This window comes from Leptodactylus fuscus, chromosome 4 (genome assembly GCF_031893055.1).
Source record: "Leptodactylus fuscus isolate aLepFus1 chromosome 4, aLepFus1.hap2, whole genome shotgun sequence".
Classification (NCBI taxonomy): Eukaryota; Metazoa; Chordata; class Amphibia; order Anura; family Leptodactylidae; genus Leptodactylus; species Leptodactylus fuscus.
Window position 1 is genome coordinate 71,175,695 of NC_134268.1, and position 53,762 is coordinate 71,229,456.

The 53,762-nt window shown below is 41.2% G+C and overlaps 1 protein-coding gene across 1 annotated transcript; it reads left to right on the forward strand.

Annotated features, from left to right (window-relative positions):
• The first annotated feature begins 31,594 nt into the window (after positions 1-31,594).
• THOC1 (THO complex subunit 1) lies at positions 31,595-48,427 on the forward strand. Its single transcript, XM_075270632.1, has 21 exons — positions 31,595-31,698; positions 31,820-31,893; positions 31,974-32,034; positions 34,469-34,535; positions 36,015-36,133; positions 37,501-37,549; positions 37,690-37,785; positions 38,502-38,584; positions 38,679-38,752; positions 39,296-39,404; positions 39,528-39,659; positions 39,866-39,966; positions 42,610-42,676; positions 42,758-42,808; positions 43,313-43,383; positions 43,504-43,599; positions 45,455-45,520; positions 45,971-46,054; positions 46,881-47,028; positions 47,204-47,285; positions 47,963-48,427. Exons 1-21 carry the CDS (start codon positions 31,651-31,653, stop codon positions 48,256-48,258), a joined length of 1,974 nt encoding a protein of 657 aa, XP_075126733.1. The 5' UTR covers positions 31,595-31,650; the 3' UTR covers positions 48,259-48,427.
• The last annotated feature ends 5,335 nt before the right edge of the window (positions 48,428-53,762 follow it).

Consider the following 53,762-nt stretch of genomic DNA (forward strand, 5'->3'; position numbering starts at 1 on the left):
TGTTGCAAATATTGCAAACATTTCAGATTCGGCAGAACCTGAAATTTTTGGGGTACACCACCCACAAACTATTATTATATTGTGGGGTCTTTTCAGGATAATGATCGAAGGTCCAAGAAAGGTGAAAAACATAAAGAACAGTGTTACTCACCTCTCTGGCTTAATGTGATATGGGATGCACAGGGTGACCTGGAGAGCAGAAGGTGAAGAGGAGATGGCTGAACAGGAACAGGGATCAGTAAGTAAATGGGGCCATTACCTGCTGGAATTACTACGGAATTACTTAGTCCACTGCTGTTAAGTCTTTGTTAACTAGGCTGCAGCAATTATGTCAAGTCTACAATATATGACCACCATATAACACTTCCCTAGCCTACTGGTGAAACTTCTTGACTCTTCCGCCTCTTGATTGCATTTTGTCCAATGTGAGTTAACCTCTGTTAATTTTCCATTATTCTACCAATATGTTGTTTGTTGCAAATATTGCAAACATTTCAGATAAAGCAGAACCTGAAATTTTGGGGGTACACCACCCACAAACTATTATTATATTGTGGGGTCTTTTCAGGATAATGATCCATTACCAATACCAATATGTTTAGGTTAAAGCGGTTCTACAGAAGTGAATGGGACCAAATTCCTGAAGAGCAATGTGTATTTAGTCATAAATGTAGTACTAACTTGTAATCTATGAATGGCCAGCTCATGTAATATGTGACTAGGCCATATCTGCCAGAATTAGAGCCTCTGTTTTGTAAGTGGTTCTCTGCTTTTATGTCATCCAAAACCATAAGAAGGTATACGGACAGGGGTTGACATACAACTTAAGTTTACAACTGTTCAAGTTTACTGAAGCAGCTTCTGCTCTATAGCACTGAAATAAATACAGTTTTGATTATAATAATTATTTCAGAAGACATTGTGTGACAAATAGGAAAAATAAGAGTACACTTTGAATGGGTCAAATACCTTTGCACACTGCTGTATTGTACACATTCATGGAGCATAGGGGAATAGCTATAGGGGATGCAGAGGTAGCAGTCACTATCGGTTCCTGGACCCTGTGGGAGCCGTAAAGGTCCTTCTGCCCCATAAAATATACCATTATTGTAAATGGCACAAGATAAGTAGGGGCTCCATTACAAATTTTGCACTGGGGCGCAGGAGCTTCAGATTACGATGGAGAAGCTTCTTACATCATTTCTATAGTCTCTGTTTTATGGACCTGAAAGTGACTACCCTGGAGAGCAAATTATTAAGATTGATGTTTCCATGATTAATGGTTCTGTGTGTGCACAAAACGCGTAGATACTGTATACCATTGACACTATACACTACTCGCAATGCTAGAAATTATACTAACCGTGGTGAAAATAACATCCAGCACATTGTCCTGCTGACGTGAGATGCACCAGAATAAGATAAGAACTAAGATATTCCGGAATCTTAATCATTTTGCCACATCTTGGGAGGTCCAATGTGCCAGAATTAAAATGCACACCAGTCCCTGACTATAACTTGTGGTATTTTCAGACAGAAAAAAGCAAAGAGTGAAATAATTTTGGTAAAATATGTTTGTAAAAAAAAAAAACTTCAATTTTTACGCCTGAAAACTGGCGTGCTTAGCTTAACAAATTCCATTCAATAGGTCCATAGAGCAGGAGCCTTTGAGATATAGCTTGGTCAAGATGTTGTCAAAGTGTACAAGGTATTACAAAGAAGTGTTTCTGGTGCTAACATCATATTATTCAATGTCTCTTTTAATTAAACAGTTCTGGAATGTCCCAAGCTGTAAGAAAGGTTATTTTAGGACCTTGCTTTAACCCTCGCACCATGTTACCTTTACTTTGTATTTATACATGTCCCCAAAAGACATGGAGAAATGTGTTTATTAATGAGCTATCAGCAGGAGAAGGAACAGCAGGCTCGATGCACATCTGTCCCAACATAGTCCTTCCATAGCAGGGGATCAGGGCAATATACAGGATAGAGATGAAGACTCTCTTTAGGTGGCCTCAATAAATAAAATCTGGAAACTTTTGACAGACCACCCTTGTGAGAAGAAATGCCTGTGGGGAACTTAAACAAATAACCCAAGAGAAAGGTTCCAAGAAGGATTCTTCAAACCAGATGGCATGACGGCTGGGATATCTATGCCTTTTGTCCCCATAGAATCTCTTATCTTTTTATTCATATAATCCCAATGTTGTATAAATAGTAAATTTCCCTTTTACACAAAGCAGCTCATGTAATCCTTGACATCCTGTTAAATAGGGGCACCATGGTATAGATTCAAATCCACGTCATTGAGGGGTCAAACATGAAATATGTCAAATATTTGCAACTAAATGTGTATAAGGGTGCATTCACATGGAGTAACGTGCCGCGTGACCTGGCACGTATATGCCGTGTGAGATTTTGAGCGCCGTATACGCTCCCATTGTTTTCAATGGGAGCCTGGATTGTATACACCGCGTTATTTTAACCGGTTAAGGACCGCCGTACGTAAATTTACGGCCTGCGGTCCAGGTACCTAAAGACCGGACTATTGTCAAAATATGTCCTGTCTTTAGGTACCTTCTTGGTGGGGGGAGGGGTGCGGGGAGGACGGGGGTTAGGTGTTACTAACACCTAACCCCTTCCTCAATAACGTCCAGTCGGAACTGAGTCCGACTGGACGTTTTAACCCTTTCGATCGCGCCGTGAAACATCACGGCGCGAACGAAAGGCATCCGCCAGCAATTGAATCAGATCGGCACCCCCCGCGGCGAGATCGGAGGGTGCCGATAGCAGTAAAAGGTAGTCTGGGGTCTGGCCAGTGACCCCAGACTGCCCGGAGCCCCCACATACCTGGTGATCCTGCCAGGACCTTCTGATGTCAGGCTGTGCGTCTACACAGCCTGACATCCTGCTACGGAATGCCATGTTGGACACCTGCAGGCTGTGTCTCACATGGCATTCTATATCAGCACAGTATTGCTGATTGAAGTGTCCTAAATGGACACATGGAAAAGTAAAAAAAAAAATAAAAAAAAAATAAAATGAAGTGTATGAAAAAAATTAATAAAGTAATAAAGTCCAAAAATCCCTTTTTCTCTATAGAAAATGAATTATATAAAAAAGAACTAAAAAGTAATAAAAACAATGCATATTTGGTATTGTTGCGTCCGTAACAATCTATACAATAAAACTGAAATAATATTTAATGTACACGGCGAACGCCGGAAAAAAAACCCGGAAAAAACTCACCGGAAGTAATGATTTTTCGCCGTCTCACCTTATAAAATATACTATAAAAAGTGATCAAAAAGTCATATGCATCCGATAACAGTACCAATAAAAAGCGCAGGTTGTCCCGCAAAAAATAAGCCCTCAACCAACACTGTCAACCGAAAAATAAAAATGTTACGCCTCTCAGAAGATGCTATGCAAAAAACATTGATTTATGTCCCCAAATGTGTTTTTCCTCTGCAGAACTAGTAACACATAAAAAAATAACATAAATGAGGTATCGCCGTAACCGTACCGACCCGCAGAATAAAGGACACATGTTACTTATACTGTACGCTGCATGGCGCAAAATTAAAAAAGTAAAACTCAATGCCAGGATTGATTTTTTTTTTTTAAATCCAGCAAAAAAGGGTTAATAAAATGTATTCAATAAGATGTAGACACCCAAAAACGGTGTCATTACGAAATGCATCTCATCCCGCAAATAACAAGTCCTTATATGGCCGCGTCACCAGAAAAATAAAGAAAATATAGCATCTAATAATGTGAAGACAAAAGTCCGCAAAAATCACCAAATTATTAGAACACAACTGGCTGCGGCAGGAAGGGAATATATAAGCTGTGCGAGCGGATATCAGGGGACACCCCATATTTACAGCTTATGAGGGAACGGACACCAGAAGTGACCCCTAAAGTGACCCCCAGAGTGACTCCCCCAATCATAGGAGCTACTGGGACATAGTACAGAATTTGGTGTCCCCAATGTCCTCCGCACCGCTTATATATTCCCTCTTCGCCATCCGCTGTGCAGTCACATCTGGGATACTAATCCTCACTACACCCCCTGATACATTCTTTGAGGGGTGCAGTTTTCAAAATGGGGTCACTCCTTTGGGGAATCCACTTTTCTGGTACCTTACAGGCTCTACAAACATGACATGGCGTCCAGATACCAAACATCTGAATCTGTACTCCAAAAGCCGCATCGCGCTCCTTCCCTTCTGCGCCCTGCTGTGCGCCCAAACTGCAGTTTATGCCACATGTATGACACATGTATGACACTGGTGTACCCGGGATAACGTACGTAATGTCATATGTGGGTATAAACTGATATTGGGGCACAGCCGGACACAGAAGGGAAGAAGGGTTATTGGGTTTTTGGAGCGCAGACGGTTTGGTTTTTGGATGCCATGACACTTTTGCAGAGCTGAAACGCCAGTAACGTGGAATCCCCTGATATGAGATGTTATTTTGGAAACTACACCCCTGAAGGATTTCTCCAGGGGTACAGAGAGCATTTTTAACCCCCAAGTGTTGCTATAACTTATTATCCATAAATGAATACGAAGCTGATTGTGAAAGGTGAAAATGACCATTTTTCCAGGAATACGTCCTTTCAGTGCGTAATATGTTATGCCCGACTTGTATCAGAGATGAACGCTCTGAAAGCTGTTGTGCCCAGGATACCCGCTTAACAGTTTTTGGAGTGTCTCTGCTGACATAAGTCGGGCACAACATGTTGCACACTGAAATGGCAAATCAGTAAAATTTTCATTTTTAACTTCTCTATCAGTTGCGATTTCATTTCTGGAAACTAAATAAATGCAACACTCAAGGGTTAAAAAAATCTCGCTACACCACTTGATAAATCCCATCAGTGGGCTAGTGTCCAAGATGGGGTGACATGTCTGCAGATTCCACTTTATTGGCAATTCAGGGGCTTTGCAAAAGTGGCATGACGTCCAAAAACCAAACTGTGCTCCAAAAACCAAAATAGCGCTCCTTCCCTTCTGTCCCCGGCTGTGCCCAAACAGCCATTTATACCCACATATGGCATTAAGTCCGTTATCCGGGGTACACCAGTGTCATACATGTGGGCATACACTGCTATTTGGGTACCCAGCAGGGCGCAGATGTGAAGGAGCAATATGTGCTTTTGGAGTGCAGATTTAGATTCTTCGTTTTTGGACACCATGTCACATTTGCAGAGACCCTAAAATTGCCCCTACAAAATGGGGTCACTTCTTGGTGAATTCCAGTTTACTGGCACCTCCAGGGCTCTGCAAAAACAACATGGTGCCCAGAGGGTCCCTCTAAATCTCTACCCCAAAAGCTAAAAGGCACAGTGGTCCTTCCCTTCTGAGCCCTGCTGTGTGCCCCAGCAGCAGTTTACACCCACATATATAATTTTTTGCCCCTCGGGATGGCCCCTTAATAGTTTTAGGAGTGTAGGTCTCTGACAACACAAAGTGTGTGCAACGTATTGGGCACCGAAATGGCATATTTTTAGAAATTTCAATTTTCATTTTGTACATTAATTTTTGGGAAGCATTTTAGGCTCAAAATGATAATACCCCTTGATACATTCCTTGACAGGTGTAGTTTCTAAAATGGGGTCACTTTTGAGGGGTTTCCACTGTATTGGTACTTTAGGGGCTCAGCAAATGCGACATGGCACCTGAAAACTATTCCAGCAACATCTGCCCTCCAAAATCCAAATAGCGCTCTTTCCATTCTGAGCCCCAACATGTACCCATACAGCAGATTATGGCCACATATGGGGTATTGCCGTGTTCAGAAGAAATTGTGTAACAAACTTTGGGGGGATTTTAATTCTTAAACTATTTGCAAAATTAAAAATATGGCGCTAAATGGACGATTCATTGGGAAAAAAAGTAATATTTCATTTTCACGTCCCAATGTTAATAAAATCTGTGAAACACCTGTGAGGCCAAAATACTCACTCTACCCCTAGATAAATTCTATGAGGGGTGTAGTTTCCAAAATGGGGTCACTTTTAGGGGGTTTCCACTGTATTGATACTTTAGGGGCTCTGCAAATGCGACATGGGATCTGAAAAATATTCCAGCAAAATCTGCCCTTCAAAAGCCAAATAGCCCTCTTTCCATTCTGAGCCCCGCCATGTTCCCATACAGCAGATTATGACCACATATGGGGCATTTCTGTGTTCAGGAGAAATTGTGTAACGAACTTTAGGGAGCTTTTTCTCCTTTATCCTCTTGTGAAAATTAAAAATTTGGGGCTAAATTGACAGTTTGTTGGAAAAAAAGTAATTTTTCATTTTCAAGGCCCAATGTTAATAAAATCTGTGAAACAGCTGTAGGGTCAAAATGCTCACTCTACCCTTTGATATGTTCTGTGGGGGGGTGTAGTTTCCAAAATGGGGTCACTTTTAGGGGGTTTCCACTGTATTGGTACTCTAGGGGCTCTGCAAATGAGACATGGCACCTAAAATTATTCCAGCAAAATCTGCCATCCAAAAGCCAAATAGCGCTCCTTCCATTCTGAGCCCCGCCATGTTCCCATACAGCAGATTATAGCCACATATGGGGTATTGCCGTGTTCAGGAGAAATTGTTTAACAAACTGTGGGGGGCTTTTACTCCTTTAACCCCTTCATTTACACATCCCAATGTTAGTAAAATCTGTGAAACAACTGTAGGGTCTAAATGCTGACTATACCCCTTGATGAATTCTGTGAGGGGTGTGGATTCTAAAATGGGGTAACTTTTGGGGGGTTTCCATTGTTTTGGTACTCTAGGGTCTCTGCAAATAAGGCATGGCGCCTGAAAATTATTCCAGCAAAATCTGCTGTTCAAACACCCAGTGTCGCTCCTTCCCTTCCATGCACTGTCGTGTGCCCAAAAGTCAGTTTATACCCACATGTGGGGTATTTCTGTGCACGGGAGAAATTGCACAATAAACTATCAGATGTATTTTCTCCTTTAACCCTTTGTGAATTTGTTAATTTTAGGTCTAAATGAATGTATTAGTGAAAAAAAATGAAATGTCTAAATTTCACTGCCATATTATTTTTATTCTTATGAAATGCTTAAAGGGTTAACAAACATCCCAAATGCTGTTTTGAATAATTTGAGGGGTGCAGTTTTGAAAATGGGGTAATTTATGGGGGTTTCTATTATACAGGCCTTTATAATTACTTTCAGAACTGAAGTGGTCCCTAAAAAATTGGTTTGGAGAATTTTCTTGTAAATCTGGAAAATCGCTGTTACACTTTTAAGCCTTGTGACGTCCAAAATAAATTAAAAGACAATCAAAAGATGATGCCAATATAAAGCAGAGATATGGGAGATAATATTTATTCATGTATTTGGATGGTATGACTATCTGCTTGAAAAGTAGAGAATTTCACATTTTGAAAATTGCAATTTTTTTCAAATTTCCATCAAATTTCCTAGTTTTTTTATAAATAAATGCAAAAATATTGATTAGTGTTTACCACTAACATGAAGTATAATGTGTTACGAAAAAAACAATCTCAAAATCATTTTTGTAAGTTAAAGCGTCTCAAAGTTATTGCCATTTAAAGTGACACGTCAGTTTTGAAAAAAGAGACCTGGTCTTTAACATACTTTTGGGCCTGGTCCTTAACCGGTTAAATCATGAGCACAGTATACACCCGAGCCCTTACTATGACTGGTACCAGTCTCTGATTTAGCTTCTATTAATAAGTGATATTGATGATAATTTCTTCTTAAACAGGTTTCCTATGGATAGTTATCGCCACAGGATACAGGATAAATGTCTGGTCACTGGGACCTCAGTATTATGAAAAAGGGAGCACAAGAGGGTCCCATGTGAATGGAGCAGAAATGTGAATAAACAGCTACCCTTCCTTTCACTTCCATGGAACTGCCAGAGACTGCCATCCTGAAAGTCCCATAGAAATAAATGTTGTAGTGGCCATGCATGCAAAATTGTGTAAAATAATGCACAATTTCAACAAATAATACCAAAAGTGGAACAAAGCATGAATGTCTCCACTAGTATGGAGCAGTAGAGTCCCTGTTCAGTTCTATGCTGGCTCTAAGTGTATGGAGAAATTCTTCTAGTGCAGGGTTAGGGAACCTTCAGCTCTTCAGTGCCAAGGGCAGCAAAGCAAGTATGCATGATGGGAGTTGTATTATTGAAAAGCTGGAGAGCCGAAGGTTCCCTATCCCAGTTCTAGGGGAGAATACTTCCATATAGATGGGAAAAGGTTGTTACAATTTCACAAAAGCTCAGTACTTTATTTCTTTGTATAAATTTGTATGGAATCCCTTTACATCTTCTCAGTCACACAACTTATATGTCCATTGAAAAACTTTATTATTTGTGCTGTTCTAAAGATCTATTTATTTGTGTTATTGGCATGAAATGTTAGATCTGACAAAATTCCAATGGGGAATGATTGTTCCTGGGCGCCTGTTAGGGGGTTCTGTCACCTGAGTTGATGGGTGCCTTGAGATCCACTGGTTTTGTTATCAGTGAACTGTTATCAAAAGGAAAACCTTGATGCCAGGGGCATAACTAGGAAAGACTGGAATCTTATGACTGGGGCCCCACATGGTATAATGTCCAATTTCCTGGCCCAAACATGGTAGAATGCCCCCTTTCCTGGCCCCATACAGTATAGCACCACCTTTCCTAGCCCCCACATGGTATAATAGCCTCTTTCCTGGCCCCCACAAGGTGTAATGTCCTCTTTGTTGACACCACTACATAATATATTGCCACTTTATTGAACCCCACACAGTATATTGCCCCCTTTTTAGCCCTCATGCAGTATACTGACCCCTTTACTGGCCCACCTAGTTTATCAGTTATATTATAATCATGCAATTATAAGCTGCGGGGCATAAATAAAGGGCTGCTACTGCATCTTTTCCACTTTTTTTTTGCAGTGATTCGTTGCGTGGGGACTTAGCCTAAAGAGGTTTTCAAAGCTCTTGTTTCCATTTCCCAATAAAAGTTTCTTCACAAAGGTGAAGCAATGTTTCCCTATGGGAAATACTGTTTACAGGTTGAGTAAAAGTGAAGAAACTTCTTCTGCTCGAAGGGTTGTGCAACATTTTATTTATAGTTGCTAGAATCCAAACAGAATGTCCGCAGGCTCTATAAATGGCTTCCCACACAGCATTCCCGCTGCACGGAAAGCTATTTTTATGTACACAGCATAAGATGACTAATTAGATAAAGTCTGTTAATTGGAAAGTGATGTCACCTTAATGGGACACGACATAACAGGAATCTTCTAGAGGGAATCTTTATTCAGGAAAATCTATTGATTTTTGCTAAGACTGTAATATGATTGGACAGATAGCAGAAACACAAGTTCCTCATTTTCCCAGGGGCTCCTCTGAATTCACATATGGAGCACATCTGTGTTTAGAAAGCTGAAGTTGCATTTTTTTCATGCTTGAGGTCAATATCAAAGAAAATGAAACTGTGAGTTTAGGAAGACAAACACTCATGTAGATGCATGGCATTTGTTTAAGGTTTCATGAGTAACTTCTGGTGCTCAAACATCACAAGAACATGAAGAGCAAGGTGAATGTCAATGATATTATTGGTAGTCACATCAGTAAATTGAACAAGCCAGGTAAATGATGCTCTGTCACCATGATGTCAGATCTCTACTGAAGCCTGCAGCAAAATAGTCCAATCTCAGTTCAACCTTCAGTTTATATTCATAGAATATCATCAGTAAGGTCTCCTAAGTGAGACAGCGGGTGCCAAACTTTGTTTTAAAGAGGACCTTTCACCATTTTGCCCACAGGCAGTTCTATATACTGCCGGAAAGCTGACAGTGCGCTGAGTTCAGCGCACTGTCGGCTTTCCCGATCTGGGCCCGGTGTGAAGAGCTTACGGTCCGGTACCGTAGCTCTTCTATGGTCAGAAGGGCGTTTCTGACACTCAGTCAGAGACGTCCTTCTTCACAGCACAGCCAATCGCGCTGTACAGTGTGAGAGCCGGGTGGAACGCCCCCTCCATCTGCTCGCAGTACTCGTCCATAGACGAACATTATCAGGGAGGGAGGGGGGCGTTCCTCCCGGCTCTCACAGCACAGCGCGAATGGCTGTGCTGTGAAGAAGAACGTCTCTGACTGAGTGTCAGAAACGCCCTTCTGACCATAGAAAAGCTACGGTACCGGACCGTAAGCTCTTCACACTGTGCCCAGATCGGGAAAGCCGACAGTGCGCTGAACTCAGCACACTGTCAGCTTTCCGGCAGTATATAGAACTGCCTGTGGGCAAAATGGTGAAAGATCCTCTTTAAGAGTTTCTCCATCAGAAGGAAGTGATGGCATATTCCTGATCGGTGGGGCAAGCTTCAAAAGGGCTTTTCTCACTAAGGCCTGGTTCACATCTGCATTTGGTATTTCGTTCGGGGCGTCCACTTGGAGACCCCCGAACAGAATACTGAATGCATTAAAAAGCGGATTTTTGCTGGTATGCAAATGAGTTCTCTTGCAGCACTGGGGGCAGTCCCCAGCGCTCAAACAGGAACGTCCTCTTCACACGTCTTCTTCGGGCGCAGGCAGTGAAACTTGTAGGCCTTGGGCAAAGCCGACTGCGCATGCCCACAGGCCACAAGAAAATTGCCACTTACTGTGTAAGATGCCATTTGTCTTGTGGCCATGTGCATGCACAGTCGGCTCTGCCCGAGGCCTACAAGTTTCACTGCCTGCGCCACAAGAAGATGCGTGAAGAAGACGTTCCTGAAGAAGATGGAGAGTTCTCTCGCAGCATTGGGGACACCCCCAGTACTGTTTGAGTGCTGGGGACCGCCCCCAGTGCTGCGAGAGAACTCATTTGCATACTGGCGAAAACCGGGATTTCTACGGAACGGCGATGCGGAGAAGACATCTAAAGGTAGGAGACGAATAGCCTTTCTTAAAGCTATTCCTACATGTTAGGGACAAAATATTAGATTTGAATGATAGTATCCCTTTAAGGCCTTTGTTCTTGCTGTTATTGTAAGTCAGTGGTATGTCTGGTTGTCATTTTAGAAACTCCTCTCTGCAATACTGTGACTTTGATTTCCATTAAATTTATTATTAATTGTGAACTGCCTCACCAAATAGATTCCAGATCTGAGCAGCGCTACAATAGCCTCTTTTTGTGATACATGTTCATTGTGATGTCTCCGTCAGTGAATTGCTGCTAATCCTGTGGCAGAAAACAACACAAATTGGCCCTGGGATAATGAAAGAAGTAGAAATGACAATAATGTTGGACACATCTCCACTACATAGCAGTACTGGAGTCGGCATGGATGATGAATCACCTAATTTTGTAAATACCTTAACTGCGGCCTATAACTAGGTTATGAACCTTGACTTTCATCAATGAGGTGGAGAATCAGCCTTGACATAACCAGGCAATCTGCAGAATTTGTTATGATGGGTGTAACAAATCTGTGTTCAGCAGAAGTGTTTAAGATGTAAAAGCAGATATTTGGCCTACCCATCCTTCCAAACCACTAGTGTTATTCCTGGAAATCGAGGCAGCTGCTGAGTCCGGTAACTAGTTTTCCAACGTGTTCAAAATTTATTAAAACATTATTATAAGAAACGTTTAGCTACTATCTGATTTTTATCAGCCACATGCATTGTACATTTCACAAGACTATATATTATATGTGGCCCTGGCACCTAACACAGAATCACAGTGCAATTTAACTTTCTTTCTTCTTTCTCTTAAGGCATTCAGTATGATTGAAAGATTTGCAGAACTTGACCAACTGGTTGTTTTTTCACTTCTACAGACTTGTAGTAGTGAAGCCTGACCATAAATGAGAAGCCAGGGCAGCCATAGTATTCAGATCAGTGAGAGTCCCTACTGAGGTCACATTCCGGCCAATCATACATTAAAGACATATCTTATAATTATGATATAACATTTGCTTTTCCCAGAAGCTGGCAGTAGGGGAGAGATCACTTCATCCATAGTTACAAAACTTCTTCTAGTTGTATAAACCCATATGCAGATAGAGCTCCAATGGTGGTTGCATGTAGCAAAAATGTGACTCATAAAACTGTGTCAAGAAACCAGATTTAGTGATCAGAGAGCTGGAAAGAATGTTTTAATCAAGGGGACAGCGTATATAGTGTATACGTATATATAGAGGGCTGGATCAGACAGCAATGAAGGCTTAGCATGTTTTCTCTTGGTAAAAACATATACCACATTGGATATAGACTTAAAGGGGTATTCCCACGTCGCATACTCACCAGTCTTCCCTGCTGTAAATCTTCCTTCTTCCTGGTTTCTTGCGTCATTTGGTGGGCGGGGTTTCACAGGCAACCTGCCGTTTAGCTCCGCCCCAAATTAGTGTGTAGCTCCGCCCACCGCATAGCGTGATCCTATGGGGTGGCTGAAGGGCCTGTGATGTCATCAAAAGTCCTCAAACACTATATGCAAGATACTGCCTGTCTCTGCTGTAATGAACACAATTGAATTAGCTAGCCTGATAAATGGGAGAACAGAAGACGAGTTCAGAAAGCAAGCAGCTCCCCTCCCCTATCTGATAGCAGGAAGCTAGGTCACATGTGTGGTGTAGACACAGGAATAGCTAGAAACACAGGCTCGCTCCCATGCACTTAGCCCCTCCTCCCTCCCCCCTGAGAGCAGCAGATACATCACTTGACTTTTGAGCAGATAAGTCAAGGGCTGTGTCGACAATGAATTGAATAAAGTAAGATAGTGGACAAACAAAGCAGTTTTGCTGAAGCAGTGTATTTAGGAAAAGTCTTACATCCACATTAACAAGAGGTATAGATAGGATCCTTGTGATGGGACAACCCCTTTAAAGAGGACCTTTCATGTCCTCATGTATATGCGATTTTATATACTGCTAGAAATCCGACAGTGCGCTAAATTTAGCGAACTTGGGGCTTTCCCATTACGTGTCCCGGTAACATAGCCTTGTAGTGTCAGAAGGAGTGCTCCTTACCGTGCAGCGATGAGGACGCCTCTCCTCAGTACAAATCTATGGATAAGTACTGTCACAGACCAGCGATGACTAAATTAACATCACAATATCTCCAGCCCCGGGCACTGTCGGATTTCCAGTGGTCTATATAACCGCATATGCATGATGACATCAAAAAAATTTTAAAAAGTGATTTACTGTGAAATGTGAATGGTATAAAAATTAAATAAAAAACTAAATTATATGCACCAACAAAGGACATTGAAAAAACGTAAAAATTTTCAAAAAGAGGAGAATGAAAACAAAGAGGATACAACAAGAAAGGGCTGGCAGGAAAGTAAGAAGTCTCACAAAAAAAGGAAGTCTAAGTCATTAGTATTACGTGATTCTGGTGTCCTAGAGTCCATGTCCTCGGGAGCCAAGCCCGCTCAAATTTCTTCAACGTGTCTTTGAGCTGGCAAGCCAGGTGTTTATCATAATCCAATTCAGTTTGGCTTTAATAAAGTCCCAAGTCACATTTGGTTTCTTCCAAAATCAGGCAATTTAGATTTTCCCAGCCAATTAGATGAGTCCAGATGAGACCTTGTAGGGATTTATACAATTAAGATTCACATGAGGATATATGTAATCTGAAGTGTGTTACAGGAACAATCTGGGAATAAAATCTACACACTTTAACACAACTCCATTTGCTTTTTGCTGGTTAAAAGACCTTAAAAGAGTTGTTCAGGATAAACAGTTTTTTCGCATAATTTTTTCACTGGAAATGGGGAAAAAAAAAACTACCTGTCACTGACTTTTCGGTGTCCCCCGATGTGGTCTGGTCCAGTGGTGCCCCGGTGCTTCTGCTATGCGAAACTCCTCACTTCACACAACCACGGATGCCAATCACCGGCCTATATGGAGGTCATTCACACTCATCACCTGTGATGTCTCATGTCCTTTTTTTGGCCAGGGGCCCACAGGATGGAAACATCGCGATTTGTCCGCAGCAGAGACGTCGCGGGAAAATTTGCTGCATTTTACAGTACGGGCAAAGTAGATGGGATTTTAGAGAATCTCGTGCCCACTTTGCCGTAAAAACCACCGTGCGAACACGCCGCAATTTCCAAAACCATCGAGGTTTAGGAAATCACAGCATGTCAATTATACCTACAGAAAAGCTGGCGGTTTCCCCATACTGTAGGTATAATTGTAACAGAAAGTCCCCGGAGGAAAACTCTGCAAACTTTCTGTTTAAAGGGATTCTACCATTAAAAACTTTTTTTTTGTCGTTGACACGTCGGAGTAGACTTCAGAAAGGCTATTCCTCTCCTACTTTTAGATGTCTTCTTCACCCCGCCATTTGGTTAATATTTCGTTTTCCATCGGTATGCAAATGAGTCTCTCGCATCACTGAGGGCGTCACCAATGCTGCAAGAGAACTCTCCAGCGCCGCCTCCATCTTCTTCTGGAACGTCGTCTCCATGCGTCTTGTTCCGGCGCATGCGGTGAAACTTGTAGGCCTCGGGCACAGCCGACTGCGCATGGCCACAGACCACAAGAAAATGGCCGCTTACTTACTGTGTTGTTCGTGAAACTTTCTCTCCTCCAGACGTAGTGGATGTGCCCTTGTCACTGTCACTGGCCTAAGGCCCGGTTCACACGGAGTATTGTGGCTCGTCATTTGGTACGTACACGCCGCGGAATCTTTTGCGGGCCGTATACGCTCCCATTGTTTTCAATGGGAGCCGGTACCGTATACGCGGCGCTATTTTGTGGCCGCCGCAAAATCATGGCCGCAAAATAGCGCCGCGTGTATGGTACCGGCTCACATTGAAAACAATGGGAGCATATACGGCCCGCAAAAGATCCTGCGTCGTGTACGTACCAAATGACGAGCCAGAATACTCCGTGTGAACCCGGCCTAAGAGTAAAAAGATCCTTAGAAAGTTCTTTGTATTGTCCCTTCATGTATTTGTACATTCTAATTAGATCTTCCCGTAGACATCGTTTCTCTATACTGAATAACGCCAAGTTTGTTAATCTATCATTGTACTCCAGTCCAACGATTTTTTTTTTGCCCTTCTTTGCACTTTTTCAAGTTTGATTATGTCTTTCTTGTATACTGGAGCCCAAACCCTGCTGCACACTCAGCTCTGCTGCATCAGAGATGCACTGAACCCTGCTGCACACTCAACTCTGCTGCATCAGAGATGCGCTGAACCCTGCTGCACACTCAGCTCTGCTGCATCAGAGATGCGCTGACCCCTGCTGCACACTCAGCTCTTCTGCATCAGAGATGTGCTGAACCCTGCTGCACACTCAGCTCTGCTGCATCAGAGATGTAGCAGAGCTGAGTGTGCGCTGAACACTGCTGCACACTCAGCTCTGCTGCATCTCAGCAGAGCTGAGTGTGCAGCAGGGTTCAGTGCACACTCAGCTCTGCTTCATCTCCGGTGTAGCAGTGCTGAGTGCACGGCCAGCATGCCACATCTCGGCATAGGAATGCATTGACAAGCCTTGATTGGCCGAATGCCATACAGAGTACAGCATTTGGCCAATCAACGCTGGTTCTCCCAGAGGAGGCGGAGTCTAAGATCGGTCCACAGCAGTCTCCATTCTAGTCCGATCTTAGACTCTGACTCTTCACAGACGAGCCTCCGGCAGAACCAGCGTTGATTGGCCAAATGCTGTACTCTGTATGGCATTCGGCCAATCAACGCTGGTCAATGCATTCCTATGAGAAAAAGTCAGCTCCCGCATATCGCAAGCTGACAGGGATCCCGACCAGATAGAGCCCCAAAGAGCTGTGTGAGTAACATTCCCACCTAAATAAAGGTAATCCCTAGCTAACCCTGCCTGTACATCTATCCCTGTCTCACAGTCACATAGTTCACAGTCTCATATGACCCGGATATTAAATCCACTGTTCGTATAAATTAGAGGTCACCTGAATTACCAAGCCAATTCCTTTTTCAGATTTTTTTTCGATGCCTCCGTTGTCGTATTTCCTGTCCCACCTCCCCTGCGCAGTTATTGGTGCAAAAAAAGCGCCAGGGAAGGTGGGAGGGGAATCAAATTTTTAGTGAGTTTGCCACCTGGTGTTCTACTCGAATCGAACATCTCGAACAGCCTGATATCCGATCGAACATGTACTCGATCGAACGCTGTTCTACCATCTCTAATAACTATGTCCTTGTCATGAGAATCTATACCTCTTTTGATGCATCCCATAATTTTATTTGCCTTGGCAGCAGCTGCCTGGCACTGGTCACTAAAGGTAAGCTTGCTGTCCACCAAAATCCCCTAGTCTTTTTCATTGGCAGTCTTACCCAGTAATTTACTATTAAGTAAATAATCAGACATTTTATTACGTCGACCTAAGTGCATAACCTTACATTTGTCAACATGCTTCCAGTTTCCTTAGATCCCCTTGTAATATTCTACTATCCTCCTCATTTTTGATTACCTTACAAAGTTTAGTATCATCTGCAAATATGGACACCCGGCTTTGTAAACCCTCTACCAGGTCATAAAAGATATTAAACAAGAGAGGACCTAATACTGACCCTTGCAGCCAGGGGCCAACCTGCCCCTTTCGCCTAAGTACTTTTTAGTTATACCATTTTGGGGAATATCTATTGCTTAGATCACCTTGTATTGAAAAAAAACCCGGTGGTTTATGACATATGATTTTCTACTTTTATATATATATTCTAGGGACAGGAGGTGATTTAGAACTTTTATTAATTTCATATTTTTATTATATATTTTTAAAGCTTTTTTTTTTTTTTTTTTTACTATTTTATTCCCCCCCGGGGGCTTGAACCTGCGGTCACTTGATTGCAAGTCCCATAGACGGCAATACAACTGTATTGCCGTCTATGGGACATTCTGTCTATTAGTATTACGGCTGGTCATAGACCCAACCGCAATACTAATATATAGCAGTGACAGGCCTGGGAGCCTCATTAGGCTCCCGGCTGTCACCGAACAGGTCGGCTCCTGCGAGCTGGCCTGCAACTTTACAGGTACGGGGCCGGTGGGGACCGGCCCCGGGGGAGAGGGGGCCGCCGATACTGACCCGGCATCCGCTGTACTAGAGAGGCGGATGCCGGGGAGGGATAGACGCCATCACAGGTGCCGGGGCCTGAGACATCGCTGCGCTCCTCTGCCCTGCATGAAGCCAGCGGCGGGGGGACGGAGGAGCGGAATAGCATCGCCCCTGCCGCTGCTGGCTTCATGCAGGGCAGAGGAGCGCAGCGATGTCTCAGGCCCTGGCGTCTATCCCTTGCCGGCATTCGCCTCTCTATTACGGCGGGTGCCAGGCGCCACATTCAGACTATAAGACGCACCCTTCTTTTCCCCCCAAATTTTTTGGGAAAAATAGTCTTATAGTCCGAAAAATACGGTAATCTTCTTATCTTATCTTATCTACATCTTATTGTCTTTTTTTTATGTCACTCTTCTATGTCAGACAAATTCTGAAATATAATTTCACCAATAAATTCTTACAGCGTTTCTGTTAGCTATAGCCAACTGCAAATGTTGTGTATGTGTCCGGAGTATTAAATAATGGAATACTTTATTCAGAAATATTCAGCCAGGTGAATAGGGATGGAGAAATCAATCTTATGAATAAACAATGAAAAGTCATCCATACACATAAGATCCAGAGCTCTTTGAAGGCTGCCAAATGCCTTATGGAAGTCCCTTTTGAAGGGCTATGACAGTATCAGCCATATTTGACAGTTGGGGTTGACACCTCTTGGCCAGAGGAAGAGCTGCCAGTTGTCCTGTGTTTATGGCCAATCTGATTCTCATGTCATTCTATATGCCTTGAAAATGCCTCCAATCCATGGGTTCTTCCATGTGCTGCTCTGTTAGGTTGTTGCTCTGTCCAATGCTTAGAATGATTTTTCTTTACTATGTTACCTTCAGCGGACACATTTTCCAGGAAACAGTTTATTCGAGCAATCTCATTTCTGTTCCATATACTGTGCTCCTTATCATTACAGGGCTGAAAAGCATTGTGTAGTCTAAGCCAAAATTTCATGACATAATGAGAAAATTTAGTATTCCCTGTCCATCAGAGAACCGGGGTAGATGGGAATAAATTTAGTGCCCCTTTAACTCACAGACCTTGTTTGTGCAAAAGATGCTCCACTTTCCTCTTTCTGTGCCCCTCTCATACCTTTTCATGAAAGTAGGTGGAGTGAGATGAAGACCAAGGTGACTTAGGGTGTAGACTTCTTGGCCCTTCACTATAACAAGAAGGCTGGTATGAATTATACCTGAAATCTATGCCAGTTCCTGGAGTGCCTTAATAATTCAGGCGCATTACCAGGATTCTGCAGCTGATTCAGCCATGGAGGCCAAACTGGACTGGTCCCTAAGAGAAGTGGTGTAACAAGTGCCTTGTGGGCCCAGGTGCAAACTTTTGTCCGGGGTATTCCCTAGCGCCCAATATCCCCCCAGGCCTGTACCATGCTGTGCCTGATCGCAGTCGCACTCCCTGTGACCATGATCGTTACGCCACTGCATAAAAGGTTAAACTGCTCTGGTAAAATTAAACCTTATCTCTGTTTGGTTACTTTGGACAAAAAGACAGCCTTACTATTTTACAGTTTTGATAAATGAGGCTGAAATAATATTGTAACCATGGTTCTAGACATAAGTGGTAATACCATAAAAGAGAGTGGAGGGGGGGGGGGGGGGTGAGAAAAAGACAAAAGTTGACAGGATATGGTACCTTTCATTTAAAGACCACTATTGTTAAAAAGGGAGAAGATAAAGTGCATGTCCGATACATTCACAGATTCAGTGTCCTCCTACCACGGTCCCGGTCGGTGGGAGGTATGTCCCGGTTTCAACTTATCTGCGTCTGTGTTTTTTTGTGTTAAACATTGAGGTGGAAAATAATGAAGGGAGGGGGAGGGGGAAGAACGGCATGAAACTGGGGGCAGAGAATAACACCTAATGCCTAAATAATACACTGCTTTCCCACCAGCACCATATACAGGCCTTAGGCCTGTTTTTATTACTTCTTAGGAAAGATTAAACACGGCAAAATATCAACTCGTGATGTATTACTAGAGTGTTCCTTCAATGTTCTCAATTTAGGTCAATCTTCACTTAGGTTGCAGCTACACGGGGTGGTCCACTGCGGAATATCCTGCGAAGGACCTGCATGTTGCAAAAAAACAGCTGGTTTTCGCAGTGAATTTAACTTCTATATCTAAAGCTGTGATCAACAATTGCATTGTAAGGTTAAAAACAACCGCAGAATCCACAGCAATAATTGACATTTTGCACTGTGCGTTTTTCCTGCCATGTGTAGATGGGATTGTTTTCCTTAGGATAGGTCAGAATATCAGATCAGCAGTGGTCCAACATCATCCCACATTGATCAGCTGTTTGAAGTGATTATAGAACTCAAATGAGCTTCTGCTTCAGGGGCTATGTGATGTATTGTTCATTGTTTATATGGCCTGTTTACAGCTCAGTCTCATTTAAGTTTATTAGAATACACTACAATAGCAAGATCAGTCGCTATAAAACATACAGGGTTGAACTACATAAGCAATGAAGAGACTGCAGCGCTCATCTGAATGCTGAAGCCTCATAATACTGCTGATTGTAAAGGTGCCTGGTGTCTGACTCTCACCAATTTTATATTGAAGACTTGTCCTAATATACGAGCTCCAGAAAACCCTCTTTAGGTTGGGTATAAATGTCACGGTTTTGGAAACTGCAGCATGTCGATTATACCTACAGAAACGCTGCCATCAAAGGTATAGTGGAGGCAAAAAGTCTGCAGAGTAAAGCTCTGCAGGATTTCTGTGATAAGCGCTGTGGGAAAAAACATGCTTTTTTGCTGCAGCCCACTATGTGGGGCTTTAGTTTGACTTACTGTAACTAACAGAGCTGATATAGGGTTAGGAAATACGTTCATTACTATAGTATTATTACAGTAGCAATGCTGACACCTGCTGCTTGCTTTTAAAACTGTCGACAGTCAGTTTAAATAAAATAATTTTTTCTACTCTACTTTTATGTCATCATATCGCGCCTACAGCTCTCGAGGCCAGAGCACAGCGGTGAAGCCGACAGCTCCTGCTTCTTTCACCAGTGTACTCAACTCATCTGCGTCCTTCAGACGATGAGATGAGTTGAAACTGGGACATACCTCCCGCTGACCGGGACGGCAGGACACAACCCAAAATCCAGGAATGGCCTGCAGAATCCAGAAGAATCCAGAATGGTCGGGAGGTATGTTTGTCAAATGGATGGGGTGTGAGTTAGTTAGGAAGGGCTAGTAGTGGGCAGGCTAGCTAGAGGAACAGGGATGGAGTATGAGTGAGAAAGCGAAGGAGAGGAAATGAAAGAGGGAGGTGGTGTGAGTCAGCTATGAATGACCCAAGGCATCATGGTAGTTGTAGGAAAACAGAACAGGAAGATATCCATGTAAACAAATGTAGAAGATGCCAGGAGCTCTCAGAGAAACCCAGAAATCACTTAAAACTCTGGTAAAGGTATTTGGAAAATGAGCCAAGTTTCTCTACCTCTTCAGAGAGTCTTCATAGCCATGTCTTTCTTTTCTTTTTACATTACATCTCTCTCTAAATCTGTTTTTGCCGCAACCTCACTTCTAAATAACTAGTAAAAAATGGATACTGATAAACGGAGGACAAAAGAACACACTTAGTCTATGTTTCCTACCACATGCGGTAAATGTAGTCTGCAGTCAAATGTGTGAAAGAACCTAATACATACATGATTTGGGATGTGTTTGCAGGGAGTCTACCAACAAAACTTTGTTGTCACTTTTATAATCTAGGAGAAAAACAACTTTGAAGTTTAACCCCTTCCCGACATGCGCCGTAATAGTACGGCGCGTGTCGGGTCTGTAAATATGGCGACCGCCCGGGAGCCGGGCGGCCGTCATAGCCGCCGGGTGTCTACTGCTTTAAGCAGTAGACAACCGGCTCTAATGCCTCCGATCGGTCCCCGGACCGATCGGAGGCATTAACCCCTCCGGCGCTGCTGTCAAAGGCGCCGGAGGCGCCATCTTCCCGGCGGCGCATGGGCGCCGCCATTTTGGCAGGGATCGCCGGCTCCTGGAGCATGCTCCAGGGCCGACCCCCCGTTGCCATGACAGCCGGGAGCCTTGTTAAAGACTCCCAGCCGGTCTGCAAATTCTCTCTTTTGCAGGCTGGTGTATACAGCCTGCAAAAGAGATGATGATTTTTTGCAATGCATTGCAATGCATTAGCATTGTAATGCATTGCATTAGTGATCAGACCCCCTGGGGTTCAACACCCCTAGGGGGTCTAATAAATGCAAAAAAAAAAAAAAAAAAAAAAGTTAAAAAAAATATAAAAAAATATAAAAAGTATTAAAAGTTCAAATCACCCCCCTTTCCCTAGAACAAATATAAAAGTAGTTAAAAACTGTGAAACATATACATGTTAGGTATCCCCGCGTCCAAAATCGCTCGCTCTACAAATCTATAAAAATATTTTTCCTGTTTGGTAAACGCCGTAGCAGGAAAAATAGTCAAAAGTGCCAAACCGCCGTTTTTTCACTGTTTTGATTCTGATAAAAATTTGAATAAAAAGTGATCAAAGCAATAATATTTCCCGAAAATGGTAGAACTAAAAAGTACACCCGGACCCGCAAAAAAAGACGCCCTATGCATCCCCGTACACCTATGTATAAAAAAGTTACGGCCGTCGGAATATGGCGACTTTTAGAAAAAAAATTTTTTAACACCGTTTTGGAATTTTTTTTAGGGGTCAAAATGTAAATAAAACCATATAAATTTGGTATCCCTGGAACCGTACCAAAACACAGAATATAGGGGACATGTCATTTTGGCTGCACAGTGAATGCCGTAAAACCAAAGCCCGTAAGAAAGTCGCAGAAATGCATATTTTCTTCAAATCCATCCCATTCTGAATTTTTTTCCTGCTTCCCAGTACATTATATAGAATAATTAATGGTAGCATCATCAAGAAAAATTTGTCCCGCAAAAATTAAGACCTCATATAGCTCTGGGAGCGGAGAAATAAAAAAGTTATGGGGTTTAGAAGGAGGGGAGTCAAAAACGAAAAACGAAAATCAAAAAATGCCATCGGCGGGAAGGGGTTAAAGTAAAAGAGGTAGTTGGTGCACTGCACTTGTCACTGAAACCCCTGTGCCACCCTGTGAATGTTTTTGATCTACTACTATGACATCATCCATCCTAGTTAAGCAGCAAAACTAGTGTACCCAGCCCTGAAGATTCATCAAAGCTATGAAAGGCTAAGAGTTGTGTGACCGTTCAGGGGACGCCATCCCCCATTTCCCTTAAAATATGTAGAGAGAAAAATCCTTGTCCTGATTATTGACTCAGCCATTGCAGAATACACTTTTTTTTGCCTTAAAAAACTCCAGGGTTGTTTTCGCAGCATGTTTTAAGTCAGATCCAGCTGTAGTGACATGCACCGTCCAATCAAACCTAGTGCTTTTTGGTTGAATCTGAGCAGAATGCATATCCCTGTACACTTCATAATTCATCCCGTTGCTCCTGTCCTCTTTCACATCATCAGTAAACACTAGTGATCCAGTGCCAATGGAAGCCATGCATGTCTATTCCATCACACTGCCTCCACCGTGTTTTACAGAGGATGTGATGTGCTATGGATCATAAGTCATTTCAAGACTTCTCCATACTTTCTTCTTCCAATCATCTTGATACAAGCTGATCTTAGTTTCATCCAAAGAATGCTGTTCCAGAGCTGGGCTAGCCTCTTTAGATATTTTTTTGGCAAAGTCTAATCTGACCTTTCTATTTCTGAGGCTGTATAATACTTTGTACCTTTTGGTGAACCTTCTGTATTTGCACTCATGAAGTCTTCACTAAGACTATATTCATATCTGGGAAAACATATCCTCACTACGCCCCATAATAAACTTTTTGAGGTGTGCAGTTTTCAAAATGTGGTCCTGTCCCTGGGGACTCTACTGACACCTTAGGAGCTCTGCAAATATTCATTGTGTCCGAAAAACCAAATAACCTAAATAACGCTCCATCATTTCTGCATCCATTTTTCCATGTTCCCCCACACAGTATAATGCTCCTACAGTCACCTATATATTTTGCAGCAGCATAAACAGCAGTTTATGTTTCAGAAATGCAGCTTTTTATGTTGCAGATATTGCTGCATTTTTTTAAGCCAAAGTCAAGAATAGCTACAAAAGGAAAGGGAAATATATAGGAATCTTCTTTTACTTCTAACTTCTGTTCAATCCACTCCTGGCTTTGGCATAAAAAACACAGCATAATCTACAACAAAAAAAGCTGCATTTCCAAAATGTGGAATCTCAGCCTCACTACCTGGTTGATCCTGCCAGGAAGTCAGGCTATGTGTCTGCATAGGCTGACTTAATCTTTAGGGTGCATTCACACGGAGTAACGTGCCGTGTGACCTGGCACGTATACGCCGTGTGAGATTTTGCGGGCCGTATACGCTCCCATTGATTTCAATGGGAGTGTGGATTGTAAATGTTGCGATATTTTGCGGCCATGATTTTGCAATTGATTTTTTAAATCAATGGGAGCGTATACGGCCCGCAAAATCTCACACGGCGTATACGTGCCAGGTCACGCGGCACGTTACTCCGTGTGAATGCACCCTTAGATTGCAATAGCTACTAGATGGATCATCCATGCACCTAAAAAATTAATGTCCAGATACATGTCCATCACGTTTTTTGCACTATTTTAAATAGTAAATTATTAAAAGTTACGTTTTAGCTCACACAATTTTTGTTTTGATACATTGTGAATAATAGTGGGAGCAACCTCATTACTTACTTTATTTTCTTTGGCATTAACTACAGAATACACCCAGACCATGAACAGCAGCAACTCCATTCTAGTCAATTTTGTAGTGTGTAGAAACAGTAGCTTGGTAGAAGCGATGGTGCAGACCCAAACAGTCAAGACAGAGACACAAACTATGCAGAAAACAGGTTTATTTAGAAAAAAAACTGGAAAATAAATAAACCATCACTTCAGACACAAATGAGCAAAACAAAATACTCCTTTTGGATTCTTTTTTTTTTTTTTGGATGTTGCTGATGACGTTTTTTCAAGCATGAGGTATTAACCCTTTATCGTCTGGGCCTAAAAGTACCTTAATGACCAGGCCTCGTTTTTTTTCTAATTGACATGTCATTTTATATGGCAATAACTTTAAGATGCATTAACTTACATAAGTGATTTTGAGACTCTGTTTTCATGACACATTGTATTTCATGTTAATGGTAAACACTGATCAATATTTTTGTATTTAGTTACATAAAAAATAGGAAAGGTGATGGAAAGTTTGAGAAATCTCAATTTTCAAAGTGAGAAATTCCCTGCTTTTCAGATAGATAGTCATACCACCTAAATACATTAATACACATTATCTATCATATCTCTGCTTTATATCGGCATCATCTTTTAATCATCCTTTCATTTATTTTGGATGTTACAAGGCTTACAAGTGTAAGCGATGTTCCAAATTTACAAGAAAATTTCTCAAACTAATTTTTTAGAAACAAATTTAGATTTAAAGGGGATTATTAAGGCCTATATAATAGAAACCCCCTTAAAGGGGTTGTCCCATCACAAGGATCCTATCTATACTGCTTGTTAATGTGGATATAAGACTTTTCCTAAATACACTGCTTCAGCAAAACTGCTTTGTTTGTCCACTATCTTACTTTATTCAATTCATTGTTGACACAGCCCTGACTTATCTGCTCAAAAGTCAAGTGATGTTTCTGCTGCTCTCAGGGGGAGGGAGGAGGGGCTAAGTGCACGGGAGCGAGCCTGTGTTTCTAGCTATTCCTGTGTCTACACCACGTGACCTAGAACTCATTTGCATACCAATAAAAAACAGTATTTCTAAGGAATGGCGCAGCGGAGACCATGTCTAAAGGTAAGAGACGAAGAGCCTTTCTAAAGGCTATTCCGACGTCTTATCCACAAAAAAAAGGTTTTAATGGTAGAATCTAGAGATGAGCGAGTACTGTTCGGATCAGCCGATCCAAACAGCACGCTCCATAGAAATGAATGGATGCACCTGGTACTTCCGCTTTGACGTCGGCCGGCCGCTTAACCCCCCGCGTGCCGGCTACGTCCATTCATTTCTATGCGAGCGTGCTGTTCGGATCGGCTGATCCGAACAGTACTCGCTCATCTCTAGTAGAATCCCTTTAAATGAAAAATTACTAAAACGTCACTTTGGCCATATAAGGGCTTGTTGTTTGCGGGATGAGATGAATTTTGTAATGACATCATTTTTGGGTGCCTATAACTTATTGAATAAACTTTATTAACTTTTTTTAGTAGATTACAAAAAAAACCCCACCAATTCTGGCATTGCAGGTCGGTACGGTTATGGCGATACCTCATTTATATTGTTTTTTTTTTTTATGTGTTACTATTTCTGCAGAACAAAAACACATTTGGGGAAAGAAATCAATTATTTCTGCATTGCCGTCTTCTGAGATGCGTAGCTTTTTTTTTTTCACTGGCCAGACCCCAGGCTGCTGAAAATGTGTACCGGCACCCCCTTATCTCGCCGTGGGGGTGCCAAGGGGTCTTTATAACTGCACAACCCCTTGTATGCCTCAATCATGTTTGTTAACACCCACTATCGGAGCTTAGCTCTGGCCATGGGTGTTACAAGCGGGTGTAAACTGTTGCTTACAGTTGACACCTGCTCTCAATGTCACCCGCTCAGCTATGAGCGAGTGACGTTAAAATGACGTGATGGTACGTCATTTTACACTAAGGTACTCCTTCCAATGATGTACCATTATGTCATTTTGCATCAAGGGGTTAAAGGCTAAGTTTTATTTTTGTCATCACAGTGCTGGATTTTGTCTTTCTTTTGATATACTTGCTGCTGCAATTGCCTAGAGCAGAGAGGCATTGTTCTTGTGCACTGGGAGACAATACTGTGTGCAGGGGTCACCATGGAGCATAATGTATGTAAAAAAAAACTTCCAATTTAACCACATGAGGACCGCCGTACGTAAATTTACGGCCTCATGTGCTGGTACCTAAAGACCGGACTATTGCTGAAATACGTCCGGCCTTTAGGTACCTTTCTGGCGGGGGGAGGGGTGCGGGGGGGAAAGGGGTTAGGTGTTACTAACACCTAACCCCTTCCTCCATAACGTCCAGTCGGAACTGAGTCCGACTGGAAGTTTTAACCCTTTCGATCGCGCCGTGAAACATCACGGCGCGATCGAAAGGCATCCGCCGACAATTAAATCAGATCGGCACCCCCCGCGGCGAGATCGGAGGGTGCCGATAGCAGTAAAAGGTAGTCTGGGGTCTGGCCAGTGACCCCAGACTGCCCGAAGCCCCCACATACCTGGTGATCCTGCCAGGACCTTCTGATGTCAGGCTGTGCGTCTACACAGCCTGACATCCTGCTACGGAATGCCATGTGGGACACCTGCAGGCTGTGTCTCACATGGCATTCTATATCAGCAAAGTATTGCTGATTGAAGTGTCCTAAATGGACACATGAAAAAGTAAAAAAAAATGTAAAAAAAATAAAATGAAGTGTATGAAAAAAATTAATAAAGTTATAAAGCCCAAAAATCCCTTTTTCTCAATAGAAAATGAATTATATAAAAAAAGAACTCAAAAGTAATAAAAACAATGCATATTTGGTATTGTCGCGTCCGTAACAATCTGTACAATAAAACTGAAATAATATTTAATGTACACGGCGAACGCCGGAAAAAAAACCCGGAAAAAACTCGCCGGAAGTAATGATTTTTCGCCATCTCACCATACAAAATATGCTATAAAAAGTGATCAAAAAGTCATATGCATCCAACAACAGTACCAATAAAAAGCGCAGGTTGTCCCGCAAAAAATAAGCCCTCAACCAACTCTGTCAACCGAAAAATAAAAATGTTACGCCTCTTAGAAGATGCGATGCAAAAAACATTGATTTATGTCCCCAAATGTGTTTTTCCTCTGCAGAACTAGTAACACATAAAAAAATACTATAAATGAGGTATCGCCGTAACCGTACCGACCCGCAGAATAAAGGGAACATGTTACTTATACTGTACGCTGCATGGCGCAAAATTAAAAAAGTAAAACTCAATGCCAGGATTGATTTTTTTTTTTTAAATCCAGCAAAAAAGGGTTAATAAAATGTATTCAATAAGATGTAGACACCCAAAAATGGTGTTATTACGAAATGCATCTCATCCCGCAAAGAATAAGCCCTTATATGGCCACGTCACCAGAAACATAAAGAAAATATAGCATCTCACAATGTGAAGACAAAAACCCTCAAAAATCGCCAAATTATTAGAACACAACTGGGTGCGTCATGTAGGGAATATATAAGCTGTGTGAGCGGATATCAGGGGACACCCCATATTTACAGCTTATGAGGGAACAGACACCAGAAGTGACCCCTAAAGTGACCCCCAGAGTGACTCCCCCAATCATAGGAGCTACGGGGACATAGTAGGGAATTTGGTGTTTGCAATGTCCTCCGCACAGCTTATATATTCCCTCTTCGCCATCCGCTGTGCAGTCACGTCCGGGATACTAATACTCACTACACCCCCTGATAAATTCTTTGAGGGGTGCAGTTTTCAAAATGGGGTCACTCCTGGTACCCCATGGAATCCACTTTTCTGGTACCTTACAGGCTCTACAAACATGACATGGCGTCCAGATACCAAACATCTGAATCTGTGCTCCAAAAGCCGCATAGCGCTCCTTCCCTTCTGCACCCTGCTGTACGTCCAAACTGCAGTTTATGACACATGTATGACACATGTATGACACTGGTGTACCCCCGGATAACGGACATAATGTCATATGTGGGTATAAACTGATACTAGGGCACAGCCGGACACAGAAGGGAAGAAGGGTCATTTGGTTTTTGGAGCACAGACGGTTTGGTTTTTGGATGCCATGACACTTTTGTAGAGCTGAAACGCCAGTAATTTGGAATCCCCTGATAAATTACCTTATTTTGGAAACTACACCCCTGAAGGATTTATCCAGGGGTACAGACAGCATTTTTAACCCCCAAGTGTTGCTATAACTTTATATATATAACTATAACTGTAGTGGATTGTGAGAGGTGAAAATGACCATTTTTCCAGGAATCCGTCCTTTCAGTGCGTAATATGTTGTGCCCACCTTGTATCAGAGATGAACGCTCTAAAAGCTGTTGTGCCTGGGATACCCGTTTAACAGTTTTTGGAGTGTCTCTGCTGACATAAGTCGGGCACAACATGTTGCACACTGAAATGGCAAATCTGTAAAATTTTCATTTTTAACTTCTCTATCAGTTGCGATTTCATTTCTGGAAACTAAATAAATGCAACACTCAAGGGTTAAAAATTCTCGCTACACCACTTGATAAATCCCATCAGTGGGGTAGTGTCCAAAATAGGGTGACATGTCTGCGGATTCCACTTTATTGGCAATTCAGGGGCTTTGCAAAAGTGGCATGGTGTGCTCCAAAAACCAATATAGCGCTCCTTTCCTTCTGTCCCCGGCTGTGCCCAAACAGCCATTTCTACCCACATATGGCATTAAGTACGTTATCCGGGGTACACCAGTGTCATACATGTGGGCATACACTGCTATTTGGGTACCCAGCAGGGTGCAGATGTGAAGGAGCAATATGTGCTTTTGGAGTGCAGATTTAGATTCTTCGTTTTTGGACACCATGTCACATTTGCAGAGACCCTAAAATTGCCCCTACAAAATGGGGTCACTTCTTGGTGAATTCCAGTTTACTGGCACCTCCAGGGCTCTGCAAAAACATCATGGCGCCCAGAGGGTCCCTCTAAATCTGTACCCCAAAAGCTAAAACGCACAGTGGTCCTTCCCTTCTGAGCCCTGCTGTGTGCCCAAGCAGCAGTTTACACCCACATATATAATTTTTTGACCCCCGGGATGGCCCACTTAATAGTTTTAGGAGTGCAGGTCTCTGACAACACAAAGTGGGTGCAACGTATTGGGCACCGAAATGGCATATTTTTAAAAATTTCAATTTTCATTTTGTACATTAATTTTTGGGAAGCATTTTAGGCTCAAAATGATAATACCCCTTGATACATTCCTTGACAGGTGTAGTTTCTAAAATGGGGTCACTTTTGAGGGGTTTCCATTGTATTGATACTTTAGGGGCTCTGCAAATGCGACATGGCACCTCAAAACTATTCCAGCAATATATGCCCTCCAAAATCCAAATAGCGCTCTTTCCATTCTGAGCCCCAGCATGTACCCATACAGCAGATTTTGGCCACATATGGGGTATTGCCGTGTTCAGAAGAAATTGTGTAACAAACTGTGGGGGGCTTTTAATTCTTAAACTATTTGCAAAATTAAAACTATGGCGCTAAATGGACGATTTATTGGGAAAAAAAGTAATTTTTCATTTTCACGTCCCAATGTTAATAAAATCTGTGAAACACCTGTGAGGCCAAAATACTCACTCTACCCCTAGACAAATTCTATGAGGGGTGTAGTTTCCAAAATGGGGTCACTTTTAGGGGGTTTCCACTGTATTGGTACTTTAGGGGCTCTGCAAATGCGACATGGGACCTGAAAAATATTCCAGCAAAATCTGCCCTCCAAAAGCCAAATAGCCCTCTTTCCATTCTGAGCCCCGCCATGTTCCCATACAGCAGATTATGACCACATATGGGGCATTTCTGTGTTCAGCAGAATTTGTGTAACGAACTTTAGGGAGCTTTTTCTCCTTTATCCTCTTGTGAAAATTAAAAATTTGGGGCTAAATTGACAGTTTGTTGGAAAAAAAGTAATTTTTCATTTTCATGGCCCAATGTTAATAAAATCTGTGAAACAGCTGTAGGGTCAAAATGCTCACTCTACCCTTTAATATGTTCTGTGGGGGGTATAGTTTCCCAAATGGGGTCACTTTTAGGGGGTTTCCACTGTATTGGTACTCTAGGGGCTCTGCTAATGCGACATGGCACCTAAAATTATTCCAGCAAAATCTGCCATCCAAAAGCCAAATAGCGCTCCTTCCATTCTGAGCCCCGCCATGTTCCCATACAGCAGATTATAGCCACATATGGGGTATTGCCGTGTTCAGGAGAAATTGTTTAACAAACTGTGGGGGGGTTTTACTCCTTTATCCCCTTGTGAAAATGAAAACTTTGGAGATAAAGTGACATTTTAGTAATTTTTCATTTACACATCCCAATGTTAGTAAAATCTGTGAAACAACTGTAGGGTCTAAATGCTGACTATACCTCTTGATGAATTCTGTGAGGGGTGTGGATTCTAAAATGGGGTCACTTTTGGGGGGTTTCCATTGTTTTGGTACTCTAGGGTCTCTGCAAATAAGGCATGGCGCTGAAAATTATTCCAGCAAAATCTGCTGTTCAAACACCCAGTGTCGCTCCTTCCCTTCCATGCACTGCCGTGTGCCCAAAAATCAGTTTACACCCACATGTGGGGTATTTCTGTGCACGGGAGAAATTGCACAATAAACTGTCAGATGCATTTTCTCCTTCAACCCTTTGTGAATGTGTTAATTTTGGGTCTAAATGAATGTATTAGTGAAAAAAAATGAAATGTCTAAATTTCACTGCCATATTATTTTTATTCTTATGAAATGCTTAAAGGGTTAACAAACATCCCAAATGCTGTTTTGAATAATTTGAGGGGTGCAGTTTTGAAAATGGGGTAATTTATGGGGGTTTCTATTATACAGGCCTTTATAATTACTTTCAGAACTGAAGTGGTCCCTAAAAAATTGGTTTGGAGAATTTTCTTGTAAATCTGGAAAATTGCTGTTACACTTGTAAGCCTTGTGACATCCAAAATAAATTAAAAGACAATCAAAATATGATGCCAATATAAAGCAGAGATATGGGAGATAATATTTATTCATGTATTTGGATGGTATGACTATCTGCCTGAAAAGCAGATAATTTCACATTTTGAAAATTGCTATTTTTTTCAAATTTCCATCAAATTTCCTAGTTTTTTTATAAATAAATGCAAAAATATTGATTAGTGTTTACCACTAACATGAAGTATAATGTGTTACAAGAAAACAATCTCAAATTCATTTGTGTAAGTTAAAGCGTCTCAAAGTTATTGCCATTTAAAGTGACACATGTCAGTTTTGAAAAAAGAGGCCTGGTCTTTAACATACTTTTGGGCCTGGTCCTTAACCGGTTAAGCACTGAAGAGAATTTTTTTATTATTATTATTTATATATAATGTATATATTTATTTAATAATTTCCCTTTTGGCCAGTTCTGACCATGCTCCACGATCCTCCCTATAGAACCTCCACTGTAGCTGGTTCTGTACTGAGGTGATTAGATTGGAGTTTCTGGCGGCAGCTCCTGTAAGCAACTCCATTCTAGCCACCTCAGTAAACAACAGTGTACAGCGCAGTTGGTTCTAGCAGGTCCTCCCTCCAGCATCTCCATTCTAGACTGTGAGGTGACTCGAGCGGAGAGAACACCTATTAGGAACAACTCCATTCTCGTCTCGGGGCACAGACCGGCTAGAACGTCACTGACTAACCGGAAGTTCTGTTTACGCTGCTTTCTAGGCCGCCCATGGTGTCGCTTACGTCATCAGGATGCGCCGTAGAGTCTGAGGATTTTCGGTACAATGTCTCCGCCGTTGTTCAGCCTGCCAGAGGCGCGGAATAAGCTCACGGTAAGAGACGTTTTTTGGTTTGCTTGTCACGCTAATTCACACTCTGCGGTCTGGTTGCATTTTGTAGTGTTGCAATGAGAAGATCGCTAGTAATAAGTGCCCTGTCCTTGTGTATTACTAGAGTGCCACCAGAGAAGCCGTGCCCAGCAAGAACATCAAGCACTTATTGGCCGTGTTCAGCCAAGTCCCTGGAAGGTATAGCCATGACACAAGAGCTGACACTCTTCTGTCTCCTCTATATGTGGCCATTCACTATGTAATGTGATGTTTTACAGCGAGAATGAGAAGAAGCTGACGCTGGACCAAGTCTTCAGAGTTGTTTTGGAGGAGGAAATTGTGAGTGATCTATTAAACCGGGGTATTTTATGAGGTTTTGCACACAGCTCTTTGTCTTCAGTCTGAAAAGTAAACAGTCATGACAGAAGAAAGCTTTCATCTTGTTTTTTTACACTGGAGTGAATGAGAGCAACGGACTTTGCAATGGAAATGTGAACTAAGGCTTAATGTACACGGCCAAATGTACAATCTGAATATCTGCAATATTTTTAGAGCAGTTCCTAATCAGATCCATCAAAATGGAAATATCAAATGGAACAGAACACCTGAACACTCAGTCATATGCATGAAGCCTTAGGCTAGATGCACAAGACCAAGGTACAAAATGGCCATCTTGCACCTCTTTTCACAGATACCCCATACATTTCAGTGCATTGAGGTATCCACGAAAACAGCCGAAAATCGGATGTGACCTATGCCAACTGTCAAAATAACAGTCAAGAGAATATCCCCCATTCACTGAAATTAATGCTGCCATGTGATGTCCATTTTTCACTGTCATGTGAAAGTAGTCTTAGCTTTGAGCAACTAGATCAGCCAAGTGCCAGGAGTAAGATATACTGGGATAAAAGGGTTGTGCAAAGTTTCAAACTGCTTCCACTCTATTTAAGGGTTTTTCTGGTCCCCTGACCAAAATTAGTAAAGGCAGGTTAGGGGTGAGAAAAGTATATTTACCTGTTCTGGTGTCCCAGCTGTGGCTTCCCTGTGTGCAATATTGATGTAAGTAACCATCCACATATGTCTACAGACTGTGTAAGTTGACATGTGGGATCAGACATCATCATTTGCAGCTCTAGTGCAAAAGAATGACATTGGGGAGCTTTATCTAGGATGGCGGGGAGTAGTACAGATGATTATGCTTTTTGGGTTTTTTTATGTTAACCACTTTTCTGCCCTTTCCTAATTTTGTTTTGGGGGCCAGAGAAAATATTTGAAGCCATGGTGCTCACTTGCTGAACAATCTGTATTGGTGGGTTTTAGTATTATAGATATCAGTGAAGCAAGGCTGCAGTACAAACACCTACTGCTATCATATGTGAATGAGCAGCGGACTTTCCAACATGTAAACAGTTCTGGGAGCCACACTGTTCCCAAACAGCAGATATGCAGAGGTCTCAGCTATCAGATGCTCATAGATCTAATATTGAATTGAAGATCTAATATATAATATCGATGACCTATCTTGCCCTTTATTCTTTCTCTTGCTTCTCTATTAAAGAAATGCAGGATTTTACAGGAGCCAACATTTGTTGATTGCCCCCCTCCACCACTGTGTTTAGGCTACATAGGGATACTGACATTGCAGACGTCTTAAAGAGGACCTTTCACGTCCTGGGGCACATGTGGTGTAATACACCGCTAGAAAGCTGACAGTGTGCTGAATTCAGGGTACTATCGGCTTTCACATTCTGTGCCCCCAGTGAAAAGCTATCGGTGCCGGTAGCTGTTCACTGTCAGAACGGCGTTTCTGACAGTCAATCAGGAACGCCCTTCCTCACAGTAACATCTATTACGCTGTACTGTGAGAGCGGTGAGGAATGCTTCCCTCCCCTCCTGATTGTACTCGTCCATAGATGAGTATGGGGGAGGCGGAGGGCATTCCTCACCGCTCAGCGTCATCACTGGGCGCTAAGGAACGCCCCCTCTCACAGTACAGCGCTATAGACACTGCTGTAAGGAGGGGCGTTCCTGACTGACTCTCAGAAACGCCCTTCTGACAGTGAAGAGCTACGGTACCGGCAGGGATAGCTCTTCACTGGGGACACAGAACGGGAAGGCCGATGGTGCGCTGAATTCAGCCACTGTCTGCTTTCTAGCGATGTATAAAACCGCATGTGCCCCAGGAGTTGAAAGGTCTCCTTTAAAGGGTTCTTATGTAAATGTCATGCATGACTTGATAGGCTCTGCACCTTTCTAATGTTTTACTTTCTTAGGATTTTTAAGATCTCTTCTAGTATTACACAGATGAAAGTTTGCTCTAGTAACATCCATTAAGGCATCCCTGGTTTTCTGTGGATTCATTGTAGAGGATATAGTTGCAGGTCTGATTGAGCCTTCAGCCTTTATATAAAAATCTGAATACTGTAATTCTATTTTTTGCTGTCAGCAGCAATCTTGAAAATGAAGGATTAGTATTGCAGAACGTTTCATTATATTAATTTAACGGAAGTGACTAAAAGAAGAACCTTGTGCTCATACACTGTAGCCAGTCTTAACATGTAAAGTTGTTATGTCAAGCATTACAGAAAGAGATGATGAATTTCAGACTGACTCAGTCCTGCCGCCTCTAATGTATTGTCTATTGAGTTCAACTTGGTCTGTTATTTCCACTACTTCTGCCTTTGGGACAAAACAAGACTTAAATATGTTGGCTTACAAGTTTGCTGACAGTTTTTGTAACTTTCATCTTTTGTTTTTCTTTTTTTAAACACAGATAAATCAAGCTTCGTGTGACAACTGTCTTGCCATTATTTCACTTGCCATCAATGGAGTTACAGAAGGTAAGAACAACATCTAGGCGTTACAGGAAAGTGTGAAAGGATTTGAAAAATTCTGTCAACTTATGTACAGCATAATTTTGACATTAGACCAGTTGTTAGTCCATATCTAACCAGTTGTTTCCCCAGCTCATGTAAGGGGTTATACACTTGGGCAGAACCGAATGCACATGCCCACAGGCCACAAAAATATGGCCGCTTACACCAGCTTACTGTGTAAGCAGCCACAAGAAAATGGCCGCTTACACAGCCTACTGTTTAAGTGGCCATTTTTGTTGTGGCCGCGGGCATGCACAGTCGGCTCTGACCGAGGCCTAGAAGTTTGAACCCAGCTCCGGAAGAAGACGCGCAGAGAGGTCGTTCCTGAAGAAGATGGAGGCGGCGCTGGAGATTTCTCTTGCAGCATTGGGGATGGACTAAAGATGGTATCGGTCATTTCACCCACCACCGACATCATCTTGACTACCTCACAAACCGACCTCAGTATGCGCGAGCCCGGGGCTGTGTGTCTGACACTGTAATTTTTAGCACAGGGGCACCACAAGGTACAGTTCTTGCACCTTTCCTCTTCACACTGTATACTGCTGACTTTAGGTGCAACTCATCTAGCTGCTACTTATAGAAGTACTCCGATGACTCTGCAATAGTAGGCCTCATCACAGACATACACGACTGGGAGTACAGAGACTTAAAGGGATTCTATCATTAAAATCACATTTTTTTCTCGATCAGGAATAGCCTTAAGAAAGGCTATTCTTCTCCTATCTTTAGGAGTCTTCTCTGTGCCGCCGTTTGGTAGAAATCCCGGTTTTCGTCTGTATGCAAATGAGTTCTCTTGCAGCATTGGGGATGCCCCCAAAATGACCGATACCATCTTTAGTCCATTCCATGGGATGCATTTCTGTGGGCATATACTTTTCAGTCCCGACTACCTGTTGTCCTTCCTTCTGTGCAGGGATAAGTTCTTCCTTGGTCAACAGTGTGAGGAGGATGATACAGGGTGCTATAGTTCTGCCCTGTTTCCTAATACTGCTCCCAGTGCTGAAAGAAAGAAGACTCTGCCCTAGTACTTCCTACTACTAAATACCTCATCAGTTTTTCAGTTTTGTTGCACCTACTGATTGGTACAAACTACATCTTCCTGTGCTGGAGGGGGTGAGGGTGAATCATCTCAGATCAGGGTATGTTCGGATTAAAAAAGTAAAGAAAATATGTTTAATGATGCATAACTTACAGATCCTGATTATAGTCTATGAGGTCTGGCAGGTATGTGTGTTTTCTCACTGACATTGCTGAACAAAAAAAGTCAGGCTTGCAGGGATTTTCTTCTCTGATTTCAGACAGACTCTGTACTGGACGGTGTCTGACACTGATGTGAATGTGGTTTTATCAGTCTTGCTCTTAATCTTTTAATTTGCAGTTAATAGGTGTACTTTTTATTAGCTTGCAGTTGTGATTTGACTTTGTAATTCTATTCTATAGGTGTCTGCACGGCTACCACACCATTTGTGCTGCTGGGAGATGTCCTCGATTGTCTTCCTCTGGATCATTGCGATAAAATATTCACATTTGTGGAGAAAAATGTTGGAACCTGGAAGTCTGTAAGTCTGTATTCTATGGAGTGTTTTACATCAATACATTTCATGGTATTGATACTATAGAGTGGTAGTTCACATGTTTGTATTTGTTACAGTTTGCATTCCCTATGAGATACCATTGCTTGAAGCATTCTTTCTTTAGACTCTGCATTATGACGTTCCCCCATCTTTCCTCTTGGAAATGAACATTTAAATTGATAACTGTTTGTTGCCATTTTCCTGGTCAATAGGACATATCCCTACACAGTCTGACACCTTCAGAGTGTATATGCCCAGCATAATTATTTTTTATAAAGAGGCTTCAAGGATTTTAATACTAAATAATATTTTAATATCCCATTAGTGTGGGGCTGGCTTGTGGCTGCACCACACTTAGCTGATAGCAGGGGCCATGGCACTTGGGAAGGATCTGCAGTTTCTTCTGTGGTTTGTGACGTCACTTAGCCTTGAACCCCCACCAACCTGATATTTGTGACCAATTCTAAAAATAGGCCATCAATAATTCAGTTTCAGAAAGCCCCTTTAACCCATCCATAGATTAAAAAAGGACTCAGTAGTGAGTTAAGGCCTTGTTCACATCTGTGTTGGTATTCCGTCCAGGGGAGTCTGCATGGGGACCTCCTCGAATGGAATACCAAACACAATTGCAAGCGCTGTGCAGTAAAAGCACATGGACCCCATAGACTATAATGGGGTCCGTGTGCTTGCCGCCAGATCTCCGCAGGGAACATGCGGACAGGAAAGTACTTCACTGTCTACTTTTCTCTCTGCATGATTCGTGTGGGCAGCGCGCGGCAAGCACACGGACCCCATTATAGTCTATGGGGTTCGTGTGCTTTTACTGCACAGCCCTTGCAATTGCATTTGGTATTCCGTTTGGGGGTCCCCATGCGGACTCCCCCAGACAGAATACATACGGAGATGTGAACCAGTGGTAATAGTGGTGTTGATGTGTGAAAAAGCTGACGATGACTGTTTTTACCCCGTTAAATTCTGTTGATTTCGGGGCCACACGGTGGTTCAGTGGTTAGCACTACAGCCTTGCAGCGCTGGAGTCCTGGTGTTCAAATCCCGCCAAGGGCATAAAACCATCTGCAAGGAGTTTGTATGTTCTCCCCGTGTTTGCATGGATTTCCATCCCATATTCCAAAAAACATACTGATAGGGAAAAATGTACATTGTGAGCTCTATGTGGGGCTCACAATTTACATTAAAAAAAAAAAAAATTCTGTTGATTTCGTTAGGTATAATTTACCTAATTCATTTGAAATATTAACATAATATGTCCATGTATATTTCTGTAAACCCACTTTTGTGAAATATAACCATTTCTATTATAGTAAAGCATACTTTGTGTTTTCTGCTTCCAGAATATGTTTTATTCCGCTGGAAAGAACTATTTGCTTAGGATGTGTAATGGTAAGGCCTCCAATTGGTCATTTACTGGAATATTCTTGTACATGTTGTTAAGCTACATAGTTATTGATGCATAAATGGTTGAATTCTCCTTAATTTACTTTATTGGCAACCTTTTCTTGGATTTTTAATGCACTTTTCAGACCTCCTAAGAAGACTCTCTAAATCTCAGAATACTGTGTTCTGTGGAAGAATTCAGCTGTTCCTTGCACGCTTGTTTCCCCTCTCAGAAAAATCTGGTGAGTTAATTTTTATAATAAGATGATTATCCAGGATTAAGGGTCCATGCCCTCAACAGAGTGTGCATCTGATGTGGAGCCCAGCTTGCTGCAGAATTCACTCCAAGGGTCCATTCACACGGAGGAAAATGGTGAGGAATTTGGTGTGGAATTTTAGCGCTGAAACAGGAACCCATTGAAGTCAATGGGAGGCTTTTTTTCAGCGCTGAAATTCCACACCAAATTCCTCACCATTTTCCTCCGTGTGAATGGACTCTAAGTGAGGGCATTCCATTGTGCATTCATGTCTATGGGGGTTTTAAATTCATTCCATTCCGATGACATGAGTGATTATAGATCAGTTCCTATCCTGCTGTGTGTCATAGAAAAAGAATGAATTGGAAGCCCCCTTAGAGTGAAACGTATAACGGAATCTACTCTGCTGTCACTATGAGTGCATTCCTGTGTAAACTCAGCCCCCCATCAGATGCTCACTTGATCATGTGCATGGGGTCTTGGGTCTATTCTCTGTAGTAGATTGCATAGAGACTGCTTGGCATTACAGCTCAGAACCATTCCTCTGAGTGACAATATTTTTGTTTTTTCTGTTCCGTATAACGTAACAGAATGATGAAATAATAGAGCAGATGTGAACCAAGGCTATGCACTTAGATGGCCTATCTATATCTCATATGTTTTATTGATTCTATTTTTTTTTTTTTTTTTTTTTTTGTAAGGATTGAATTTGCAAAGTCAGTTTAACTTGGAAAATGTAACAGTCTTTAATGTCAGTGAGCAAGACAGCACTCTAGGACAAAAAGTAAGTGTTGTTAACTTTGAAAAAAAAAATCAGTTTTTTTAAAGCTTTTGCTTATTTTGTATATAATGTTGAACCTTTTTTCTTTAATTTACAGCAAGTAGAAGATCGAGAAGATGGAATGGAAATTGAAGAAGGTGAAATGGGAGATGATGAGGCACCTAACAGTTCGTAAGTATGCTTTTATCCATGTGAAGAGGTATAAGCTACATACACACATGCCGGCAGTAGTGTATCAGAAAGCTACACTGCTGCCACACATAAGAAGTTAAGGTATATATGCACATCAGTTTTGCAGCAGTTATTCTGTGGCTTTTGTTAGCTATCATGAAATAGCTACCAGACTTCTTTGCTTGGGGGCAGAGATGGTGAGACAATATCACCCATGTTACTGCTGTAGCCAGTCACTGGCCTATGCAGTCTCCTGCTATGTATTGCTGGTTACGTGTTGGTTACAATGGTGATGTGGGCTATATCAGCTCATATCGGCAATATAGTGCTGTTGCAACTTTCAAGAGACGGAGACACTGGTTCCAGTTATATGCAAAATTTCATGTATGGCTATATTAATAATTGTTAGAAAATGGGCAAAAAAAAAATCCATAATTAGGAAACTGAAAAATGACATAGAGAAGATAAAACAGGATGAGATTCTGGAACATAAGACAACAAATGTTGATGTAATTCAGCTTCTGTTTTTTTTTTCTTCTCCAGGTCTATTCCCATAGATTACAATCTATACAGGAAATTCTGGTCTCTGCAGGACTTTTTCAGGAATCCTGTTCAGTGTTATGACAAAACTTCTTGGAAAACCTTCCTCAAGGTGATTTTTTTGTTTTCCTTAATTGATGATCAGGTTTGCTGGTACACGGCATTACTATGCTGAATCTTCTGAATAATGATATAGTTCCAACTTAAAACTTAAATTTCTCTATTTTTTTCATAGTTTTCAGAAGAGGTTCTGCAAGTCTTTAAAAGTTACAAATTGGATGATACACAGGCATCACGGAAAAAAATTGAAGAACTGAAATCTGGAGGTGAACATGTTTACTTTGCCAAGTTCCTGACAAGTGAGAAGGTAACACCAAAGTACCCTGCTGGAGCTTTGTATTGTGCGTTGTATCTGTCTCTTATGTTCTCTCAATGCGTTTTACAGAAATTACTTTCATTTACTTTTATAATATAATATAACTGATCCTGAATAATTCCCTTAACTAAAATATTCAACTTGTATAGAAAATATTTTGGACTATTTTACTAATTGTTTTGGTTTTCCTTTTGTAGCTAATGGATTTGCAGCTGAGTGACAGCAATTTCCGTCGACATATTTTGGTTCAGTACCTTATATTGTTCCAGTACTTGAAAGGCCAAGTAAAGTTTAAAAGGTAATTTATTTTTCGAGGATTCTGCTGTGTATTTCTACTCCTGAATTCTGTGTGGCTGCTATCCCATGGACTTGGGCTATCAGTAAATTATCCGACCTAGCTGGTTAGTTACTTGACGGTTTTGTTGAAGACCATTTCTCATGGTTCAGGCTCACATAGCGGCCCCTAACTATCCAAGGAGTGGGTGTAGCTTGGACAAAAATCATTCCAGCATGCAGGTTTACTGCAAATTGGACAGGGGTTTCAATTGATGATAATTATTGTGCATATTGCAGCAGGAAAAACACAGATTTACCTGTAAAATGCAAACAGACTTTAAAGGGAATCTGTCAACAGGAAACTCCTTATCAGACTAATGACAGTGCCTTGTACTGTGGCTTCTACACAATCGTCTGTTATTATCCGTCCATTAGTTGTAGTTATTAAAGTTAAAAAAAAAAAAAAATAACGGATATTTCACTTCTGTCATAAGTCTGTTATTTTGAGTGTAGCCAGAAGTCCTGTACCCAGGTTGTGATGGATTTGATGACAATGGATGCTAACAGTCAACGGAACAAATCTTATTGAACTCAATGGGACTTCTGACTGATCTGTTAGTGGCCATTGTTAGCATTTTCTGATGGATGCTAACAAGGGACACTAACAGTGGTAGTGTGAATGCCCCCTTATTTGAAAACCTAATCGATTTGCTGCAAAAGCGGCTCTCTGTGTCAGGCAGTGGACTTTACCAGTTTCTTGTTTTTGGAAAATTCCAGGACTGTGGAGTCAGTACCAAAGCCAAACCACCAATCGTGACTCCAACTATTTTTCTGCAGTCAGACTGATTCCTGCTTTAACTCTGACTCTGCCATGGTCAATCAGAAACTGTAAAAAATTACACCCACAACGGACACAAAGACGTCTACGAAGTCAAAGAATACCACAATACATACAAATTTAATTATAAATTACATTTCTTGAAATTGAAAAAAATAATTACTGAACGGTGTCACAAATACTGTATATCCAATATAGTGCACCATATAAATGAACTTCATTAGCAACAATATACTGAACACCATAGCACAAGCCCGTACCCGATCTAGAGATGCACAATCCTCATCCACACAAATCGCCCATCCCTATGCTTGTTTTAGCATGGTTTCTTAGGGAGTGTCCATAAGGTGGTATAATCCTCTAAGTCTGGGTTCATATTTATGTTGGAGCCTCGGTTTGTCACAATAATCTCCAGCGGTTCTGGTTTAAAAGAACGGACACCTGTCAGATCCCAGTATAGTCAGGGTAAGTTTACACACAGTTTTTTGGTCAGGATTTTGAGGCCGTATCTGGCTCAAAATCCTGACCAAAAAGACAGCTCCCATTGAAATCAATGGGAGCCGCTGAGGAGGTTTTTTTCCTGGAGCCGTTTCTTCCGGCTCCCGGAAAAAAGAAGTGAGATGCTCATTCTTCAGGCCGAGTTGCCTCGCGATTCGGCCTGAAGACACTCTCTCCTCTGGACTAGGCCCATTCATTGGTCCTAATCCGAAGCGGAGTGAGCGGCTGGATGCCAATGTAGTGCACCTGCTTTCAGTCGCGGCTACCCAGCCTTTGGTCCAGAACCTGAGGTGGCCTCTGTGTGTCTATTGTTCTAGTCCTACAACAGACCAGTACAATTGACACATGGACACAAGTGTGAACATAGTGCAAGTCATTTAAAATCTAGTGATGTGAGTTCCTATGGAAGTAAATATACAAAAAACGATTCACCTAATTAATTGTATCATTTCAATAATTGTACAGCATAATTAAAGGGAATTTCCTGTTTGACGTGAAAATTAAGAGAAAAATGTTATTGTTTGTATAGTGGAAAGTTTTAAAATTTTCCACTATTTCCTGTAGCAATTCCTCAAGGCTTTGTAGATCTTTGTTTATTTCCAGGGGATAAAAATTAGCCCATGGTCATCACATGATATACAGTCCATGGTGCACAGCTCGTTACAGTCACAGCACCGTAATCCCACATATGCCTAGTAACGTGCTGTGCCCCTGTGAGCTCATCACATGACCATGGACTGATTTTTATCCACTGGGTGTAAGTAGAATGAATGACAACAAGCTGAGATCTAGAAAACAGTGAGAGATTTATTGTGAAAGGGTGCGGTCACATTACTGTTATTTAATGTCTGTTACTCTCATCGAGTTAGAGCAACAGACATTGAGTGACTGATGCAGACGGAACCCACTCCGTCTGATGTCTGTCTGCATACACCCATATATAATATCATGACTGAAGCTTTCTTTTGGCATCGTTTTTAATTTTCTGGAAGAAGAAAAAGTCATGCATGCAGGAAAGCTTCCATTATTTCTTTTTATATGAGCGTTAAAAGGCGCAGAAGCAGACGGCTCTATCCTGGTCTGTCACTCTACTACCGTTAATGTTCATTTCATTATATACACAATAACATTTGGCTCACAATGTATGTCCGAAATAATTTTATTTTGAAGCCAGGCTCTCTACTTTTTTTTTTTTTTTTTTTTTTTTTTTTGACTCCAGCTAAAATTGGTCCCAACCCGATAGCCCTAGAAAATTTGTTTCTTGGAAATTGATTTGGACACTGTAGAAGACTTGTGCACCTAATGGTGACTAAATATTCTTTATTTCAGCTCTAACTATATCTTGATGGAAGAGCAGTCTACTTGGATAGAGGAAACTACCAAACTTGTTCACCAGGTTTGTATGTTTTACTTATGGTCATAATCTGTACTACATTAGTATTACCATAGTTAAGACCCTTTGTCTACTCTATTCCAGTTACTCTGTGAAACCCCGTCAGCTGGAGACAAATTTTCTAAAATGGTGGAGGTAAGCTATAATTCATGTAATTGCAGGGCTAGCTGGCAGATCACTTTGTGGGATAAACCATTTGATGATTCAGGATAGTTTGGACGTTAAAATTTTCCCTCCCCGTGTTGCCAAATTCATATTTTTTTTTAATATATTTGCATTGCGTTTTTTTTTTTTTTTTTTTTTTTAAATTTATGGCGTTCAACGTGCAGGAGAAAGAACGGTATTTTTGTATAGTGAGAATTTATACAGACATGGAGATATCTAACAGATTTATTTCTTTTTTACATCAATTTTTTTTTTTTTAAATATAAATGTGTTTATTTTAAACTTATTTGTTTATTCAAGTTTATGTGTTTTTACTACCCCTCGGAACCCACAATCTTATCCCAGGGGTCCGAGGGGTGATAGGGGAAGGCGATTTTGCCCCTGAATGCTGTGATCACTATTGATTGAGGAAGAACTTGAATATTTACCTGTGTTTTAGTGTTTTTCTCTAACATTGTGAACTTGTGTTTTCAGCACATACTCAATACAGAAGAAAACTGGAATGCTTGGAAGAATGAAGGGTGCCCCAGTTTTGTGAAAGAAAGGTGCTGTTCCAATGGGAATGTTGCTTTATAGTTCATTTGCATGTCCTATGTTAGTCTGCCATGTTATATAATTCATAAATTTTCATCTAATTTGTTTTTGTTTGGTGTTTGTCCTTGCAGACAACCAGACAGTAAACCATTGAAAATGACAAGGAAACGGCCGGCCCCTGAGGATTTTCTGGGCAAAGGTTCAAACAAAAAAATCTTAATGGGAAAGTAAGATTCTAGATCTTTTCTCTTTTCCATATTTAGAAGTTTCTGTTCTTATTTTTGTCCTTTCAATTACTTTTTTGAGTTGTACTCTCATATTATCATTAGAGATGAGCGAACAGTGTTCTATCGAACACATGTTCGATCGGATATCAGGCTGTTCGATGTGTTCGATTCCAATCGAACATCACGTGGCAAACTCCCAAAAAATTCAATTCCCCTCCCACCTTCCCTGGCGCTTTTTTTGCACCAATAACAGCGCAGGGGAGGTGGGACAGGAACTACGACAACGGGGGCATTGAAAAAAATCTGAAAAAGTCATTGGCTGCCGAAATCAGGTGACCTCCATTTTAGAAGAATATTGGATTTCAAATCCGGGTCATATGAGAATGTGAACTTTGTGACTATGAGACAGGGATAGATGTACAGGCAGGGATAGCTAGGGATAACCTTTATTTAGGTAGGAATGTTATTAAAAATAACTTTTTGGGGCTCTATCGGGTGTGTAATTGTGATTTTTGTGAGATAAACTTTTTCCCATAGGAATGCATTGGACAAGCGCTGATTGGCCAGAGTACGGAATTCGACCAATCAGCGCTGGCTCTGCTGGAGGAGGCGGAGTCTAAGATCGCTCCACACCAGTCTCCATTCTGGTCTGACCTTAGACTCCGCCTCCTCCAGCAGAGCCAGCGCTGATTGGTCGAATTCCGTACTCTGGCCAATCAGCGCTGGCCAATGCATTCTATTAGCATGAGCTGAGTGTGCACATGGGTTCCAGTGCACCCTCGGCTCTGATGTAGCAGAGCCGAGTGTGCACAAGGGTTCTAGTGCACTCTCAGCTCTGCTACATCTGATGTAGCAGAGCCGAGTGTGCACAAGGGTTCTAGTGCACCTTCTGCTCTGCTACATCTGATGGGCTGACTGGCACACGGTGTAGTTGAGCAGAACTGGCTCAACACTGCTGATTCTCTGCATACCCATAGGAATGCATTGGCCAGCCTTCGGCCAGTCAGCGCTGGCTCTGCCAGAGGAGGCGGAGTCTAAGGTCGGACCTGAATGGAGACTGGTGTGGAGCGATCTTAGACTCCGCCTCCTCCAGCAGAGCCAGCGCTGATTGGTCGAATTCCGTACTCTGGCCAATCAGCGCTGTCCAATGCATTCCTATGGGAAAAAGTTAGCTTGCGAAAATCGCAAGCTGACAGGGATTTCCATGAAATAAAGTGACTTATATGCCCCCAGACATGCTTCCCCTGCTGTCCCAGTGTCATTTCAGGGTGTTGGTATCATTTCCTGGGGTGTCATAGTGGACTTGGTGACCCTCCTGAGACGGATTTGGGTTTCCCCCTTAACGAGTATATATTCCCCATAGACTATAATGGGGTTCGAACACTCGAACAGTGAGCGGCTGTTCGAATCGGATTTCGAACCTCGAACATTTAAGTGTTCGCTCATCTCTAATTATTATAATATTTCATTTCTCTTATGTCTTTGTATGAAAAATCACCTTTGTTTTGAAAGGTTTTCTTTCTGTCCTCATGGGATTTGTGAAAAACATTGGCACCTATTTACTGGTCTAAGATGTAGACATTGCATACTGCCTAATCGTGCACCAGATTTATCACAGTGGCTGGTGCTGAATGATATGTTGGGTCATTTGTAAGCCACACCCCTTTCCAATTAAGTTGGACAAAAGGCAGAAAGCGTCTTGAACACTTAATAAATTTAGTGCAAGTTATGTAATGCAGGATATTTTGGTGCATTTGGATTAGTAACTCTCCTTATCTTGTTCTGAGAGTGCTATGCCTGTAAGCATGGGGATGAGTCCATAGCCTGTTCTTTCAACTAGAATCTGTCTTTTCAGTGAAGAGTTAACAAGGCTCTGGAACTTGTGTCCTGACAATATAGAAGCCTGCAAGTCGGAAACCAGGTAGGATAATAAGGGATGCTGCTGGCTGAGAATTGCATAGAGTTAACATAATCTGCAGTTTGTAAGGTAACTGCTAACTATAAGCAGATGGTAGTGGGAAAGCTGTGCTGGCACTTTATGGGTTCATCTAAGGTTCCCGATTGACTCTTGTTTACCGAGTCTCACTGCCCTTTTGCTGCATGAGTGGAAAATCTCTAATCTCAGCATCTGCTATAGGTCCTAAGAAGCCATATTTAGCCTAATGATTCTTACTGTAATGAATATGTATTTCTATAAGCCAACAATTTACTAAGATTTTAAAGTGTACATCAGGGGAACTTATAGACTTGGTAAATTGGTTTTGATTTTTAATGCAAGTTTTGTACTCTATAAATAGAATGATCCATTTCCTAGATGACAAGATGCTTCCAAGACATTCTAATTCTCTTACTAATTGCTTTTCTACCTTAGGGAGTTTATGCCATCGTTGGAACAGTTCTTTGAAGAAGCAATGGAACAAGCAGATCCTGAAAACATGGTTGAAAATGAATACAAGTATGTTGATATCAGGATTGTGGCATTGATGGGCCAAATCACTGATGACTTTCTTTTTCCATGGCCTTTTGCTTACTGCTGCTCTGACTCCCTTCATTAAATAGCTGACAACATTGGTCACACAGACACAGTAAAGCGCCTTTAATTCATGAAAAAATGAGTGATTGTGTTTGTATAAAAAGAAATGTGCAACAAACTCCAAATCTAATGAGTTATACAATGCCAATAGTTAATTATATAGTAGCCAAGTCAGCCCTGATGGACCATGCATTGCACTGTTACAAACGTCCCAAGTGCACAAGCCATATCCATATGCCCTAATTGTGACATAATATACTTCCAAAAGCAACTATAGAATACACTCAGAAAAATGAAGCTGTATTTTAGGGTGTATTACCTACTTGGACAGATGGACACAAAGCCTCAATGTTTTCCCAGAGGATATTACCCAAATAGTGCCACCCTCTTGCCTCTGTTGTCTTCACCATCTTTTAATTGTCTTAATACTTCTTTACTTTTGTAAGTTGTGATCCTTTCATATGTCGCAAGTTCCTGCCTGATTTAAGATGGTTCTATTTTATGTTGCTGTTTCTTGTCCCTTCTTGAATCATAAGACAAAAATATTGCCATGGCCTAAATAATGTATGGACCTGCGTGCAGCGGTCAGAAGTGCATAACTGTTATGCAGCTGACCTATACATTGCTCATTTTTTGTGGAGAATTTTGTCAAATCTGATTTATTAATTTTGTTATGTACTAAACAATATTTACCTCACTACTATAGCTCTCATATCAGTTTATCTTCATTTTTCTTTTTTATTTACAGAGTAGTAAATAATTCCAATTATGGCTGGAGAGCACTGAGACTATTGGCCCGGAGAAGCCCCCACTTTTTCCAGCCTACCAACCAACAATTTAAGAGCTTACCAGAATATCTGGAGAACATGGTGATCAAGATAGCTAAAGAACTGCCAGTAAGTGCAAGATATTTGTTTCTCGTCACTGCCGGTTTCTAGTTTGTCCACATCTTATTTTCTTTGAAGAAACCCTATGGACTGACCCCACTTTACTGGGGAGTGATACTATAATTTTTTTAAATAATTTTTCATGCTTTGCATAATTATAACCACAAAAATCTCATTTTCTTAGCCCCCTTCAGAGGAAATAAAAACGGGAGAAGATGAAGAGGATGATGAAGATAATGAATCATTGTTGAAGGAGAACAATGAAAGTGTGTATTTAACATCTCCGTTATATTTCTGATATTAACCCCTTCTTGCTGCAGATATATGTGTGTGTGTATATAGCTTTTTTTTTTTTTTTTAATAATATAAACATGCCTATAAAACCATGACAGTTCTATAGGGGTTTGTTATTTTGTTCCAGAATTAGAATAAATGCAGTTGCACCATTTTATTGTGGTTTGGTTTTTTGGCATTGTGTGATACAAATCAGCATTCAGAATGCTCAGGGGAAGGAAGGAGATGAAGATCTTGTCCCCCAGAAGGGTTTGGCAGTGGTTTTCTCCCGCTCCTTCCTCCCCAATGAACACATGGATGCATAGCGAAGCTGAGCTTTCATGTGTATGGGGAAGTTGGGAAAGTTACTGTAGCTGTACATTGAGGGACAGCTGTCTAAGGAGCATACGTACTTTTAAGTTCTGTTCACACTAGTAACTTAGCTTCTGATAGTGGTAATGAACCCATGACCACTATCATGGATCTTTTTTTTGGGCAAACAGAGGGTTTTATTTTCTCTCCTTCCACTTTGTTACTCAATATTCTCCATGTCCCTTTCATGGAGAAAATTGACAACTTGCGTTATTCAGTTATGTATTTTTATTCTGTATTGGATATGAGAAGTTAAACATTTTTATAGTAAACTCCTACCCTTTTAATGCAATTTCAGGTCCAGACATCCAGCAGCAGAAGGTAGTTACCGGTGAGCTCATCGAGTCACTTGCTAGTAAGCTCGGAGAGCAGTGGAAGACATTGGCTCCTCACTTAGAGATGAAAGACTCAGACATTCAAGGCATTGAATCTGACAGTGAGGATGTGAAGATGAGAGCCAAACTCCTGCTGGTTGCTTGGCAGGATCGAGAGGGTGCTCAGGCGACTGTTGAGAATCTGGTGGCCGCTTTGAATCTAGCGCAGTTAAATGACCTGGCAGAAAGCTTGAGTAATGAAACTGAAAACGGAACATAAACCTGTTGGATCTATATGTTATGGGAATATATACATCTTTACTTCTGGGTAGCCCCACCGCTTATCACACTGACATTCAGAGTAGATCTTTGTAATGCAGTCTTTGGGATTTTGCAGCATACTTTTTTTTTTTAATGAAAGTGCAGTTCCTGGAGGACCTGTAATAAAATATTTTTTCCCTTAGCTATTGAAGTATTTTTGGTTATGTTTTATTTCTTTTATGTGTAACATTTCCTTTTTTCTGCTCAGTGACCATAACCATAATTTTGAAGACAAACACAAGGATCTCAAGATGCTTAGCCACTTAAAGGGCTAATCCCAAATGGACTTTTTATTCTGCTGTCTCCTCCATAGGAGTGCCAGTCCTATTACTTGACTAGGAGAGCCGACCCACGATCACTGTGCAGTGCTGTAAATTCCTGCACTCAGACGCTGTCAGTGCGGGGTCCAAATGTCTGATCCCTACAGATCGCATTTTAATGACTTTTACAATCCCTTTAACAATATAGTAATCCTGTGATATTACTTTGCCAAGAATTTACATGTATACCTTTCCACTGAAACCTAGAATACAAGGCACACAAATTCTTATCTGAATACGTTCACCCTTTCTTTTACCTCAGTAGAATTTGATTTTCTAAGCTACAGATTTGGGTCAGCAGCAGGTGAGCTGACACAAACTTCTGTAATGTAGTGTAGCAGCATCGTGAGTGAGTTTTATCCAGATTTGTCCACATGCTGCTACTAAAATCCGCAGAGGAAATGATCTGTCCGTTATTGTTGCCAGTTTGCTCTTACTTGACAGCCCTTTTGTCTTTTTGCTGCAGATTTTGGAGCCTTTTGAATGAAGAACTTTACTTGTTCCAATTTATCATGCCTTATAGGGCAGAATATTGGGGCCCTTTAGATGAATATAATTATTTGTAACATGCTTTATTAATTTCTCCATTTACCTTGCTAACTTCTCGCATTGCCCAACTCTGCTGATTTAAAGATGAAGACAGAATCCGCAGCAATGGAAAGATGGTGGATTGCAGAATAAAGCCCATGCTGTATAGCAAGTTAGATGGTTGGTGTCTGGAGCTCCACTGGCCCAAGAATTAGTATTATTATATCTTTTGATATTCTTATGTCTTTAGCAACAATATGGGTTAAAATATTTAGACCAGGTAAGTAGTGTCTTGGATTAAACATTTGGCTATATTACACCACAAAAAAAAACAAAAAACTTTTCATCTGCTACTGGGCAAGAACCATTTGTCCTACACTAAATCGAGTGTGTGGATTCCAAACCGAAGTCAGAATTGTAACACATCAGTAAATTTTGCTATACATAAGTATGCCTAAATGAATTAAGCACTTGGAAGCATTCAATAATCTTGAACAGAATGAGTTTTTCTCCAACAATTACCTGATCCATAAAGTTTTCGTAGTAAACAGTGTATGAAAACTGTAATGGAATAACAAAATTTCAAAAAGTCTCATTTTTCAGTTTAAAGGCCCAGGACTGTAAAAAGTGCTTCAGGCATTTGCTTTTGTGTTTGTGAACAGTCTTATTTTCCCATTGCAAAAACCAACATTAGTCCTACATAATGTTGGGATTCCAGCTGCCTTGATATCTGTTCTCCATTGTAGAAATATCTTATGGAACCGCTCTTTGTGTTCGCCACTTAAGTGTCCCAAATTGGGTAGGAAAAAGTCAAGATGGGAATGTAAGAAATTTTTTTTCAATGACATTCGGCAGCCGAGTTGTTCATATGCTGTAAGCCTGTTGTCTACTAATTCAGCAGAGTTTTCAGTTCATCTGTTTCCAAGGAAGTTCTGCACTACTAGCACAAATACATCCCAAGCTGCAAGGTCCAGAGGGTGTCATCATGCATTAGTTCGTTGATTTCAGGGCCAATAAAAATTCTGCCCTTTATTTTAGCCTCAGTTTTCAGTGTGCTTAAAGAGGACCTTTCATCAGATTGGGAACAGGCAGTTCTATATACTGCTGGAAAGCTGACAGTGCGCTGAATTCAGCGCACTGTTGGATTTCCCGATCTGTGCCCGGTGTAAAGCGCTATCGGTCCCGGGACCGTAGCGCTTTAGTGTCAGAAGGGCGTTTCTGACACTTAGCCAGGGACGCCCTTCTGCCCAGCAGCGCCTATTGCGCTGTAGAGTGTGAGCGGGGAGGAACGCCCCCTCCCTCTGCTCACACAGCTCGTCCATAGACGAGTATTATCAGGAGGGGAGGGGGCGTTCCTCCCCGCTCACACTCTACAGCGCGATAGGCGCTGCTGGGCAAAAGGGCGTCCCTGGATAAGTGTCAGAAACGCCCTTCTGACACTAAAGCGCTACGGTCCCGGGACCGATAGCGCTTTACCCGGGGCACAGATCGGGAAAGCCGACAGTGCGCTGAATTCAGCGCACTGTCAGCTTTCCAGCAATATATAAAACTGCATGTGCCCGATCTGATGAAAGGTCCTCTTTAACTTCTCCTTCGTATACTGGAAACCATTTCCATCATGATCAAGTGCAATTAAAACATTTTTCATTAACCCAAGTTTAATGTGAAGTGGATCGACCAGCGATTTGTGTTGTACATTGTACTGACCAACTGTGTGCTGGACTCTGAGAGGCCTCTGTTTAATTTTGTAATGATCACAACTGTTCATAGGCACAAGAAACACCTATGCTTCATGTACCCTAACTGTAGGCCAATCAGCAGTGCTATCACTTTCAGGTCAGCACAAATTTTCCATTTATGTTCTGAGTATTTGATAATTTCCAATTAGCCTCCATTCATCGGGAACATGTGAACCATCTAACTCCATCATAAGACCATTTACATCAGTACAAAAACAAACATCGCTTTTGATTGTATAGTATGCAGCTAACTTGGTGTGTCTGCCGAAAGTGTGAAGTTTTTATCATTAACACGTTGGAATAGCCTTAAAGGCTATTCTTCTGCTACCTTTTGTTGTCTTCTCCGCGCTGCTGTTCTATAGGAATCCCGGTTTTTGTCAGTAGGTAAATGAGTTCTTTTGCTGCACTCGCAGCTTCCAATACTGTGTAAGTGGCCATTTTTCTTGTGGCCGGTGGGCATACACAGTCGGCTTTGCCCTAGGCCCGAGGCCTAGAAGTTAGAAGCCACCACTGGAAGAAGACGTGGTGAAGACCTTGTTCCAGAAGAAGATTGAGGCAACACTGGAGAGTTCTTTGGCAGCATTGGGGATGCCCCAGTGCTGCAAGGGAACTCATTTATATAGCGACAAAAACCAGGATTCCTACGGAACGGCGGCGCGGAGAAGACAACGAAAGGTAGGAGAAGAATAGCCTTTCTTAAGGCTATTGTGACGTGTTAATAATAAAAAAAATGTGATTGAATGGTAGGATCCCTTTAATATCATAACTGAATAGGGTTCACATGTATAACTTAAAATCTAGATGTGTGAGGCAAATTCTGAGTTCATATTTGGAATCAGCGCGCTTATTTTAGTATAACTCATATGCTTTTCTCTCAGTAGCAAAATGTTTGTTGTGCGGTGTTACACCAGAAAAAAATGGCAGAAAAGTTTGTTGCACAGTCAGGAAATAAATTTCCATATTTCAGAAAGCTAAGCAATAGTGACAGGTCAGGTGTTATTTCAGCTAAATGATGATCCAAAGTATGCCTCAAAAGCAAGCCATATTAAGAAACCGTTGACATCTGCCATCTTTGGCTGGGGCCCCACGTGCCATAGACGCCACAATTTGCCTGCAGCGGAAACGTGGAAAAAAAAATTGCGTCACTTTATGGTCAGAGCAAAGTGAATGGGAATATGAATGAGTATACCAAAATCTACTTCAGTGATCATAAGATCACAAATCCTCTAGTGAGACTGATAATACGAATATATAGATGTTTGATGTATATAAATATGTAAATTGATGTTAATGTCTACTGGAAAAGAAAATTATATTTTTTTTTTCAATAAAAAGTCATATTGTAAAATTGCAAACCCCCCCAAAAAAAACAAACATAGATATATATGTCACCATGACTCAGAAAAGAAAGTTATATAAACCTTTTAAAGATAAAAAAAAAAATCACAGCAAATTTAATATCTGGATTGTGGCAACATAAAAAAAGCTATTTTTGTCATGAGATGCGCTATTATTTTTCAAAATCTATGTATATAATATCAATGTAACTATACTGACCCACTGAATAAAATTGTTTCGCTAGATAGAAATAATGGCAAATGGTTCACAAATCAAAGTATGACAGCAATGAGCATGGAAAAATAACAAGGCCTTATTGGCAGTATTGGTACTTAAGGGGTTAAATCCTCAGCTGCATTTATCACCATGGTAACTGCAGCCACTTACAACCAATAGGATCGCTGGATATTTGCTGGCTAGGAATTTGAAACTGGTTGTAGTCAGTTACTGCTCGCATCGCTTACAAGGGTGACGTCTCATTCATATTAATACAAAACTTCAGAAATATGAAGCAACATGATGGACGTCACTGGACGGAGAGATCTTCAGGTTATTCCCCTCCTCATCTAATACACAAGTAGCCATGTATATTGTTGTTGTGCAGAAAATGTAATGTTTAGCAGAAATAACTGATCATACCTGACCCTGATAGAAATGACTATCTTATTATACCTTATTATACTACTTTCTTATTTCTATAATATGTGATGATATATAAATACGAAAAGAAATTATTAGATAGACATTGTAGATAGATACTGTAGATACTATACATAGATACTATGCATAGATAGATACTGTAGATATACGATAGATAGATAGATACTGTATATAGATAGAGATACTGTAGATAGATACTGTATATAGATAGACACTGTAGATAGAAACTGTATATAGAGATACTGTAGATAGATACTGTATATAGATAGATACTGTAGATAGATACTGTATATAGATAGACACTGTAGATACTATACATAGATACTGTAGATATACTATAAATACTGTATATAGATAGAGATACTGTAGATAGATACTGTATATAGATAGATACTAGATACTATACATAGATACTGTAGATATACTATAGATACTGTATATAGAGATACTGTATATAGATAGACACTGTAGATACTATACATATACTGTAGATATACTATAGATAGATACTGTACATAGAGATACTGTATATAGATAGATACTGTAGATAGACACTGTAGATACTATACATAGATACGGTAGATATACTATACATAGATACTGTATATAGATAGATACTGTATATAGATATAGATACTGTATATAGATAGATACTGTAGATAGATAGAGATACTGTATATAGATACTGTATATAGATACTGTAGATAGACACTATAGATATATACATAGATACTGTAGATACACTATAGATAGATACTGTATATAGATAGATACTGTAGATAGATACTGCAGATTGATAAATACTGTAGATAGATACTGTAGATATACACTGTAGATACTATAGATAGATACTATACATAGATACTGTAGATACTATA

Coding starts and splice junctions, on each gene's coding strand:
- THOC1 (XM_075270632.1), top strand. CDS start 31,651: ATGTCTCCGCCGTTGTTCAGCCTGCCAGAGGCGCGGAATAAGCTCACG. Junction 31,699..31,819: donor AGGCGCGGAATAAGCTCACG/GTAAGAGACGTT, acceptor GTGTATTACTAG/AGTGCCACCAGAGAAGCCGT. Junction 43,384..43,503: donor CCCAGTTTTGTGAAAGAAAG/GTGCTGTTCCAA, acceptor TTGTCCTTGCAG/ACAACCAGACAGTAAACCAT.